At 48.4% G+C, this 60,342-nt stretch overlaps 1 protein-coding gene across 1 annotated transcript; it reads left to right on the forward strand.

Annotated features, from left to right (window-relative positions):
* The first annotated feature begins 28,911 nt into the window (after positions 1–28,911).
* LOC144509066 (ferritin, lower subunit-like) lies at positions 28,912–56,699 on the forward strand. Its single transcript, XM_078237377.1, has 4 exons — positions 28,912–29,200; positions 31,185–31,331; positions 48,141–48,266; positions 54,982–56,699. Exons 1-4 carry the CDS (start codon positions 29,099–29,101, stop codon positions 55,129–55,131), a joined length of 525 nt encoding a protein of 174 aa, XP_078093503.1. The 5' UTR covers positions 28,912–29,098; the 3' UTR covers positions 55,132–56,699.
* The last annotated feature ends 3,643 nt before the right edge of the window (positions 56,700–60,342 follow it).

The raw sequence follows: 60,342 nt of genomic DNA on the forward strand, positions 1-60,342 counted from the left end.
TGAGCCAGTGCTGGATCTGTGTGGGTCAGAGTGCTGGATCTGTGTGAGTCAGAGTGCTGGACCAGTGTGAGCCAGTGCTGGATCTGAGTGGGTCAGAGTGCTGGACCAGTGTGAGTCAGAGTACTGGATCAGTGTGAGTCAGAGTGCTGGATCAGTGTGAGCCAGTGCTAGATCTGTGTGAGCCAGTGCTGGATCAGTGTGAGCCAGTGCTGAATCTGTGTGAGCCTGAGTGCTGGATCTGTGTGCCCCAGTGCTGGATCTGTGTGAGCCACTGCAGGATCTATGTGAGCCAGTGCTGGAACTGTGTGAGCCAGTGCTGGATCAGGGTGAGCCAGTGCTGGATCTGTGTGGGTCAGAGTGCTGGATGTGTGTGAGCCAGTGCTCGATCTATGTGAGCCAGAGCTCCATCTGTGTGGGTCAGAGTGCTGGATCAGTGTGAGCCAGTGCTGGATCAGTGTGAGCCAGTGCTGGATCTGTGTGGGTCTGAGTGCTAGATGTGTGTGAGCCAGTGCTGGATCCGTGTGAGCCAGTGCTGGATCTGTGTGGGTCGGAATGCTGGACCTGTGTGAGTCAGAGTGCTGGATCAGTGTGAGCCAGTGCTCGATCTGTGTGAGCCAGTGCTGGATCTGTGTGAGCCAGTGCTCGATCTGTGTGAGCCAATGCTCGATCGGTGTGAACGAGTGCTCGATCGATGTGAACGAGTGCTGGATCAGTGTTGGTCAGAATGCTGGACAGTGTTAGCCAGTGCTGTATCTGTGTTGGTCAGAGTTCTGGGTCAGTGTGAGCCAGGCCTGGATCAGTGTGAGCCAGTGCTCGATATGTGTGAGCCTGTGCTGGATCTGTGTGAGCCAGTACTCGATCTGTGTAAGCCAGTGCTCTGTCTGTGTGAACGAGTCCTCGATCTGTGTGAACGAGTGCTGCGTCAGTGTGGGTCAGAGTGCTGGACAGTGTGAGCCAGTGCTGGATCTGTGTGGGTCAGAGTGCTGGATCTGTGTGAGCCAGTGCTGGATCTGTGTGGGTTAGAGTGCTGGACCAGTGTGAGTCAGAGTGCTGGATCAGTGTGACCCAGTGCTGGACCAGTGTGAGCCAGTGCTGGATCTGTGTGGGTACTGTCAGCAGGCCTTGGTGACGATATTCCTATTGGGGAGTCGTAAGATCATGAGTTGCAGCTTTACATGAGGACATGAGGACATAGTCTAAGCATATTCACTGGTACAGCATGGAGGGAGTGCTGTACTGTCAGGGGTGCCGTTGTTTGGCTGAAACGTCAATCCCAAGATCCCGTCTGCACATTCAGGATGTAAAAGATCCCCGTGACACTAGGAAAAGGAAGAACTCTAAGAGGGTCCTGGTCAACATTCATCCCCCAATCCGCATCACCTGAGACAGATTAACTGGCTACTTGTTCTCATTTCAAATGAGTTGTTCAACTGAGGCCCATTATTTCACAATAAATTGGAGGTGCAGAAGGCAAGGCTGCACAGTGGTTAGCACTGCTGCCTCACAGCACCGGGGACCCGGGTTCAATCCTGGCCTTGGGTCACTGTCTGTGCGGAGTCTGCACGTTCTCCCCATGTCTGCGTGGGTTTCCTCCGGGTGCTCCGCTTCCCTCCCACAATCCAAAGATGTGCAGGTTAGGTGGATTGGCCACGCTAAATTGTCCCTTGGTGTCAGGGGGGGATTAGCCGGGATTAACATGTGGTTATGGGGATAGGGTCTGGGTGGGAGTGTTGTCGGTGCAGACCCAATGGGCTGAATGGCCTCCTTCTGCACTGTAGAGATTGTATTCTGTTCTATTCTATGTTCTAATCAGATTCACTACTATTTATCACCACACAATATATAATAACCGGTACGGTGGCACAGTGGTGAGCACTGCTGCCTCACAGCGCCAGGGACCCGGGTTCGATTCCCGGCTTGGGTCACTGTCCGCGTGGAGTCTGCACGTTCTCCCCGTGTCTGTGTGGGTTTCCTCCGGTTTCCTCCCACAGTACAAAGATGTGCGGGTTAGGTTGATTGGCCAGGGTAAATTGCCCCTTAGTGTCAGGGGGGATGAGTTGGGTTAATACATGGGGTTACGGAGATAGGGTCTGGGTGGGATTTTTGTCAGTGCAGTCTCGCTGGGCCGAATGGCCTCCTTCCGTACGTGCAGGTATTCGAATAATATGCCATGTCATTGGATCTTCTCACTTGAGTTAAATAAAATGCCTTCTAAATATCCCTCGGTGATTCCAGGCATCCTGTTCCAACATGCCCTCACAGACAATAAGCACTTTATAGTACAGAACATGGGTATTGAGTGTCCATAATATGTAGAGTACTGATCGTACGCAACGAATCCCTGTTCACAAAACTCAGAACATAACGTCTAGCATTACGTGTGAGTCCCTGATTGGACAGCACTCACTGAACAATCCTGAGTGCGTTAACAATTACACTAATACCCAATTTAAGTTTAGCAGTCAGCCTGGGGCGGCACGGTGGCACAGTGATTGGCACTGCTGTCTCACAGCACCAGGGACCTGGATTCGATTCCCAGCTGTGTGAGTGGAGTTTGCACATTCTCCTCGTGTCTGCGTGGGTTCCCTCCGGATGCTCCGGTTTCCTCCCACAGTCCAAAGACGTGCTGGTTAGGCACATTGGCCATGCTGAATTCTCCCTCAGTGCACCCGAAGAGGTGCCGGAGTGTGGCGACTGGGGGATTTTCACAGTAACTTAATTGCAGTGTTAATGTAAGTGTACCTGTGACACTAATAAATTTAGTGAGGTGGTTCACTCATGCTTGCTAGAAGCTACACGGCTTCAGAGCACTCAGGTGCCATTTCACAAGGGCGTCCCAATCTCAGAGGGGGACCCCCTCACTCCCTCCATGGATATCGGGACCCCAGCCTAGTGCCAATGGATGGCAGCATGTCCCTCCACCCTCTCCCCCACATTGGTCACTGGCATTGGGGCTCTCCCAATGAGACCCTCTGCCTGACCCCTGACATGCCCACCAACCCCCAATCAGAATCCCTGACGTGATCCACCCTTGCATAACCTTTCTCCATCAAAGCTCCCCGGCATAGCCCCCCCTCATAGCCTCCCTGCATAACTACCTCCCTCAGAGCCCTCTTGCATAGCCCCCCTCTTTGAGAGCCCTCTGCATCGTGACCCCCGCCATAATGCCCCTGCATAGCCCCACTCCTCCCATAATAGGCCCTGCTGAGGCCCTACCCCCTTGGCATTGCCCCGGTACAATGTTGGTGCCCAACTGCCACTGCCAGGGCTGTCTGATGTCCACTGCCGGGCACCGCCAGTGTGCCAGGTGGACAGTCGGGGGCGGGGGCTTCAATGGCCTACGAGTCTCCCCAGTCTGACCATCACGCCAGGTCTCTGCTAGCAGAGACCAGTAGTGATTCTCATTGTTGCCGCACCATGCTGGTGAATTCCATGCGCTGGGGGAGGGGTTGGGGGTGGTGGTGGGGGGAGGGGGGGGGGGGTGGCTGGTGGTGTGGGGGGGGTTGTTGAACGGGCTGCATATTTAAATTCTATTTCAAATATGCTAATCGGACTTGCACCATTAGGAAGGGGCTGGGAGAATCTCAAACTGTTTGGCGTTGGGTGTGAAGCGGGTTTTTAGGCCTGCGTGATATTCTCTGGAATCGATGCGATCAATTAATGGCGCGGCGAGGTCGGAGAATCGCCCCCCCCCCCGCACACCCCCATATCTTTTCCCCGTGGGTTCCTGACTCACTGAGTCTTTCCCGCATTTTCTGCTCTTGTTTCAGATTTTCAGCATCCGCAGTATTTTTTTATTTTTGTTGACCCTCAGTCCTGCGTGTGTTGAGCACAATGTCCTGGAATGGTGCTTGAACCCATGACCTTTTTTGGCTGAATCATGCTGACATTCCTTCCCTTTTCTCGGTGCTGACCGGACTGTCATCGATTGACGTCATTCTTCCTGTATTCTGAAACTTCCAGTCCAACCTCGGTGAGAAAGGCCAGACACTTGGGAGGAGTTTTATTGGCACGTCCGCCCAAGGTTCGTGAGATCCTGCCTGAAGTCGACGGAGAATACCGGAATCGGGGCGGCCGTGCCGGTAAAATTCCGACCAGTGAGCCTCCGTTCAATGGGCTGAATTGTGTTCGCGAGCCTGACCTGTCTGTGGGATCTTGCTGTGCGTATGGTTGCCTACCAAACTTGCCTTCAAAATAACAGCGAGAATAGGCCAAAAGAAATCCTGAAGTGCTTTGGAATATCCTGAGAATGCAACAGATGATTTGATTTGATTTGACTTATTATTGTCACATGTCCAAAGATGTGCGGGTTAGTTGGATTGGCCATGCTAAATTGTCCCTTAGTGTCAGGGGGATTAGTAGGGTAAATATGTGGGGTTATTGGGAAAAGGCCTGGGTGGGATTGTGGTCGGTGCAGACTCGATGGGCCGAATGGCCTCCTTCTGCACTGTAGGATTCTATGATTCTATGTATTGAGATACAGTGAAAAGTATTGTTTCTTGCGCGCTATACAAAGCATACCATTCATAAAGTACATAGGGGAGAAGGAAAGGAGAGAGTGCAGAATATAGTATATGTATTGAGATACAGTGAAAAGTATTGTTTCTTGCGCGCTATACAAAGCATACCGTTCATAGAGCACATAGGGGAGAAGGAAAGGGGAGGGTGCAGAATATAGTGTTACAGTCATTGCTAGGGTGTAGAGAAAGATCAACTTAATACGAGGTAGGTCCATTCAAAAGTCTGGCAGCAGCAGGGAAGAAGCTGTTCTTCAGTCGGTTGGTACGTGTCCTCAGACTTTTGTATCTTTTTCCCGACGGAAGAAGGTGGAAGAGAGAATGTCCGGGGTCCTTGATTGTGCTGGCTGCTTTTCCAAGGCAGCAGGAAGTGTAGACAGTGTCAATAGATGGGAGTCTAGTTGGTGTGATGAGACGCTATATAAATGCAATTTCTTTCTTCCATACTTTTTATTCATTCGTGGGACATGTGCGTCACTGGCTGGCCAGCATTTATTGCCCATCCCTAGTTGCCCTTGGAGGGTAGTTGAGAGTCAACAACATAGCTGTGGCTCTGGATGTTGCCAGGACTCAAGGGACTGAGTTATAGGGAGAGATTGGATAGGCTAGGACTTTTTCCTTTGGAGCGTAGGAGACTGAGGGGTGATCTTAGAGAGGTGTATAAGATCATGAGAGGCAGGGATAGGGTGAATGTACTCAGTCTTTTTCCCAGGGTTGGGGAATCGAGAACTGGAGGGCTATAGGTTTAAGTTAAGAGGGTAAAGAATTAATGGGAACTGAGGAGCAACTTTTTTACACAGAGGGTGGTGCGTGTGTGGAATGAGCTGCTGGAGGAAGTGGTTGAGGCAGAGACATTGACAACAATTATAAGGCATTCGGACAGATACATGGATAGGAAAGGTTTAGAGGGGTATGGGCCAAATGCAGTTAGTTTAGATGGGCATTTTGGTTGGCATGGACCAGTTTGGGCCGAAGGGCCTGTCTCGGTGCCGTAGATTCTATGATTCTATGGAGTCACATGTAGGCCAGACCAGGTAAGGATGGCAGATTTCCTTCCCTAAAGGACAGCAGTGAACCAAATGGGTTTTTACCACAATAGGTCATCAGTAGATTCTTAATTCCAGATATTTTTAAAAATTGAATTCAAATTCCACCATCTGCCGTGGCGGGATTCGAACCCGGGTCCCCAGAACATTAGCTGAGCTTTTTGGATTAATAGTCCCGTGATAATACCACTAGGCCATCACCTCCCCGATGACTTATTGGCGGCTGTACTCGTAGCTACCTGGGCCCTAAGTTCTGGGATTCCTTCCTTTAAACAGTTCTCTTCCTCTTTAAGATCCCCAGTGAACCGACCTCTGTGACTAAGGTCACAAAGTGGCTCCACTTTGATAGTCCCGCGAGCCACCGTGAGGCCTTTTAAGTCGCGTTAAAGGTGCTATATAAATGCAGGTCGTGGTTGTTCCTCTCTACTGCCTGTGTACCGCAAGTGACAGAAACGTGTCATGTGGAAACATGTGTGAGTCATATCGTTCCACCGACAGAGAATGCTTCCCTTTTACCTGATGCACGCTGTACACATATTGGGGAGGGGTGGGGGGGAGGGGGACGGACAGCCACATGCCAGGTTGGAGATTGAACCATTCCTTTCTTTTCTCATGTCAAAGCAATCAGAGCAGAGTGAGTTATTGCGGATAAAAGGGGAACCGGTGGATGTGGTGTTTTTGGATTTCCAGCAGGCGTTCGATAAGGTGCCTCACAAAAGGTTGCTGCAGAAGATTAGGGTACATGGAGTTGGGGGTAAAGTGTTAGCGTGGATTGAGGATTGGCTATCTAACAGGAAGCAGAGAGTTGGAATAAATGGGTGCTTTTCTGGTTGGCAGTTGGTGACTAGTGGCGTGCCGCAGGGTCTCAACTGTGCTGGGGCCTCAACTGTTTACCATATACATAGACGATCTGGAGGAGGGGACCGAGTGTAGGGTAATAAAGTTTGCGGATGATACAAAGATGAGTGGGAAAGCGAATTGCGTGGAGGATGCGGAAAGTCTGCAGAGAGATTTGGATAGGCTAAGTGAGTGGGCAGATGGAGTATTACGTTGACAAGTGTGAGGTTATCCACTTTGGAAGGAATAATAGTAAAATGGACTATTATTTAAATGGTGAAAAATTACAACATGCTACTGTGCAGAGGGACCTGGGGGTCCTTGTGCATGAATCGCAAAAACTCAGTTTGCAGGTGCAGCAGGTAATCAAGAAGGCAAATGGAATGTTGGCCTTTATCGCGAGGGGGATGGAGTATAAAAGCAGGGAGGTCTTGCTGCAATTGTACAAGGTACTGGTGAGGACGCAACTGGAGTACTGTGTGCAATTTTGGTCCCCTTATTTGCGGAAGGATGTGTTGGCCTTGGAGGGAGTACAGAGAAGGTTCACCAGGTTGATACCGGAGATGAGGGGGTTAGCTTATGAGGAGAGATTGAGTAGATTGGGCCTGTACTCGTTGGAGTTTAGAAGGCTGAAGGGAGATCTTATAGAGACATATAAGATAATGAAGGGGCTCGACAGGGTCGAGGCAGAGAGATTCTTTCCTCTTAGAAAGGAAACAAGAACTAGAGGACACAGCCTCAAAATAAGGGGGAGTCAGTTTAGGACAGAGTTGAGGAGGAACTTCTTCTCTCAGAGGGTAGTGAATCTCTGGAATTCTCTGCCCATTGAAGCAGTGGAGGCTACCTCGTTAAATATGTTTAAGTCACAGATAGATAGATTTCTGATCAATAAGGGAATTAAGGGTTATGGGGAGCGGGCAGGTAAGTGGAACTAAACCACTATCAGATCAGCCATGATCTTATTGAATGGCGGGGCAGGCTCGAGGGGCTAGATGGCCTACTCCTGCTCCTATTTCTTATGTTCTTATGTTCTTATAAAAAACAGGAACTGCTGGGAACAACAGGTCACCACCACCAACAACAACTCGCCTTTGTATAGTTCCTCCAACATTCTAAGACACTTACTTGGAGCATTATCCAACAAACAGGGCTACATTGTAGGGAGATATTAAGAAAAGTAACCAGACCTTTTGTTAAAGAGGTGTGCTTTACATAGAAACATAGAAACTAGAAGCAGGAGGAGGCCATTCGGCCTTTCGAGCCTGCTCCACCATTCATTTTGATCATGGCTGATCATCAAATTCAATATCCTGATTCCCCCCCTTCCCCCCATATTACTTGATCCCTTTAGCCCCAAGAGCTATATCTAATTTCTTCTTGAAATCACACAACGTTTTGGCCTCAACTACTCTCTGTGGTAGTGAATTCCACACATTCACCACCCTCTGGGTGAAGAAATTTCTCCTCACCTCAGTCCTAAAAGGTTTACCCCTTATCCTCAAACTATGACCCCTAGTTCTGGATTCCCCCACCATCGGGAACATTCTTTCTGAATCTACCCTGTCTAACCCTGTTAGAATTTTATAAGTTTCTATGAGATTCCCCTCTCACTCTTCTAAACTCCAGTGAATATAATCCTAACCGACTTAGTCTCTCCTCATATGACAGACCTGCCATCCCAATATACAAGCACATACACACAAAACAAGTAAATATAGACATAAATACAAATACATACACACACACAGGTATATACTCACACACATATACACTAACACATACACACACACAGGTATATACTCACACACATATACACTAACACATACACACACACAGGTATATACTCACACACATATACACTAACACATACACACACACAGGTATATACTCACACACATATACACTAACACATACACACACACAGGTATATACTCACACACATACACACAAATACACACACACGTGCACACACACACATGTACACACACATACACACAAACACAACACATAAATACACATGCATTCACACACACATACACACAAATACAAAACACACAAATACACACACATGTACACGCAAACACCCACACACACAAATACACATATACACATACACATGTACACTCAAACACACACAGATGTACACAAACACAACATACAAATACACATACAAACACACACACACACACACATATACACACACAAACAAACACACACATACACAAGTTCATATGTTCCTAATGTGCCGGTGCAGACTCGATGGACCAAAGGGCCTCTTCTGCACTGCATGATTCTATGATTCTATGGTACACACAAACTCATACACATGACATGTACATGAATAAATGGGAAGAAATTAATCCTCTTCAGTTGACACACTGCACGCTTGTAGGAGCTGACTCTGAGACAAAGCTGCCCCACAGTGCTCGGTATTAGGTAACTGTGTTAACGCAGTATTCTGCACAGTAGCAGAGGCTGCAGTCAGTGTTAACAGTTCCATGAGTGACTCATGCCTGAAGTGTTGTTAGACAGTCTGTCTGTCAGGTTTCGCAATAACAGGAAGCTGTTGTGTAAGGGTGGAGGAGGGGAGCTGAGAATGTTTTCCCCCAGAGGGTGCTGATTGGGTGAAGAGTGGTTGCTCCTACTTCACCTTTGACACTCGCCCCCGTCTCCAGCCCCTGGACTGGACACGGCTTGTGGCTACTTGGTCACACTCTCACCTTCAAACACTAATGACAACAGAACAATGCAGACTGGAGATAATCGGCGCCCTGGACCTTGGTGCGACATGTCAATATCAATCACAACACAGTCGTGATTACTTCCCGTCAATTCCAGCAACTCAAGAACAGCTTCTTCTCTGCTGCCATCAGTCCGTTCAAATGACCCACCATATACTAAGCTGATCTTTCTCTACACCCCACCTATGATGCACGGTGGCACACTGGTTACAGGGAGGGTACTGATTGCACTCAACAAATCCCTGTTTGCAAAACTCAGGATGTGGAGATGCCGGCGTTGGATTGGGGTGGGCACAGTAAGAAGTCTCACAACACCAGGTTAAAGTCCAACAGGTTTATTTGGTAGCAAATACCATAAGCTTTCGGAGCACAGCTCCTTCATCAGATGGAGTGGATATCTGTTCTCCAACAGTGCACAGACACAGAAATCAAGTTACAGAATACTAATTAGAATGCAAATCTTTACAGCCAGCCAGGTCTTAAAGGTACAGATAATGTGGGTGGAGGGAGCATTCAACACAGGTTAAAGAGATGTGTATTGTCTCCAGACAGAACAGCTAGTGAGATTCTACAAGCCCAGGAGGCAAGCTGTGGGGGTTACTGATAATGTGACATAAATCCAACATCACGGTTTAGGCCGTCCACATGTGTGCGGAACTTGGCTATCAGTTTCTGCTCAGCGACTCTGCGCTGTCGTGTGTCGTGAAAGCCGCCTTGGAGAACGCTTACCTGAAGATCCAAGGCTGAATGCCCGGCTGAATCCAAGGCTGAATCCAAGGCATTCAGCCTTGGATCTTCAGGTAAGCGTTCTCCAAGGCGGCCTTCACAACACACGACAGCGCAGAGTCGCTGAGCAGAAACTGATAGCCAAGTTCCGCACACATGACTGTAACACTATATTTTGCACTCTTTCGTTTCCTTCTCTATGAACGGTATGCTTTGTGTGTATGGTGCGCAAGAAACAATACTTTTCACTGTATCTCAATACATAGAATCATATTTTCATCGAATCATAGAATCCTACAGTGCAGAAGGAGGCCATTCAGTCCATCGAGTCTGCGCCGACCACAATCCCACCCACGCCCTATCCCCATAACCCCACATACTTACCCTGCTAATCCCTCTGACACTGAGGCGCAATTTAGCCTGATCTTTCTCTACATCCTAGCTATGACTGTAACACTACATTCTGCACTCTCTCCTTTCCTTCTCTGTGAACGGTATGCTTTGTCTGTACAGCGCGCAAGAAACAATACTTTTCACTGTATGTTAACACGTGTGACAATAATAAATCAAAAATCAAATCAAATGGAACCTCTCCAACTGAGGGACAGTTCGTACCGGCCGCAGTGGCATTGTAAGCATAAGGTGAAAATGTCCAAGGATTGGAATCTGAAAAATTTGCAAAGTCACTGAAGCGATTGTGCTGACGGCTCCCCCAGAATTTCCAAATCGAGTGACATCTTCCCAGCATTTCAACAGTGTAATGTTGTAAGCTCGAATGACGTGTTACTCAGAGTGACTCAGCAGTGTGAGGGAGCTGGATTAGCAAAATTGAAGATAAGTATCGGTAACACAGAGTCCCAGCTGGGAATGGGGGACAAGCGGGGAAGAGATCTGCCACGTGACACACATCTCGTGATCAATGATCTCTCGAAATTTTTTTCCTGTCACGTTGCAAACTCCTCTGGTTACCTACTTTTACATAGAAGGGCAACTTAAGCTTTAAAAAAACTCCCGCAGATGTGTGAGCAGTTTGTTTGTACCAGAGCCTGGTACATTCCTGACTGCTATGTGGTAATATGCACACAGACCTTACAGTCAACAGGGAGGCAGTGGTGTCGTGGTGTTGACTGGACTAGTAATCAAAAGACCCAGGATAATGCTTGGGGGTGGGGGAATGTGGGTTCCCATGGTGGCACAGTGGGTTAGCACTGCTGCCTCACAGCTCCAGGGACCTGGCTTCGATTCCCGGCTTGGGTCACTGTCTGTGCGAAGTCTGCACGTTCTCCCCGTGTCTGCGTGGGTTTCCTCCGGGTGCTCCGGTTTCCTCTCACAGTCTGAAAGATGTGCTGGTTAGGTCCATTGAGCCGAACAGGTGCCGGAGTGTGGCGACTAGGGGATTTTCACAGTAATTTAATTGCAGTGTTAATGTAAGCCTTACTTGTGACACGAATAAATAAACTTTAACTTCAACAGTGGCACAGTGGGTTAGCACTGCTGCCTCACAGCGCCAGGGACCCGGGTTCGATTCCCGGCTTGGGTCACTGTCTGTGTGGAGTTTGCACGTTCTCTCCATGTCCACGTGGGTTTCCTACGGGTGCTCCGGTTTTCCTCCTACAGTCCGAAAGACGTGTTGGTTAGGTGTATTGGCCGTGTATTCTCCCTCAGTGTACCCGAACAGGCACCGGAGTGTGGCGACCAGGAGATTTTCACAGTAACTTCACTGCAGTGTTAATGTAAGCCTACTTGTGACACTAATAAATAAACTTTAAACTATGGCAGATGGTGAAGTTTGAAGATTTGATTTATTATTGTCACATGTATTAGTATACAGTAAAAACTATTGTTTCTTGCGCGCTATGCAGACAAAGCAAACCACACATAGAAAAGAGAAGGAGAGGGTGCAGAATGTAGTGTTACAGTCATAGCTAGGGTGTAGAGAAAGATCAACTTAATATGAGGTAAGGTCCATTCAAAAGTCTGACAGCAGCAGGGAAGAAGCTGTTCTTGAGTTGGTTGGTACGTGACCTCAGACTTTTGTATCTTTTTCCCGACATAAGAAGGTGGAATGGTGACCATGAAACCATTGTCAATTGTCGTTTAAAAAACCCATCTGGTTCACTAGTCATAGAAATCATAGAAACCCTACAGTGCAGAAGGAGGCCATTCGGCCTATCGAGTCTGCACCGACCACAATCCCACCCAGGCCCTACCCCCACATATTCTACCCACTAATCCCTCTAACCTACGCATCTCAGGACTCTAAGGGGCAATTTTTTTTTAACCTGGCCAATCAACCTAACTCACACATCCTTGGACTGTGGGAGGAAACCGGAGCACCCGGAGGAAACCCACGCAGACACGAGGAGAATGTGCAAACTCCACACAGACAGTGACCCGAGCCGGGAATCGAACCCGGGACCCTGGAGCTGTGAAGCAGCAGTGCTAACCACTGTGCTACCGTGCCGCCCTGTGTCCTTTAGGGAAGGAAATCTGCTGTCCTTACCCGGTCTGGCCTACATGTGACCCCAGGTCAGGGGCAGTTAGGGATGCTGTTGAATCCCGTGGAAAATAAATTTTATTTTAAAATAGTTTAAAAGTTTATTTATTAGTCATTGAATCCCTACAGTACAGAAGGAGGCCCTTCAGCCCATCGAGTCTGTACCGACCACAATCTCACCCAAGCCCTATTTCGGTAACTTCACGCATTTACCCTGCTAATCCCCCGACACTAAGGGGCAATTTAGCATGGTCAATCCACCTAACCCGCACATCTTTGGGGGAAACTGGAGCACCCGGAGGAAACCCACGCAGACACGGGAAGAACGTGCAAACTGCACACAGTCACCCCAAGGCCGGAATTGAACCCGGGACCCTGGCGCTGTGAGGCAGCAGTGCTAACCACTGTGCCACCGTGCCAACCCAAAGTCACAGGTAAGGCTTACATTAACACTGCAATGAAGTTATTGTGAAAATCCCCTAGTCGCCACACTCCGGCGCCTGTTCGGATACACTGAGGGAGAATTTAGCACGGCCAATGCACCTACCCAGCACATCTTTGGACCGTGGGAGGAAACTGGAGCACCCGGAGGAAACCCACGCAGACACGGGTAGAACCTGCAGACCCCACACAGACAGTGACCCAAGCTGGGAATTGAACCTGGGTCCCTGGTGCTGTGAGACAGCAGTGCTAACCACTGTGCCACCGTGACGCCCATTTTAAATTAAATTTAACAAAAGGGATTTCATTGGCAGCCTAATGTTGGGAGCAGTTTCTGCTGCTGCTTGGAATGACGTTCCCAAACATTCGCCATAGCAACGCAACAAGAAACTAGATCCTTGAGCTGTATTCTATTGGCGCGGTACAGTAAGCACGTACCTGATGAACAGTTTGCAATAATAGCCAATTATGTTTTTTTTTTAGTTGAACTTTGCGAAATGTAATGAACAATTTAGATTGTTGAGGATGGATAAAGTTGGAATTAATGACCTGGGGCCAACAAAGGTGAAGGTTCAAAGGTGGCTTAATCTAATCAGTAAATTATTTTTGCACAGTGATTAATGACAGGATTTCAGTTGTATTAGCAACCAGAAAAGCAAGTCAAAGTTTCAAGGTTACCACCACATTAACCAACTCAGCACAAAGCCATGTTTGAGACACTTACTGGCTTAAACTTCAGAAAATGTGTATTTGAGTGTGTTTTTCCTTGCCTTATGTTTGTATGTGTCCATGTATATGTTTCTATGTCCCAGTTTGTGTGTACACCCATAAACTTTAAAGTTTCAAGTTTATTTATTTGTCACAAGTGAGGCTTACATTAACACTGCAATGAAGTTACTGTGAAACTCCCCTAGTCGCCACACTCCGGTGCCTGTTCGGGTCAATGCACCCTAACCAGCACATCTTTCAGACCCCATGTTTGGTTTGATTTGATTTGATTTGATTTATTATTGTCACATGAATTGGGATACAGTGAAAAGTATTGTTTCTTGCGCGCTATACAGACAAAGCATACCGTTCATAGAGAAGGAGAGAAGAGAGTCCAGAATAAAATTTATTTATTAGTCACAAGTAAGGCTTACGTTAACCACTGCAATGAAGATACTGTGAAATTCCCCTAGTCGCCACACTCCGGCACCTGTTCGAGTAAATGTACCGAGCCAGCACGTCTTTAAGACTGTGGGAGGAAACCGGAGCACCCGGAGGAAACCCACACAGACGGGGAGAAACTGCAAACTCCGCACAGACAGTGACCCAAGACGGGAATTGAACCCGGGTCCCTGGAGCTGTGAGGCAGCAGTGTTAACCACTGTGCCACCCATACAGACAGTGACCCAAGCTGGGAATCGAATCCGGGTCCCACGCGCAGTGAGGCATCAGTGCTAACCACTGTGCCACCGTGCTGCCCCCTTGTTACAGTCATAGCTAGGGTGTTGAAAAAGATCAACTTAATGCAAGGTAGGTCCATTCCAAAGTCTGACAGCAGCAGGGAAGAAGCTGTTCTTGAGTCGGTTGGTACGTGACCTCAGACCTCAATCTGTGTACATCAATATGCACTTGCGTGTCCATGCATTAATGTATCCTGGCATATTTGTATAAATGTGTGGGAGCATGCATGTTATATGTTTAGATATAAACGCCAATTCATCACTCTTTACAAAGCCAGACTCAACATCTGCTCCCAACAGTCTCACTGCAATACTTCACGGCTGAATGAATCATTCTGCATTAACACTACAAGGACTGACACAGAGACAGTGCAAAAACAAGCTGGAATGAATTGTTATCTCCTTAACCACCCTGTACACATCTAGGAACTGACATAGGCACACGTTTCGTGATACGTTTGTGTTTAATTCGATTAGCACTGCTGCCTCACAACTCCAGCGACCCGGGTTAAGTTCCAGCCTCGTGTGGAGTTTGCGTGTTCTCCCCGTGTCTGCGTGGGTTTCCTCCGGGTGCTCCGGCTTCCTCCCACAGTCTGAAAGACGTGCTGGTTAGGGTGCATTGACCCAAACAGGTGCCAGAGTGTGGCGGCTAGGGGAATTTCACAGTAACTTCATTGCAGTGTTAATGTAAGCCTTACTTGTGACACTAATAAATAAACTTTAACTTTAACGGTGGCAAAGTAGTTCGCACTGCTGCCTCACAGCACCAAGGACCCAGGTTCGATCAGCAGCTTGGGTCACTGTCTGTGCGGAGTCTGCACATTCTCCCCGTGCCTGCATGGGTTTCCTCCGGGTGCTCCGGTTTCCTCCCACAGTCCGAATGAAGTGCCAGTTGGGTGCACTGGCCATGCTGAATTCTCCCTCAGTGTAACCCGAACAGGCGCCGGAGTGTGGTGACTAGGGGATTTTCACAGTAACTTCATTGCAGTGTTAATGTAAGCCTTACTTGTGACTAATAAATAAACTATAAACTCATTCAGTTCGTTCTGAAAGAAAAGCGAGGTGATATACTGTCCGTGGGAGTGTGTAAAGTGTGCCTCAAACTCCATTAGCTTCTATCTCAGTTGCTGGATTTGGTGCAGTGTGTTATTTTATGACCCTTTCTCTCTGCACGTTGTTCAGACTTTGCCAGTTCCGAGGTTCCGGATTGTCACAAAGTCCAATCCCATTATCTCGCCCGCGCCCTGCGATCCTTGCTCCCTTCACCTTATCAGTTAACAGCACGAGTCTCGTTTTGTGAAGTCATCGTGCAGACACAAACTTTGCCTCGACAAATCCGCCTGAGTTTTAAAAAAATCTTGTGTTTTTTTTCCTTCAGTGAGTTAGGCCGCAGCAGCCTCGAGGGCGGGTGGTGTTTGTCAGGGTCAAGGTCGTTCACTGGCCAATCAGAATCATAGAATCCCTACAGTGCAGAAGTAGACCATTCAGCCCATCGAGTCTGCACCGACCACAATCCCACCCAGGCCCTATCCCCATAACCCCATGAATTTACGTTGCTAATCCTCCTGATACTAAGGGGCAATTTAGCACGGCCAATCCACCTAACCTACACACCTTTAGACACTAAGGGGCAATTTAGCATGGCCAATCCACCTAGCCTGCATATCTATGGACACTAAAGGGCAATTTAGCATGGCCAATCCACCTAACCTGCACATCTTTGGACACTAATGGGCAATTTAGCATGGCCAATCCACCTAACCCGCACATCTTTGGACACTAATGGGCAATTTAGCATGGCCAATCCACCTAACCCGCACATCTTTGGACACTAAGGGGCAATTTAGCATGGCCAACCAACCTAACCTGCATATCTATGGACACTAAGGGGCAATTCAGCATGGCCAACCAACCTAACACGCACATCTTTAGGCACTAAGGGGCAATTTAGCATGGCCAATCCACCTAACCTGCATATCTATGGACAGTAAGGGGCAATTTAGCATGGCCAACCAACCTAACCCGCACACCTTTGGACACGAAGGGAGAATTTAGCACGGCCAATGCACCTAACCCGCACGTCTTTCAGACTGTGGGAGGAAAACGGACTGTGGGAGGAAAACCCAGGCAGACATGGGGAGAACATGCAAACTCCACACAGACAGTGACCCGAGACTGGAATTGAACCCGGGTCCCTGGCGCTGTGAGACAGCAGCGCTAACCAGCGTGCCACCACATGGATGGGAGACTGAGGACTTCTCACTGGGCCCAGGATTGGTGCGTGAATGGGTCATTCCTGGGTGGGTGACTGTTGGGAGAGCTGGAGGGTGTGGGGACAGAGGTGGAGGTTGCAGCATTTGGTCAGGGGCAGAGGGGTGGCAGGTGAACTGGATAGCGGGGTCAATCCTGGGAGGGGCAGGGTGTATGCCAACATGGGGTTGGAGAGATGGGGGAGAAATAGATTCATAGAATCCCGACAGTGCAGAAGATGCCATTCGGCCCATCAAAGCTGCACTGATGCTCTGTGACAGAGTATCTTACCCAGGCCCTCACCCCCGTCCTATCCCTATAACCCCACACGTCTACCATGGCCAGTCCCCCTAACCTGCACATCTTTTGGACTGTGGGAGGAAACTGGAGCACCCGGAGGAAACCCACGCAGACACGGGAAGGATGTGCAGTCTCCATACAGACAGTGACCCGAGGCCAGGAATTGAACCTGGGTCCCTGGCGCTGTGAGGCAGCAGTGCTAACCACTGCCACTGTGCCAACATGGAACCCCCCCCACCCCCCCACACTGTGGAATCCAATCCCCCCCCTCCAACCCCCACCCCCCCCAGAGCATTAGCCTCTGGATTACTAATGACATTCCCACTGTGCCACCGTCTCGCCTGAGTCCTGCAGCCAATGAATGAACCCGTCATTCATTCAAATACAAAGCAACTCACAATCCGCAGAATCATTCATTTCATTCATAAATTTCCCTCACCGATCTCCCGACTCTACTGGCCCAGGAGGAGCCCAGAGTGTCGCTCAGTTCCATCACGGCACGGTGGCACAGTGGTTAGCACTGCTGCTTCACAGCGCCAGGGACCCGGGTTCGATTCCCAGCTTGGGTCACTGTCTGTGTGGAGTTTGCACGTTCTTCCCCTGTCTGCGTGGGTTTCCTCTGGGTGCTCCGGTTTCCTCTCACAGTCCAAAGATGTGCAGGTTCGGCGGATTGGCCGCACTAAATTGTCCCTTAGTGTCCAAAGATGTGCAGGTTAGGTGGATTGGCCATGCTAAATTGCCCCTTAGTGTCCCAAAGATGTGTCGGTTAGAGGGAATTAGTGGGGTAAATACGTGGAGTTACAGGGATGGGATCTGGGTAAGATGCTCTGTTGGTGAGTTGGTGCAGTGTCTGAAGATGTATAGGTTAGATGGCATTAGTGATGGTAAATGTGTGAGATTATAGTAATAGGGCGGGGGAGCGGGCTTCGGTAAGTAACTCTGTCAGAGAGTCCACAAAACCATAAGATATAAGAGCAGAAGTAGGCCATTCGGCCCATTGAGTCTGCTCTGCCATTCAATCATGGCTGATATATTTCTCAACTCCATTCCCCCACCTTTGATCTTTGATCCCCTTACCAATCAAGAACCTATCTATCTCCGTCTTAAACGCACTCAATGATCTAGCCTCCACTAGTGCTGACTCGATGGGCCGAATGGCCTCTTCTGCACTGCAGGGAATGGTATGAATTGCAGCCGTTCCCAATCCTTGTCCTCTTCCAGGTAGGGATTGGCGGAGGAAAGCTGACCGCCCGACTGGTTTGCCATCTGAAAGCGACAATGGAGTGATTGTACGCTTCTCAGCGAGCGATCTCTATCAGTGAGCTTCCAGCTTGCAACAGGGGAAATCCCCACACATTCTCACGGTGCTCGGAAATGGGAGCCCTGAGTGCCCCCCTCCCCCCCCCCCCCCCCCCCGCCCCGCCACCCAGCACCCAACCCCTCTCTTGCCCTGTCATTGCTGAGATGCTAAGGTGCCCTTGGCACAGACTGCGATCTGCCTGGCACCGTAAGGTCCACAATCTTTACTGAGTGTGGCCTTTGTCCATTGGTCCGTGGCTGGGGTGGACTCACCGTGTTTATTTGGGTAAATTCAACTCCCAAGTACAGTCGCTGATTTGTTTTTGAGATACACGAGTGCTGCACCGTGCTCTGGTAAACAGAGAAGTTATTCAAATCTCACTGTCAATACATAGTGGCTCCAAAATGTTTAAACAGTGAGGACAGATTATTGTTTAGTGATGTCTGCATTTTGTCGACTGTTAACTCATGTAATCCGGGATTGCAAATGCTCGTAACCTGTTGGTGTAAGATTCATTCAATATGGTGGGGCTATTAGCAAGGTCAAGTTTATTTATTAGTCATAAGTAGGTTTACATTAACACTGCAATGAAGTTACTGTGAAATTCCCCGAGTCGCCACACTCCAGGCGCCTGTTCGGGTCAATGCACCCTAACCAGCACGTCTTTCAGACTGTGGTTGGAAACCGGAGCACCCGGAGGAAACCCACGCAGACATGGGGAGAATGTGCAAACTCTACACGGACAGTGACCCAAGCCGGGGATCGAACCTGGGTCCCTGGCGCTGTGAGGCAGCAGTGCTAACCACTGTGCCACCTTGCCGCCCCATGTTGGTGTAAGATTAATTCAGTATGGTGGGGCTTTTAATAAAGTAAAGTAAAATTTATTTATTGGTCACAAGTAGGCACAGTGGTGGGCGACACGGTGGCACAGTGGTTAGATGTGCAGGTTAGGTGGATTGGCCATGCTAAATTTCCCCTTATTGTCCCAAGATGTGTCGGTTGGAGGGAATTAGTAGGGTAAATGCGGGGGGTTACAGGGATAGGATCTGGGTAAGATGCTCTGTTGGTGAGTTGGTGCAGTGTCTGACGATGTATAGGTTAGATGGGATTAGTGATGGTAAATGTGTGGGGTTACGGTAATAGGCCGGTGGGGAGAGAGCTTGGGTAAGTAACTCAGTCAGAGGGTCCATAAGGTATAGGAGCAGAATTAGGCACTGCTGCTTCACAGCTCCAGGGACCTGCATTCGATTCCCGGCTTGGGTCACTGTCTGTGTGGAGTTTGCACGCTCTCCCTGTGTCTGTGTGGGTTTCCTCCTACAGTCTGAAAGACGTGCTGGTTAGGTGTATCGGCCATGCCAAATTCTCCCTCAGTGTTACCCGAACAAGTGCCGGAATGTGGCGACTGGGGGATTTTCACAGCAACTTCATTGCAGTGTTAAGGTAAGCCGACTTGTGACACTAATAAGTACACTTCACTCCAGCAACACTCAAAAGGCTCGACAACATCCAGTACAAAGCAGCCCCGCGTGACTGGCACCCAACCTACCACCTTCAGCATCCACTCCCTCCAGCACCGACGCACAGGGGCTGCAATGTGTACCATCTACAAGATGCACTGCATCAACTCACCAGGACTCCTTCAACAGCACCTTCCAAACCCGCGACACACAACACCTAGCTCTGGTAAACAGAGAAGCTATTCAAAACTCACCGTCAATATATAGTGGCTCCTAATGTTTACACAGTGAAGACAGATTATTGATTAGTGATGACTGTTTTTTGTTGACAACGATAGTTTTCAACTTAGGTGACCCCAGTTCTAGGCATTTATTCACTGATCACGTGTAAGCAGGGGCGACACGGTGGCGCAGTGGTTAGCACTGCTGTCTCACAGCGCCAGGGACCTGGGTTCAATTCCAGCCTTGGATGACTATCTGTGTGGAGTTTGCACATTCTTCCCAGAACCAGGGGTCACTGTTTTAAAATTAGGGGGTCACCCTTCCAGGACAGAGATGAGCGAGGAGAGTTTTTTTCTGAGGGTCATGCGACTTTGGAACTCTGCCTCAGAAGGCGGTGAAGACGGGGTCCCTGAATATTTTGAAGACAGAAGCAGATAGATTCTTGTCAGATGAGGGAGTCAAAGGTTACCGGGGTAGATGGGAATGTGGAACTCAACGCAAACAGATCCGCCATGATCTTATTGAATGGTGGAAGGGGTTCGATGGGCCAAATGGCCTACTCCTGCTCCCATTTCATGTGACTTGGAATTATATTGTCCATCCTTCACTGTCACTGAGGCAAAATCCTGGAACTCCATCCCTTACACCATAGAATCATAGAATAGAATCATAGAATCCCTACAGTGCAGAAAGAGGCCATTCAGCCCATCGAGTCTGCACCGAGCACAATCCCACCCAGGCCCTATCCCCGTAAACCACATATTTACCCTGCTAATCCCCCTGACACTAAGGGGCAATTTGTCTGTATGGCGCACAAGAAACAATACTTTTCACTGTATATAAATACATGTGACAATAATAAATCAAATCAAAACAAAATCTAATTTAGCACGGCCAATCCACCAGGTCTGCGTGGGTTTCCCCCGGGGGCTCCGGTTTCCCCCCACACTCCAAAGATGTGCGGATTAGGCGAATTGGCCGTGCTAAATTGCCCCCTTAAGTGTCGGGCAGACTAGCTAGGGTAAATATGTGGGGTTACAGGGATAGGGCTTGGGTGGGATTGTGGCTGGTGCAGGCTGGATGGGCTGAATGGCCTCTTGGCACTGTATGATTCTATCTCAGCCACTTTGTTCACATAAGGGACTACCTAAGCTCCAGGATAAACTATTTATAATGTTAGTTCCCACACTCCAAAGATGTGCAGGTTCGGTGGATTGGCTGTGCTAGATTAGATTTTGTTTTGATTTGATTTATTATTGTCACATGTATTTATATACAGTGAAAAGTATTGTTTCTTGCGCGCCATACAGACTAAATTGCCCCTTAGTGTCAGGGGGATTAGCAGGGTAAATATGTGGGTTTACGGGGATAGGGCCTGAGTGAGATTGTGGTTGGTGCAGACTCGATGGGCTGAATGACCCCCTTCTGCACTATAGGGATTCTATGATTCTATTCTATGATTCTATGGTGTAAGGGAGGGAGTTCCAGGATTTTGCCTCAGTGACAGTGAAGGATGGACAATATAATTCCAGGTCATATGGAATGGGAGCAGGAGTAGGCCATTTGGCCCATCGAACCCCTTCCACCATTCAATAAGATCATGGCGGATCTGTTTGCGTTGAGTTCCACATTCCCATCTACCCCGGTAACCTTTGACTCCCTCATCCTACAAGAATCTATCTGCCTCTGTCTTCAAAATATTCAGGGACCCCGTCTTCACCGCCTTCTGAGGCAGAGTTCCAAAGTCGCACAACCCTCAGAGAAATAATTTCTCATCTCTGTCCTGGATTTTAAAACAGTGACCCCTAGTTGTGGACTCACCCACAAGAGGAAACATCCTTTCCAATGCCCAACTTGCCGAGATCATTCAGGATCTTACAAACTTCAATCAAGTCACCCCTCACTCTTCTAAACTCCATGGAAACAAGCCCCGTCTGTCTAACCACATTTGAATGGTGAGCTGTGACTTGGAGGGGAACATCCAGGTGCAGGTGTTCTCCGTGTGTCTACTATCCTTGTCCTTCTAGATGGTAGAGGTCACAGGTTTGGAAGGTGCTGTTGAAGGAACCTTGTTGAATTGCTGAAGTGCATCTTGTAGATGGTACACACGGCTGCCATTGTGTGTCGGTGGTGGAGGGAGTGAATGTTCAGTTTATTTTATTAGTGAGAGAGTGTAGAGTGAGAGAGTGAGAGAGAGAGCAAGAGGGAGGGAGAGAGAGAGAGAGAGAGGGAGAGAGAGAGTGTGAGAGGGAAGGAGAGAGAGTGAGAGAGTGAGCGAGACAGAGCAAGAGGGAGAGAGAGACGGAGAGAATGCGAGAGGGAGAGCGAGAGAGTGAGAGAGAGCGAGAGAAAGAGAGAGAGAAAACAAGAGGGCGAGAGAGAGAGTGTGACAGGGAGAGAGAGAGCGAGAGAGTGAGCAAGACAGACCGAGAGGGGGAGCGAGGAAGTGAGAGAGAAAGAGCAAGAGGGAAAGAGAGAGTGTGAGAGGGAGAGAGAGAGCGAGAGAGTGAGCAAGACAGACCGAGAGGGGGAGCGAGGAAGTGAGAGAGAAAGAGCAAGAGGGAAAGAGAGAGTGTGAGAGGGAGAGGAAATGAAAGAGTGAGAGGGAGAGAGAGAGAGAGAGCGCAAGAGGGAGAGAGAGTGTGTGAGAGTGTGAGAGAGAGAGCGAGAGAGTGAGAGAGAGAGAGTGAGAGGAAGAGAAAGAGTGCAAAAGGGAGGGAGAGAGAGAGAGAGAGAGCGAGAGGGGCAGAGACAGAGAGAGCGCGAGAGAGTGACAGAGTGAGAGAAAGAGAGCGAGAGGGAGAGAGGGGGAGTGAGAGGCCCTTGACATTCAATGGTGTGGGTCAATCCACGGAACGTGGACTACAGCGATTCAAGAAGGCAGCTCACCACCACCTTCTCAAGGGGCAACTAGGGATGGTAATGTTTCTATACAGACAAAGTATATCGTTCACAGATTACATGGGGGGGCAGTGGGGGGGGGGGGGGAAGAAGAGAGTGCAGAATGTAGTGTTACAGTCATAGCTAGGGTGTAGAGAAAGATCAACTTAATGCGAGGTAGGTCCATTCAAAAGTCTGATGGCAGCAGGGAAGAAGCTGTTCTTGAGTCGGTTGGTACGTGACCTCAGACTTTCGTATCTTTTTCCCGACTGAAGAAGGTGGAAGAGAGAATGTCCGGGGTGCGTGGGGTCCTTGATTATGCTGGCTGCTTTGCCGAGGCAGCGGGAAGTTGTATTATTTATTGTTAAATTCAAACATCACCATATGCGGGATTTGAACCCAAGTCCCCGGATCCTACCGTGGGTCTCTAGATTACTAATCCAGTGACAATACCACGATGCTACCGTCTCCCCCAAATTCAATTCAGTAAAAAAAATCTGAAATTAAGAATCTATTGGTGACCATGAAACCATTGCCAATTGTTGGAAAAACTCATCTGGTTCACTCATGTCCCTTTAGGGAAGGAAATCTGCCGTCCTTACCCTGGTCTGGCCTACATGTGACTCCAGAGCCACAGCAATGTGGTTGACTCTCAACTGCCCTCTGAAATGGCCGAACGAGACACTCGGTTCAAGGGTAACTTGGGATGGGCAATAAATGCTGGCCCAGCCAGCGATGCCCATGTCCCACGAATGAATAATAAAAGTTTATTTTTTAGTGTCACAAGTAGGCTTACATTAACACTGCAATGAAGTTACTGTGAAAATCTCCTAGTCGCCACACTCCGGCGCCTGTTCGGGTACACTGAGGGAGAATTTAGCATGGCCAATGCATCTAACCAACACGCCTTTCAGACTGTGGGAGGAAACCAGAGCACCCGGAGGAAACCCACGCAGGCACGGGGAGAACGTACAAACTCCGCACAGACAAGTGACCCAAGCCGGGAATCGAACCAGGATCCCTGGCGCTGTGAGGCAGCAGTGCGTGCCACTGTGTTGGCAACCTCCCAAAGTGCTGTATCTGCCAAGGTTTTAAAATCCAAATTTCACCAATCTCGCTCGAGAGCTGAATTCAGTTTGAGAAGGAGTCGGGAAATATATTTCTCAGCTGTCCCGGGAACCTTGGGCCATTTTAGTCCTTTCGAGGTGCTCCATAAATGCAGCTTATTCTTGCAGTCTGCCATCCTGGCTCAGAGACCGACGCTGATCTCGTTCCAAGTATCACAGGGAAATGAAAGTCCGCATGTTTTTGCTAAACCTAACAGCCCCGTGTCCAAATAAAGGTTCAGAAAGTCGATGCAGGAATGAAGTAAACTTTCTGGATCATTGCCTGAGAGAAAAGTGTCAACTAGGCGAGACTTAAAGGGGAGGGAGCTGAGACCTGGATTCACAGATAGCCTCTGGTGACAGGGGTGTGGCTGTATCTATTTCTACACATCGGTTTTCCATTTATAGAGTCATAGAGGTTTACAGCTTCGGCCCAACTTATCCAGGCTGCCCCTTTTTTAAACCCCTAAGCTAGTCCCAATTGCCCGCGTTTGGCCCATATCCCTCTATACCCATCTTACCCGTGTAACTGTCTAAATGCTTTTTAAAAGACAAAATTGTACCCGCCTCTACGACTATCTCTGGCAGCTTGTTCCAGACACTCACCACCCTCTGTGGGAAAAAATTGCCCCTCTGGACACTTTTGTATCTCTCCCCTCGCACCATAAACCTATGCCCTCTAGTTTTAGACTCCCCTGCCTTTGGGAAAAGATATTGACTATCTAGCTGATCTGTGCCCCTCATTATTTTATAGATCTCTATAAGTTCACCCCTAAGCCTCCTACGCTCCAGAGACAAAAGTCCCAGTCTATCCAGCCTCTCCTCATAACTCAAACCATCAAGTCCCAGTAGCATCCGAGTAAATCTTTTCTGCACTCTTTCTGTAACTAATCAGTTAAGAAAGATAATGGCAATGAAACACAGGGGGCAACACACATGAAGTTTCAGTGCTGTACCTGTCCTGGGAGTCTTTGATGGGGACAGTGTAGAGGGAGCTTTACTCTGTATCTAACCCCGTGCTGTACCTGTCCTGGGAGTGTTTGATGGGGGACAGTGTAGGGGGAGCTTTACTCTGTATGATGTGTTTGATAAGGTTCACCATGGTAGGCTTCTGCAGAAAATGCAGATGTATGGGATTGGGGGTGATCTAGGAAATTGGATCAGGAATTGGCTAGCGGATAGGAAACAGAGGGTGGTGGTTGATAGTAAATATTCATCATGGAGTGCGGTTACAAGTGGTGTACCTCAGGGATCTGTTTTGGGGCCACTGCTGTTTGTAATATTTATTAATGATCTGGATGAGGGTATAGTTGGGTGGATTAGCAAATTTGCTGATGACACCAAAGTCGGTGGTGTGGTAGACAGTGAGGAAGGGTGTCGTAGTTTGCAGGAAGACTTAGACAGGTTGCAAAGTTGGGCCGAGAGGTGGCGGATGGAGTTTAATGCGGAGAAGTGTGAGGTTATTCACTTTGGTAGGAATAACAGATGTGTTGAGTATAGGGCTAACGGGAGGACTTTGAATAGTGTGGAGGAGCAGAGGGATCTAGGTGTATGTGTGCATAGATCCCTGAAAGTTGGGAATCAAGTAGATAAGGTTGTTAAGAAGGCATATGGTGTCTTGGCGTTTATTGGTAGGGGGATTGAATTTAGGAGTCGTAGCGTTATGTTGCAACTGTACACAACTCTGGTGCGGCCGCACTTGGAGTACTGTGTGCAGTTCTGGTCCCCACATTACAGGAAGGATGTGGAGGCTTTGGAGAGGGTGCAGAGGAGGTTTACCAGGATGTTGCCTGGTATGGAGGGGAGATCCTATGAGGAGAGGCTGAGGGATTTGGGATTGTTTTCGCTGGAAAGGCGGCGGCTAAGAGGGGATCTTATTGAAACATATAAGATGATTAGAGGTTTAGATAGGGTGGATAGTGATAGCCTTTTTCCTCTGATGGAGAAATCCAGCACGAGGGGGCATGGCTTTAAATTGAGGGGGGGTAGTTATAGAACCGATGTCAGGGGTAGGTTCTTTACCCAGAGGGTGGTGAGGGATTGGAATGCCCTGCCAGCATCAGTTGTAAATGCGCCTAGTTTGGGGGCGTTTAAGAGATCCGTAGATAGGTTCATGGACGAAAAGAAATTGGTTTAGGTTGGAGGGTCACAGTTTTTTTTTTAACTGGTCGGTGCAACATCGTGGGCCGAAGGGCCTGTTCTGCGCTGTAATGTTCTATGTTCTATGTTCTATGTATCTAACCCCGTGCTGTACCTGTCCTGGGAGCGTTTAATATCATAACTAAGGAAAAAAATAGATTCAAATATATTACCTTCAAGGCCGGTTATAAATTGTTTTCTTAATTTAAACATCTTGGCCAGAATTATAACACCCTGCCCGTCACAGGAATCGGTGCGGGGACGGTTTGGACAATGGGAAGGTTTGTTGACCTGAGGTGGGATTTTACGGTTTTGGGATGAGCGAGGCCGGATAATACACACACTCACCGCCCCCCCCCCCCCCCCCCCCCGCCCCAACCACCACCCACCCGCCACCCCCGGCCTGTGCGCCTCCAGTTCCTGGAATAGCTGTGTTGGCTATGCTGCAATAACCTGGTTCCACCACAGGAGGTCACTAATTGTCACAAATTCCTCACAATTCCTGAATTTGCCGACTCCCATTCTCCCAACTAAAAGAAACAGGTTGAGGAATTCATTCGAAATTTACTCTCAGTGCTTTGATTCGTTTGCAGCTAATTCTCAGGACGTGGGCGTTGGGGGCAAGACTGCCAACTGATGCCCAAATCTACTTTGATTTGATTTATTATTGTCACATGTATTAACATACAGTGAAAAGTATTGTTTCTTGCGCGCTACACAGACAAAGCATACCGTTCATAGAGAAGGAAATGAGAGAGTGCAGAATGTAGTGTTACAGTCATAGCTAGGGTGTGGAGAAAGATCAACTTAATGCAAGGTAAGTTGGTTAATGCAAGGCACAGTGGTTAGCGCTGCTACCTCACAGCGCCAGGGACCTGGGTTCGATTCCCGACTTGGGTCACTGTCTGTGTGGAGTTTGCACGTTCTTCCTGTGTCTGCGTGGGTTTCCTCCGGGTGCTCCGGTTTCCTCCCACAGTCCAAAGATGTGCAGGTTAGGTTAATTGGCCACGCTAAATTGCCCCTTAGTGTCCCGGGATGCGAAGGTTAGAGGGATTAGCGGGTAAATATGTGGGGATATGGAGATAGGGCCTGGGTGGGATTGTGGTCGGTGCAGACTCGATGGGCCAAATGGCCTCTTTCTGCACTGTAGGGTTTCTATGATTCTATGATTCTATGTAAGTCCAAGTCTTGATCAATTGGGCCAGTGGGCTGACGAATGGCAGATGGAGTTTAATTTAGACAAATGCGAGGTGATGCATTTTGGTAGATTGAACCAGGGCAGGACTTACTCAGTTAATGGTAGGGCGTTGGGGAGAGTTACAGAACAAAGAGATCTAGGGGTCCATGTTCATAGCTCCTTGAAAGTGGAGTCACAGGTGGACAGAGTGGTGAAGAAGGCATTCAGCATGCTTGGTTTCATCGGTCAGAACATTGAATACAGGAGTTGGGACGTCTTGTTGCAATTGTACAAGACATTGGTAAGGCCACATTTGGAATACTGTGTACAGTTCTGGTCACCCTATTATAGAAAGGATATTATTAAACTAGAAAGAGTGCAGAAGAGCTTTACTAGGATGCTACCGGGACTTGATGGTTTGAGTTATAAGGAGAGGCTGGATAGACTGGGACTTTTTTCCCTGGAGCGTGGGAGGCTGAGGGGTGATTTTATAGAAGTCTATAAAATAATGAGGGGCACAGATCAGCTAGATAGTCAATATCTTTTCCCGAACGTAGGGGAGTCTAAAATTAGAGGGCATAGGTTTAAGGTGAGAGGGGCGGGATACAAAAGTGTTCAGAGGGGCAGTCTTTTCACACAGAGGGTGGGGGTGAGTGTCTGGAACAAGCTGCCAGAGGTAGTAGTAGAGGCGGGTACAATTTTGTCTAATAAAAAAACGTTTAGACAGTTACATGGGTACGATGGGTATAGAGGGTTATGGGCCAAATGCAGGCAATTGGGATTCGCTTAGGGGTTTAAAAAAAAGGGCAGCATGGACAAGTTGGGCCGAAGGGCCTATTTCCATGCTGTAAACCTCTATGACTCTATGACTTTAAGTCTGATGGCAGCAGGGAAGAAGCTGTTCTTGAGTCGGTTGGTACGTGACCTCAGACTTTTGTATCTTTTTCCCGATGGAAGAAGGTGGAAGAGAGAATGTCCGGGGTGCGTGGGGTCCTGAATTATGCTGGCTGCTTTTCGGAGGCAGTAGGAAGTGTAGACGGAGTCAATGGATGGGAGGCTGGTTTGCGTGATGGATTGGGCTACATTCACGACCTTTTGTAGTTCCTTGCAGTCTTGGGCAGAGCAGGAGCCATAACAAGCTGTGGTACAACCAGAAAGAATGCTTTCTATGGTGCATCTGTAAAGGTTGGTGAGAGTCATAGCTGATATGCCAAATTTCCTTTGACTTCTGAGAAAGTAGAGGTGTTGGTGGGATTTCTTAACTATAGTGTCGGCATGAGGGGACCAGGACAGGTTGTTGGTGATCTGGACACCTAAAAACCTGGAGCTCTCGACCCTTTTTACTTCGTCCCCATTGATGTAGACAGGGGCATGTTCTCCACTACGCTTCCTGAAGTCGATGACTATCTCCTTCATTTTGTTATGATGTGGAGATGCCGGCGTTGGACTGGGGTGGACACAGTAAGAAGTCTCACAACACCAGGTTAAAGTCCAACAGGTTTATTTGCAATCACGAGCTTTCGGAGTGCCGCTCCTTCCTCAGGTGAGTGACCCACCTGATGAAGGAGCAGCACCCCGAAAGCTCGTGATTGCAAATAAACCCGTTGGACTTCATTTTGCCGACATTGAGGGAGAGATTATTGCCGTTGCGCCAGTTCGCCAGATCCTCTTTCCTCTACTCCGTCTCATCGTTGTTTGAGATCCGACCCCCTACGGTTGTGTCGTCAGTAAATTTGTGAGTGGATTGGAGCGGGATTTGGTTGCACAGGGATGCGATAACAAGGCTTATCAGGGGTGTAACAGCTGAGGTCCCGCAGTAAGCCTGATGGGCTGGTTGCTGGGGTTGGCAATCAGCAAGGAGCGAAACATCTTATACCCTCCCTTTACTGTGTTACCATGATAAACCGAGTGCATCCCGAACTCTGTCACCCCACCCCCCCCCCCCCAGGCCGGGAGACGAGACAGTTTCCTGCGTTAGTTGAAATAGAGAACAGGCTGGGTTACTGTGTGGAGGATGCAGTCGCAGGTGAGACAGAACTTTCACCCGGACACCGAGACAGCCATCAACAAACTTATCAGCCTCGAGTACTACACCTCATATGTGTACCTCGCCATGGTAAACTGAAACTCTAACCATCTTTGACACCGAGTAGAATGTGGCCTTGATGAGACATTGCCTGGTAAAACGTAACACTGCCCCAGAGTGCTTTCCAAAATAGTCTCTCGACTTGGAACCTCTGTCTGTGATCATGCGGTCATAAATATTGCTGCTAATTTGGTTTGGTTTCAGGGGAATATCAGTTTCTTTTCGTTGTGTTAATGTAATAGGTGGGAATGGGAGTCAAGATGGAAGTTGCATTTCTATAGCACCTTTCCTGGCTACGAGTTGTGCTTCACAGTTGCTGAAAGTTTTGGAGTGCAGTCTCTGGTTGGAATGTGATGGTGTTACGTTGACCACACGAGATCGGAGTCCTGTCCTCAGACACTGGGCCCGATTTTATCATCGCGTTGCACCCATTTTTTGGATGCAAAAACTTGGTAAAGTCGGGTGTGAAGCGTGCCCGAAACGGGGACGACGGCCATTTAAATGCATTTGCATGCATTTAAATTGACTTAACGGCTGCACTCCCAACCTGACCGGCACTTCCCCCTTTACCACTCCCAGTTTCACGTCCGCCCAGCACTTACAATCAAAACGGCAAAATAGGGCCCACTGCCTCCCTGCTTGATGTCGAACTCTCTCCCAGAGCTCACCAAACTCGCCCAAGCCATGTGTTGGCTATTTAACCTTGAGGGCATCACGTGCCATTTTGTTCCAGACCTCCTCCAGGGACCACCTGACAACGATAAGGAGATCAGGAGTGAGAGCCTTGGCAGTGTTTGATGGGTCAGTGTCGAGGGAGCTTTGCTCTGTATCTAACTCCGTGCTGTACCTGTCCTGGGAGTGTTTGATGGGGGACAGTGTAGAGGGAGCTTTACTCTGTACCTAACCCCATGCTGTACCTGTCCTGGGAGTGTTTGATGGGGACAGTGTAGAGGGAGCTTTACTCTGTACCTAACCCCGTGCTGTCCCTGTCCTGGGAGTGTTTGATGGGGGCAGTGTAGAAGGAGCTTTACTCTGTATCTAACCCTGTGGTGTACCTGTCCTGGGTGTGTTTGATGGGGGACAGTGTAGAGGGAGCTTTACTCTGTATCTAACCCTGTGCTGTACCTGTCCTGGGTGTTTGATGGGGGCAGTGTAGAGGGAGCTTTACTCTGTATCTAACCCCGTGCTGTACCTGTCCTGGGAGTGTTTGATGGGGGACAATGCAGAGGGAGCTTTACTCTGTATCTAACCCCGTGCTGTACCTGTCCTGGGAGTGTTTGATGGGGGACAGTGTAGAGGGAGCGTTACTCTGTATCTAACCCTGCGCTGTACCTGTCCTGGGAGTGTTTGATGGGGGCAGTGTAGAGGGAGTTTTACTCTGTATCTAACTCCATGCTGTACCTGGCTTGGGAGTGTTTGATTGGGACAGTGTAGTGTAAGCCCCCTCCGCAAACCTGGTCAGATGTGTTTGCACATATGTGTCCAATATGTTTGTACGTGGGTGTGTTTGCATTTATGTCTCGCTGCAGTGTGGCGTGTACGTATCTGCCTGCATAGAGTCATAGAACCCCTACAGTGCAGATGGGGGCCATTCAGCTCATCGAGTCTGCACCAACTCTCCAAAAGAGCTCCCCACCCTTGAATTTACTCAGTTTCTTCCCAATCCTTTTTAAAATTAATTCACGAGGTGTCGCTGGCTGGGCCCAGATTTACTGCCCATCCCTAACTGCCCCTTGAGAAGGTGGTGGTGAGTTGTCTATGTGACCCACTGTAGGTGCACCCAGAGTGCTGTTAGGGAGGGAGTTCCGGGATTTAGACCCAGCGACTGTGAAGGAACAGAGATCAAATATCGAATCAGGATGGTGAGTAGCTTAAAAAATTGCATTAAATATAAAATATTGCATTATTGACTACATTTTGGAAAGTGGCCTTTCTTTGGTTGTTAAACTTGCTGACTCCTGTCCCGGGGGATGGATTTGTGGAAGGGTTTATCGTGCCGGCTTTTTTGTTCCAGTCTTATTATTTCGAACGGGACGATGTCGCTCGGGAGAACTTTGCAAAGTTTTTCCACGGGTTGTCGGAGACGGAGCGCAAGCACGCTGAGGACTTGATCGAATACCAGAGGGAGCGAGGGGGACGGATCCAGCTGGAGAGTATCGAGGTGAGCACGACATTCCGACATCGCGGAGACTCCTTTCCCATCTCTCCGTTCTCATGCCCAAGAGACCAACGGGCGGAACTTTCCCATCCCGCTCGCCACGGGAATCGTAGCAGGCGGGACATGGACCATGCAAAGGTCCATTGAACTTGGGCAGGATTTTCTGGACTTAGAGAATCCCTACAGTGCAGAAGGAGGCCATTCGGCCCATCAAGCCTGCACCGGCCACAATCCCACACAGGCCTTATCCCCATAACCCCCTACATTTGACTTAGTTAGTCCCCCTGACACGAAGGGTTAATTTTGCTTGGCCAATCCACCTAATCCGCACATCCTTGGACACTAAGGGGCAATTTAGCATGGCCAATCGATCTAATGCGCACATCTTTGGACATTTAGGGACAATTTAGTATGGCTAATCCACCGAACAGAGGTGCATTAACCTGAACAGGTGCCAGAATGTGGCGACCAGAGGAATTTCACAGTAACTTCATTGCAATGTTAATGTAAGTCTACATGTGACTAATAAATAAACTTTACATCTTTGGACACTAAGGGGCAATTTAGCATGTCCAATCCACCTAACCTACACATCTTTGGACACTAAGGGGCAATTTAGCATGGCCAATCCACCTAACCTACACATCTTTGGACACTAAGGGGCAATTTAGCATGGTCAATCCACGTAACCTGCAGATCTTTGGACACTAAGGGGCAATTTAGCATGGCCAATCCACCTAACCTCCACATCTTTGGACACTAAGGGACAATTTAGCATGGCCAATCCACGTAACCTCCACATCTTTGGACAGTAAGGGGCAATTTAGCATGGCCAATCCACCTAACCTACACATCTTTGGACATTGAGGGACAATTTAGCATGGCCAATCCACATAACCTCCACATCTTTGGACACTAAGGGGCAATTTAGCATAGCCAATCTTCCGAACATAGGTGCTTTGATCTGAACAGGTGCCGGGGTGTGGCCACTAGTTTCGCAGTAACTTCATTGCAGTGTTAATGTAAGCCTTACTTGTGACTAATAAATAAATTTTATACCTTTGGACAGTAAGGGTCAATTTAGCATGGCCAGTCCCCCTAACCTGCACATCTTTGGACTTGGGGGGAGCGCGGTCGGAAAATCCTGCCCAGCAAGGCAATTGGTTCTTCCATTGCTTTTATGTCCAGCGTATTGTTTGAGTGATTGAATCATAGCAAGGGGAAGGTCCCGCACTGTAGAGTCACAAAATATGAGCAAATATGGGAGGACATTTGGACATTGAACCTCTTAAAGAGATATCAGGAAATGGCTTGGTCAAGGAGTTAGGTTTTAGGGAATATTTTAAAGTAGGAAAGAGGCCAGAATTGGAGGAATGCCAAGAGCTTGGAGCATTGGATTGATGGAACATTCTCGGCACAGAAAGAGGCCACTTGGCCCATCATGTCTGCACCATCCAAAAAACAAACCCTATTCCCATTTTCCAGCTTTATATTCGTCGCCCTGCCGGTTACTTTAAGTTTTCAGTTTAAATTTATTGATTAGTGTCACACAGTGACACAGCGGTTAGCGCTGCTGTCTCTCAGCGTCAGGGACCCAGGTTCAATTCCGACCTCGATTCATTGTCTGTGCGGAGTTTGCACGTTCCCCCCGTGTCTGCGTGGGTTTCCTCCGGGTGCTCCGGTTTCCTCCCACAGTCCAAACTTGTGCGGGTTAGGGTGGATTGGCCGTGCTAAATTGCCCCTTAGTGTCAGGGAGACTGGCTAGGGTAAATGCATGGGGTTATGGAGATAGGCCCTGGATGGGATTGTGGTCGGTGCAGACTCGATGGGCTGAATGGCCTCCATCTGCACTGCAGGGATTCTATGATTCTATGAGGTAGGCTTACATTAACACTGCAATGAAATTACTGTGAAAATCCCCTAGTCGCCACACTCCGGCGCCTGTTCGGGTACACTGAGGGAGAATTTAACACGGCCAACGCACCCTAACCAGCACGTCTTCCAGACAGTGGGAGGAAACCGGAGGAAACCCACACAGAGAACGTGGAAACTCCGCACAGACAGTGACCCAAGCCGGGAATCGAACCCGGGTCCCTGGCGCTGTGAGGCAGCAGTGCTGACCCACTGTGCCACTGTGCAAATGCAGACACCTTTGAAACACGTTGAGGGTTTAGCTTCTGCTACCCTTTCAGGCAGCGAGTTCCTTGTTCCCACCACAGTCTGAGGGGAAACATTATTCCCTCATCTCTCCTCTAACCTTTCGAACGGTCACTTTAAGTCTATGCCCCTTAATCACTGACCTCTCTGCTAAAGTAAATCGGCCCTTCCCATCCACTCTATCCAGGTGTGTGAGGTTCAGTCCTTAACTCGCAGCTATTGGCAGCCAAATCCCTCATTTTACACCCACACACACTCATTTTTGTTCAGTGTGTGAGTGAGTCAACTGTGGACCCAGATTGAGTTTACACTTCTGATTACTCAATGAAAGGTGGGTTGTTGACACTGGTCACATGATCTCAATACTGGTAATTGCATGGCGCAGATGAACTTTAACCTTTGTGCGCATCTGTCGTACAGCGCAGAAAAGGCCCTTCGGCCCATCGAGCCTACACCGACAATAACTACTACTTAAAGGCGCGCTAATCCCATTTTCCTGCACTTGTCCCAGGTGTGGAGTGTGGTGACTTCTTGCGCACGGTCCCCAGCATACTCTCTAATTCTATCTATTACTCTCATTCTTCACTTCTAAAACTTTATTCTAACTGTTTTACACCCGAGCTATCACTGTAAATTTGGGCCCCACACCTCAGGAAGGACATACTGGCACTGGAGCGGGTCCAGCGGAGATTCACACGGATGATCCCAGGAATGGTAGGCCTGACATACGATGAACGTCTGAGGATCGTGGGATTATATTCATTGGAGTTTAGGAGGTTGAGGGGAGATCTGATAGAAACTTACAAGATAATGAACGGCTTAGATAGGATGGACGTAGGGAAGTTGTTTCCATTAACAGGGGAGACTAGGACGCGGGGGCACAGCCTTAGAATAAAAGGGAGTCACTTTAGAACAGAGATGAGGAGAAATTTCTTCAGCCAGAGAGTGGTGGGTCTGTGGAATTCATTGCCACAGAGGGCTGTGGAGGCCGAGACGTTGAGCGTCTTCAAGACAGAAATTGATAAATTCTTGATTTCTCGAGGAATTAAGGGCTATGGGGAGAGAGCGGGTAAATGGAGTTGAAATCAACCATGATTGAATGGTGGAGTGGACTCGATGGGCCGAATGGCCTTACTTCCGCTCCTATGTCTTATGGTCTTATGGTCTTAAACACTACATTCTGCACCCTCTCCTTTCAAAGAACAAAGAAAATTTGCAGCACAGGAACAGGCCCTTCGGCCCTCCAAGCCTGCACCGACCATGCTGCCCGACTTAACTAAAACCCCCTACCTTTCCGGAGACTATATCCCATCCTATTCATGTACTTGTCCAGACGCCCCTTAAAAGTCACTACCGTATCCGCTTCCACTCCCTCCCCCGGCAACAGGTTCCAGGTACCCACTACTCTGTGTAAACAATCTGCCTCATACACCTCCTTTAAGCCTTGCCCCTCGCACCTTAAACCTTCTCTATGGACGGTATGCTTTGTCTGTATAGCGTGCAAGAAACAATACTTTTCACTGTATCCCAATACATGTGACAATAATAAATCAAATCAAATTAAATCAAATCAAATGTTACGATATTTCAAGTGCTCAGCCAAATCTTGTTTAAAGGTTGTAAGAGTTCCGGCCTCCACTGCCTTCCCAGGCAGTGCATTCCAGATTCCCACCACCCCCTGGATGAAAAAGTTTTTTTTCAAATCCCCTCAGAATCTCCTGCCCCTTACCCTAAAACTCTGCCCCCTCGTGATCGACCCCTCAACCAAGGGGAACAGCTGCTCCCTACTCACCCTGTTCATACCCCTCATAATCTTAGACACCTCAATCATGTCCCCCCTCAGCCTTCTCTGCTCCAGAGAAAACAATCCAAACCTATCCAATCTCTCCTTATAACTCAAACGCTCCGTCCCCAGGCAACGTCCTGGCGAATCTCCTCTGCACCCCCTCCAGTGCAATCACACCCTTCCTATAGTGAGGTGAGCGGAACTGCACACAGTGCTCCAGCTGTGGCCTCACCAACACTCTGTACAACTTTAAGATTACCTTCTTGCTCTTATACTGTGGCACCATGGTTAGCACTGCTGCCTCACAGCACCGGGGACCCGGGTTCGATTCCCGGCTTGGGTCACTGTTTGTGTGGAGTCTGCACATTCTCCCCGTGTCTGCGTGGGTTTCCTCCGGGTGCTCCGGTTTCTTACAAGTTCAAAAGACGTGCTGGTTAGGGTGCATTGGCCATGCTAAATTCTCCCTCAATGTTACCCGAACAGGCGCCGGTGTGTGGATTTTCACAGTAACTTCATTGCAGTATTAATGTAAGCCTACTTGTGACACTAATAAATAAATTTAAACTTACTCTACGCCATGACTGATAAAAAGCAAGTGTCCCAAATGCCTTCTTAACTATCCTATTCCTGTGCTCTGCTGATTTCTACTGGTTCCGTACAGACTTTCCCTCCTTCACCTTTTATAGGCCCTATTCCTTAACTATCCTAATCCTGTGCTCTGTTGACTTCAGGGATCTGCGAATAGATACCCCAAGATCCCTCTGTTCCCCTGAGCTTCCCAGTGTCCTGCCGTTCATTAAATACTCCCTTATCTTGTTTCCAAAGTGTGTCACCTTATAGGGTTAAATACCATCTGCCGCTGCTCTGCCCACCTGACCAACACATCTACATCTTCCTGTAACTCGTTGATAAACAAGAAGCAGAACGTGTCAACTCGCATGAGGCACATTTGCCTGTGTTGGTTGGCCTGCCCACATTTTCTATTAGGCAGTTACCTGGGGCGTTCGCCGGGAGCATAAAAAGCCGGCTGCACTCTACAGCGGGCAGCGTCGGGAGCGGGCAGTGGAGTGAGTGGGAAGCAGAGTGTGAACTATAAGGGCTTTGGCTCACAGGGCTGTGGGTAGCAGAGTGTGAACTATAAGGGCTTTGGCTCACAGGGCTGTGGGTAGCAGAGTGTGAACTATAAGGGCTTTGGCTCACAGGGCTTAGGCTGAAAGGGCGAGGCAAGGCTAGTTATTTTTTACCCAACCCTATAAAGGATAAGGGCAGGTATGAGTGATCGGCCAGTTCAGTGCTTCCGATGTGGGATGTGGGAGTTCCTGCAAACACCTAGCTTCCCAGAGGTTCACATATGTGCCAGGTGCGTGGAACTGCAGCTCTTGAGGGACCGTGTCATGGAACTGGAGGTGCAGATCGCTGACCGTAGTCTAGTCAGGGAAAATGGGAGAAAAATTGACAGGAGTTATAGGCAACTAGTTACACCGGGGCATCGGGAGGAAGACACGTGGGTCACAGTTAGGAGGAGTAAAGGGCAGAAGGGTAAAGTACCAGGGAGTACTCCAGTGGTGGTCTCTCAAAATAGGAAGGGCTTGGCGACAGGTGTGAGAGGGGAGGGGAGTGAACAGTTAGAAGAGGGGTCACCTGTGGTTGTCCCACTCCAAAACAGGTATATTGTTTTAGATAGTGTGGAGGAGTGTGCCTCTCCAGGGGTAAGACACAGTGACCAGGTCACTGGCACAGGCTCTGTGGCCCGGAAAGGGAAGAGAGGGGTTAGGAGAGCGATAGTGGTGGGGGATGCATCGGTTAGAGGCACAGACAGGCGATTCTGTGGGTGCGAACGGGACTCCAGGATGGTAGTCTGCCTACCTGGAGCTGGGGTCACGGATGTCTCCGAGCGGATAGGAGGCATATTAAAAGGGGAAGATAAAGAAACGGATGTCATTATACACATTGGTGGAAATGACGTAGATAGGAAGAGTAGGGGGATCCTAAGAGAGCAATTCAGGGAGTTGGGAAAGAGGTTAAAAAGTAGGGTCACTAGGGTGGCCATCTCTGGGCTGCTCCCAATGCCTCGTGCCAGTGAGGCTAAGAATAGGGAGTTGGTTCAAATGAATGCCTGGCTAAAGGACTGGTCCAGGAGGGAGGGCTTCATTTTCATAGATCAATGGGAAGTTTTCAGGAGAGGATGGCACCTGTACAAGAGGGAGGGGTCACAACTAAGTTGGAAGGGCACAAATATCCTGGCTGGGAGCTTTGCTAGTGCAGTTCGGGGGGGTTTAAACTAGTATGGCAGGGGGGTGGGGATCAAAATATTAGGTCTATAAGTGTGGAGGCTGGGGACGAGCTTGGGGCTGGGACAAGGCTGGCAAAGAAGAAGAGCACTCTGGGGGAGGACGACCTCACTGAGCCTGGAGGTCTGGAGTGCTTATACTTCAATGCAAGGAGCGTAGCAGGTAAGACAGACGAACTTGGGGCCTTAATGCGCACGAGGAATTTGGATGTGGTTGCGGTGACAGAGACTTGGTTGAAAGAGGGACAGGACTGGCAGCTGAATATTCCAGGGTACAAGTGTTTTAGGCGAGACAGAGGAGGGGCCAAAAGAGGTGGGGGAGTAGCAGTATTAGTTGGAGAGCATATTACAGCGGTGCAGAGGGAGGACAATTCAGAGGGGTCGTGTAACGAGTCACTCTGGGTGGAGCTTAGAAACAGGAAAGTCACAGTCACTATGTTGGGGGTGTACTACAGGCCCCCCAACAGCCCAAGGGAAGTGGAAGAATGGATATGTCAGGAGATACTGGATAGGTGCAGGAAAAATAGGGTTGTTGTAGTGGGAGACTTCAATTTCCCTGGTATAGACTGGAAATCGCTGAGAGCAGGGACTCTGAATGGGGAGGAATGTGTAAAATGTGTACAGGAGGGTTCATTGGAACAATATGTAGACAGCCCGACTAGAGAGGGGGCTATACTGGACCTGGTACTGGGGAATGAGCCCGGTCAGGTCTTCAAAGTTTTGGTAGGGGAACATGTGGCAAATAGTGACCACAATTCTGTTAGCTTTAGGATAGTGATGGAAAAGGATGAGTGGTGTCCCAAGGGTAAGGTGTTGGATTGGGGGAAGGCTAACTTTAGTGGGATCAGGCAGAAATTGGCAGCTCTTGATTGGGAGAGGCTGTTTGAGGGTAAATCCACATCTGGTATGTGGGAGTCTTTTAAGGAACGGTTGTTAGGGCTACAGGACAAGCATGTGCCTGTAAAAAAGAAGGATAGGAAGGGTAGGATTAGAGAACCGTGGATAACCAGGGAAATTGAGGGACTGGTCAAAAAGAAAAGAGAGGCGTATGTTAGGTTCAAGCAGCTAAAAACGGAGGGAGCTCTGGAGGAGTACAAAGAAAGTAGGAAAGTACTCAAACGGGGAATTAGAAGAGCAAAAAGGGGTCACGAAATGTTCTTGGCAGACAGGATTAAGGAGAATCCCAAGGCATTTTATTCATACGTTAGGAACAAAAGGGTTGTTAGGGAAAAAATCGGACCTCTCAGGGACAAAAGTGGGGACTTATGCTTGGAGCCCAAAGAAGTAGGGGAGATCCTAAATGAATACTTTGCGTCGGTATTCACAAAGGAGAGGGATGTGTTGACTGGGAGTGTCTCGGAGGGGAGTGTTGAACCGTTGGAGAAAATCTCCATTACAAAGGAGGAAGTGTTAGGTTTGTTAGAGAATATAAAGACTGACAAATCCCCAGGGCCTGATGGAATCTATCCAAGGCTGCTCAGAGAGACGAGAGGTGAAATCGTTGGGCCTCTGACGCAAATCTTTGTCTCGTCACTGGACACAGGTGAGGTCCCAGAGGATTGGAGGATAGCTAATGTGGTCCCGTTATTTAAGAAGGGTAGGAAGGATAACCCAGGTAATTATAGGCTGGTGAGCTTGACGTCCGTGGTGGGGAAGTTGTTGTAGAAGATTCTTAGAGATAGGATGTATGCGCATTTAGAAAGGAATAAACTCATTAACGATAGTCAGCATGGTTTTGTGAGAGGGAGGTCATGCCTCACTAACCTGGTGGTGTTTTTTGAAGAAGTGACCAGAATGGTTGACGAAGGAAGGGCCGTGGATGTTGTCTATATGGACTTTAGTAAAGCGTTTGACAAAGTCCCTCATGGTAGGCTGGTGAAAAAGGTTGGATCTCATGGGATAAAGGGGGAGGTGGCTAGATGGGTGGAGAACTGGCTTGGTCATAGAAGACAGAGGGTGGTAGTGGAAGGGTCTTTTTCCGGCTGGAGGCCTGTGACTAGTGGTGTTCCGCAGGGCTCTGTATTGGGACCTCTGCTGTTTGTGATTAATATAAATGATCTGGAAGTAGGAGTAACTGGGGTGATCAGTAAGTTTGCGGACGACACAAAACTGGCAGGACTTGCAGATAGTGAGGAACATTGTCAGAGGCTACAGAAGGATATTGATAGGCTGGAAATTTGGGCAAAGAAATGGCAGATGGAGTTTAATCCTGATAAATGCGAAGTGATGCATTTTGGTGGGAATAATGTAGGGAGGAGCTACACGATAAATGGAAGAACCATAAAGGGTGTAGAGACGCAGAGGGACCTGGGTGTGCAAGTCCACAGATCTTTGAAGGTGACGTCACAGGTGGAGAAGGTGGTGAAGAAGGCATATGGCATGCTTGCCTTTATAGGACGGGGCATAAAGTATAAAAGTTGGGGTCTGATGTTGCAGATGTATAGAACGTTGGTTCGGCCGCATTTGGAATACTGCGTCCAGTTCTGGTCGCCACACTACCAGAAGGACGTGGAGGCTTTGGAGAGAGTACAGAGGAGGTTTACCAGGATGTTGCCTGGTATGGAGGGGCTTGGTTATGAGGAGAGATTGGGGAAACTGGGGTTGTTCTCCTTGGAAAGACGGAGGTTGAGGGGAGACTTAATAGAGGTGTATAAAATTATGAAAGGCATAGATAGGGTGAACGGTGGGAAGCTTTTCCCCGGGTCGGTGGTGACGTTCACGAGGGGTCATAGGTTCAAGGTGAAGGGGGGGAGGTTTAACACAGATATCAGAAGGACATATTTTACACAGAGGGTCGTGGGGGCCTGGAATGTGTTGCCGGGCAAGGTGGTGGAGGCGGACTCACTGGGAACGTTTAAGACTTATCTAGACAGCTATATGAACGGAGTGGGAATGGAGGGATACAAAAGAGTGGTCTAGTTTGGACCAGGGAGCGGCGCGGGCTAATTGTTCTTTGTTTCTTGTTTCAAGGCTTCATTCTATGATCATCTTGCTGGTGCCAGTACAGAGCGAGACTGCGGATAGTTGGGAACCTGTCTCGGGGGCAGGGAATTTCAGATGGTGTTCGTAAAGCAGAAGTGGAAATGAATAGGGTTGGGAAGCATTTTCTGATCAGGGCCAGTGTGATCTCCTGGACTCGTTTCGATCGCCACAGGGGGTCGGAGAGGAATTTCCCAGATTTGTTTTCCCCATATTGGCCCTGGGGTTTTCACTCTGGGTTTTCGCCTCTCCCTGGAGATCACATGGTCTGGAATGCGGGGCTGGGGGTGAGTTAATAGGTTGTGATGAACAAAGCATCGTAGCTGTGAGGGACAGCTCGGTGGATAGGATATTAGGATGTAGATAGGCTGGAAAATTGGGCGGGGATCCTGGATTCAGGATTCAATCCTGGACCGGGGAGCGGCGCGGGCTTGGAGGGCCGAAGGGCCTGTTCCTGTGCTGTATTGTTCTTTGTTCTTTTGTTCTTTGTTAGGCAACAGCCTTGAGAACCGCATTTCACTGCCCTCACCACTAGATGGCAACGGACAGTTGATTTTGCAAAGGAACGTCCATCCCCAAACTCTTCGCAGCCAATGAGGTTCTTTCGAAGCACAGGCCGGAATTTTACCGCCCCGCCCACCACGGGACTTGGAGCGGGCGAGGGGCGGACAACGGAAAGGTCCATTGACCTCGGGCGGGATTTTATGGTCTCGGGAACGAACGAGGCCGGGGAAATCCCGCCCGTAGTCAGTGTTGCAATGCAGCGAACCCAGCTGCCAATTTGCACACAGCAAGATCCCATAAATAGCGATGAGGTCATGAGGACATTCTCTGCTGAGGTGTTGGCTGAGGATTAAGCATTGACTTGCATTTATGTAGCACCTCTCCTGACCTCAGAACCTGACCTCAGAACCTGACCTCAGGACATTCCCAAGGTGCTTTGCAGCCAATTAAATGCAGCCAACCTACCTTTGAGGTGTAGTCACTGTTGGACTGCAGGAAAGGTGGCAGCTAATTTGTGCACAGCAAGATCCCACAAGCAGAATGACCAGGTATTCTTAACGCCCTGGTCCTAATTCCAAACCAAGCCATGTTCGCCCATCTGCCTCATCCTCACAGACTCCCAGTCAAGTATCACTTTGCTTTTGAAAGTCTCATCTCTGAATCTGTCTCTCCATTGCCTTGTCCCTCCCTATCTCCGTAATGTCCCTCAGCCTCACAACCTCTCCGAGATATCTACACTCCTCTTATTCTGGCCCCCTGAGCGACCGCCATTATAATCACTCCACCATTGGGTGGCCTTCCTTGCATTCAATTTGATCCAGGATAATCCCCCCCCCCCCCCCCACCCCCCCCCCTCCAATCCTTTCAATCCTTACACAGGATAAAGTTTAAAGTTTATTTATTAGTGTCACAAGTAGGCTTACATTAACACTGCAATGAAGTTACTGTGAAAATCCCCTAGTCGCCACACTCCTGTTCGGGCACACTGAGGGAGAATTTAGCACGGCCAATGCACATCTTTCAGACTGTGGGAGGAAACCCACGCAGACACGGGGAGAACATGCAGACTCCGCACAGACAGTGACCCATTCGAACCCTGGCGCTGTGAGGCAGCAGTGCTAACCACAGTGCCAGCGTGCCGCCCTCCACGTAAATGTGAACACAGGGCATTGACCTAATGAGATGAGAGACGGGCGGGATTTTATGGTCTTGCTTGTACAGAAACTGTGTAAACTGTAAAATCCTGCCCGAGGTCAGTGGACCTTTCCCATGCTCTGCCCCTCGCCTGCTCTGATTCCTGTAGCTGGCAGGCCAGTAAAATTCCAGCCAGCGTCTCTGACTGCGTGGCATTCCATCAGTTCGGCGCTGGGAGCATCAGCCCAGTTTGTGTGGCCAAATCTCCATACTGGACTCTGACTCCTGAACTCTCTGACTCAGAGGTGACGCATTTCCATTGAGCTATAACTGACAGCACACGATAGCTATGTTGGCGTGTCCTCCCACAACAGAGCAGCAATTAAATATTCACCAGATAACAACTCATAGAGACAAACGTACATCTTTGTGGGCTGTGAATCTACAGGTGTGTGCCATCATCTTTCTTTTTATTCATTGGACATGGGCGTCGCTGGCTGGGCCAGCATTTATTGCTCATCCCTAGTTGCTCTTGAACTGAGTGGCTCACTTGGCCATTTCAGAGAGTAGTTGAGAGTCAACCACATGGCCCTGGAGTCACATGTAGGCCAGATTGGGTAAGGACGGCAGATTTCCTTCTCTAAATGACATTAGTGAACCAGTTGGGTTTTTCCGACAATGGTTTCACACTCATCAGTAGATTCTTAATTTTTATTATTGAATTCAAATTCCACCATCTGCTGTGCGGGGATTCGAACCCGGGTCCCCAGAGCATGAGCTAAGTTTCTGGATTAATAGAATAGAATAGAATAGAAACCCGACGGTACAGAAAGAGGACATTCGGCCCATAGCCGAGCGATAATACCACTAGGCCATTGCCTCCCAGTTAATGTTGCTTATACCTTTGAACTCTTCCTTATTTTAATTTCCTCATGTCCTTGTCTGTGCTGAGATGGAGGACCTGGACCGTAGGAGGCTGAGGGGTGACCTTACAGAGGTCTATAAAATAATGAGGGGCATAGACAAGGTAGATAGTCAATATCTTTTCCCAAAGGTAGGGGAGTCTAAAACTAGAGGGCATAGGTTTAAGGGGAGAGATACAAAAGTGTCCAGAGGGGCAATTTTTTCACACAGGGTGGTGAGTGTCTGGAACAAGCTGCCAGAGGTAGTAGTAGAGGCGGGTACAATTTTATTTTTTAAAAAAGCATTTAGACAGTTACGTGGGTACGATGGGTATAGAGGGATATGGGCCAAATGCGGGCAATTGGGATTAGTTTAGGGTTTTTAAAAAAAAGAGCGGCATGGACAAGTTGGGCCAAAGGGCCTGTTTCCATGCTGTAAACCTCTATGACTCTATGACTCTATAACTCTGACAGAGCGAGTACAGATATTCTGCTGGCCCCAGGATGGGGACGTGGGAATCAGCCTGGGTACTCAGTAGCAAGTTCCTCAGTTGCACCCTCTTTGTGTTAACCAAATAAACAAAAGGATGAAAGAATATAATATTAAGGGTAAGACACTTGGCAGTGTGGAAGATCAGAAGGATCTTGGGGTCCGGGTTCATAGGACGCTCAGAGCAGCATTGCAGGTAGAGGCTGTGGTTAAGAAGGCGTATGGAATACTGGCCTTCATCAATAGAGGAATTGAGTTCAGAAATCGGGAGATAATGCTGCAGCTGTATAGGACCCTGGTCAGACCCCACCTGGAGTACTGTGCCCAGTTCTGGTCGCCTCATTACAGAAAGGATGTGGAAGCCATGGAAAGGGTGCAGAGGAGATTTACAAGGATGTTGCCTGGATTAGGTGGCATGCCTTATGAGGATAGGTTGAGAGAGCTAGGTCTTTTCTCCTTGGAGAGGCGAAGGATGAGAGGTGACCTGATAGAGGTGTATAAGATGTTGAGGGGTCTTGATAGAGTGGATTCTCAGAGGCTTTTACCCAGGGCTGAAATGGTTGCCACAAGAGGTCACAGGTTTAGGGTGCTGGGGAGTAGGTACAGAGGAGATGTTAGGGGTAAGTTTTTCACTCAGAGGGTGGTGGGTGCGTGGAATCGGCTGCCGGTAGTGGTGGTGGAGGTGGATTCGATAGGGTCTTTTAAGAGACTTTTGGATAAGTTCATGGCGGTTAGTAAGATAGAGGGTTATAGGTAAGCCTAGTCAGTAGGGACATGTTCGGCGCAACTTGTGGGCCGTAGGGCCTATTTGTGCTGTAGCTTTTCTATGTTTTATGTTCTAATTATAGAATCCCTACAGTGCAGAAGAAGGCTATTCGGCCCATCGAGTCTGCACTGACCACAATCCCACCCAGGCCCTATTTCCGTATTTACCCTGCTAACCCCCTGACACTAAGGGGCAAATCAGCAATTTAGCACGGCCAATCAACCTAACCTGCACATCTTTAGACTGTGGGGGGAAACCGGAGCACCCGGCGGAAACCCACGCAGACACGGGGAGAACGTGCAAACTGTACACACAGTCAGTGACCTGAGGCTAGAAATGAACCCGGGTCCCTGGCGCTGTGAGGCAGCAGTGATAACCATCGTGCCACCATGCCGTCCAAGAACATAAGAACTTGGCCACTCCGCCCCTTGAGCCTGCCCCGCCATTCTATCCCATCATGGTTGATCTCATCTTGGCCTCAACTCCACTTTCCTTCTCGTGTTTTCCATCACCGTTCAACCCCGTTACTATTTAATAATCTGCCCACCTCTTCCTTAAGTTTACTCAAAATCGATAAACTGAGGGGTAAATTATAAATGCAGTTCCCTAAAGGGAACAGCATCTCAAAGGAAACTTAAAACATCGAAACAAAATTGAACTAAAGGGGGGTCAATAAAACACCCCTGCCCCGCAGTGCCCATCACGGTAGCACAGTGGGTTAGCGCTGCTGCCTCACAGCGCCAGGGACCCGGGTTCAATTCCCGGCTTGGGTCACTGTCTGTGTGGAATTTGCACCTTGATGCACCATCAACTGAGCAAAGACTAGTTTGTGTGCAAGAACAAATAGGCTTTTATGAGCAAAAGACTTGGAGCACACCCATGCCGATGAACTGGTCCAGACTGAGGCAGGGGGCTGGGGAGCCTTTATACCTGGACCGGGGGGGGAGGGGGGGGGGGGGGGGGGGGAGTCTCGGGTAGGGCCGGCAGGGATGTGTCCAGGCATGTCACATATACAGGTAATAAGCTAACAGTAGTTTACCACACACCTTCTCCCCATGTCCCCACCCCGCACCCCCCTCCCCCCTCTGCGACCCCCCCCCCACCTCTGCATATCCTCCCCCCATTTCTGCCCCCTCTCCCTCCACACTCACACTCCCCCCTCCGCGCTCCCTCACCCCTCCCCCGTGCTGCACCGCCCCCTGCCCCCTCTGCACCCCCCTCTGCGCTGGGTGCCCAACGTTCAGGATCCTGGGGCAGAAGTGAAACAAAAATGAAAGTAACAGATTGTTCGGGAAAGTGAATAGGGGCTGCAGCTTTGAACAAAGTAAGAAGTTTAACAACACCAGGTTAAAGTCCAACAGGTTTATTTGGTAGCAAAAGCCACACAAGCTTTCGAGGCTCTGAGCCCCTTCTTCAGGTGAGTGGGAATTCTGTTCACAAACAGAACTTATAAGACACAGACTCAATTTACATGAATAATGGTTGGAATGCGAATACTTACAACTAATCCAGTCTTTAAGAAACAAAACAATGGGAGTGGAGAGAGCATCAAGACAGGCTAAAAAGATGTGTATTGTCTCCAGACAAGACAGCCAGTGAAACTCTGCAGGTCCACGCAACTGTGGGAGTTACAAATAGTGTGACATAAATTCTGATTCTAGGATCGCATGATAAAGACTCAGGAGGAAAAAAGCAGAAATATTTATGTGAAATAGTGTGACATAAACCCAATATCCCGGTTGAGGCCGTCCTTGTGTGTGCGGAACCTGGCTATCAGTTTCTGCTCCGCGACTCTGCGCTGTCGTGTGTCGCGAAGGCCGCCTTGGAGAACGCTTACCCGAATATCAGAGGCCGAATGCCCGTGACCGCTGAAGTGCTCCCCAACAGGAAGAGAACAGTCTTGCCTGGTGATTGTCGAGCGGTGTTCATTCATCCGTTGTCGCAGCGTCTGCATAGTTTCCCCAATGTACCATGCCTCGGGACATCCTTTCTTGCAGCGTATCAGGTAGACAACGTTGGCCGAGTTGCAAGAGTATGTACCGTGTACCTGGTGGATGGTGTTCTCACGTGAGATGATGGCATCTGTGTCGATGATCCGGCACGTCTTGCAGAGGTTGCTGTGGCAGGGTTGTGTGGTGTCTTGGTCACTGTTCTCCTGAAGGCTGGGTAGTTTGCTGCGGACAATGGTCTGTTTGAGGTTGTGCGGTTGTTTGAAGGCAAGAAGTGGGGGTGTGGGGATGGCCTTGGCGAGATGTTCGTCTTCATCAATGACATGTTGAAGGCTCCGGAGGAGATGCCGTAGCTTCTCCGCTCCGGGGAAGTACTGGACAACGAAGGGTACTCTGTCCACTGTGTCCCGTGTTTGTCTTCTGAGGAGGTCGGTGCGGTTTTTCGCTGTGGCGCGTTGGAACTGTTGATCAATGAGTCTAGCGCCATATCCTGTTCTTATGAGGGCATCTTTCAGCGTCTGGAGGTGTCTGTTGCGATCCTCCTCATCCGAGCAGATCCTGTGTATACGGAGGGCTTGTCCGCAGGGGATGGCTTCTTTAACGTGTTTAGGGTGGAAGCTGGAGAAGTGGAGCATCGTGAGGTTATCCGTGGGCTTGCGGTACAGTGAGGTGCTGAGGTGACCGTCCTTAATGGAGATGCGCGTGTCCAAGAATGCAACCGATTCCGGAGAGTAGTCTATGGTGAGCCTGATGGTGGGATGGAACTTGTTGATGTCATCATAGAGTTGTTTCAGTGATTGTTCACCATGAGTCCAAAGGAAGAAAATGTCATCGATGTATCTAGTGTATAGCACCGGTTGAAGGTCCCGTGCGGTGAAGAAGTCTTGTTCGAACCTGTGCATGAAGATGTTGGCATATTGAGGTGCAAATTTGGTCCCCATGGCTGTTCCGTGTGTCTGGATGAAGAACTGGTTGTTGAAGGTGAAGATATTGTGGTCCAGGATGAAGCGGATGAGATGTAAAATTGCATCTGGAAACTGGCAGTTGTTTAGTTGTAAGTATTCGCATTCCAACCATTATTCATGTAAATTGAGTCTGTGTCTTATAAGTTCTGTTTGTGAACAGAATTCCCACTCACCTGAAGAAGGGGCTCAGAGCCTCGAAAGCTTGTGTGGCTTTTGCTACCAAATAAACCTGTTGGACTTTAACCTGGTGTTGTTAAACTTCTTACTGTGTTTACCCCAGTCCAACGCCGGCATCTCCACATCATGACTACCATAGACGCTTTGAACAAACACATACACGTGGTCTACGGAATCCACAAGGCTGCAAAAGAAGCAGACATCTTGGGATTCCGTGAAGCAACGCAAGTGACTGTTGTACGTGTGCGCAACAACCTCCACCCCGAATCCCCAATGGTAAGAGAGAGGACTCCCGCAGAGAGAGCTCTGAGACACCGGCACGATGGCACAATGGTCTCTGCTGCCTCACAGCGCCAGGGACACGGGTTCAATTCCCGGCTTGGCTCACTGTCTGTGTGGAGTCTGCACGTTCTCTCCATGTCTGCGTGGGTTTCCTCCGGGTGCTCCGGTTTCCTCCCACAGTCCAAAGACGTGCTGGTTAGGGTGCATTGGCCGTGCTAAATTAACCCTTGATGGCCACCACAAATTAGCTCTCTTATCGCTTACCTTGCTGTGCATTTACAACGGGTGCATGGGAGCAGGAGAGGCATGCAGGTCCCATTCCTCCTGCCTTATCCCTGCTCGAACGTGTCAAATCCAGCCCAAGGTAATACTGACCGGGAGAATGGGAAAACTCCAAGCGAGATCTCAGTTCCAGTTTCCCTCTTCCACAGAAACCAGGGAAGCAAGACTGGAGGAATGGGCTGGAGGCCACACAATACGCACTTGAGTTGCAGAAAACCATCAACAAGTCTCTCCTTGACATGCATCAACTGGCCTCCAACAAGCAAGACCCTCAGGTAGCTCTCCGATAGAGACTGAACCACAGAGTCCATTACTGATAGAGACTGACCCATAGAGACCATTACTGATAGAGACTGACCCATAGAGACCATTACTGATAGAGACTGACCCATAGAGACCATTACTGATAGAGACTGACCCATAGAGACCATTACTGATAGAGACTGACCCATAGAGACCATTACTGATAGAGACTGAGCCATAGAGACAATTACTGATAGAGACTGACCAATAGAGACCATTACTGATAGAGACTGACCCATAGAGACCATTACTGATAGAGACTGACCAATAGGGACCATTACTGATAGAGACTGACCCATAGAGACCATTACTGATAGAGACTGACCCACAGAGACCATTACTGATAGAGACTGACCCATAGAGTCCATTACTGATAGAGACTGACCCATAGAGACAATTACTGATAGAGACTGACCAATAGAGAACATTACTGATAGAGACTGACTCATAGAAACCATTACTGATAGAGACTGACCCATAGCGACCATTACTGATAGAGACTGACCCATAGAAACCATTACTGATAGAGACTGACCCTTGGAGACCATTACTGATAGAGACTGACCCACAGAGACCATTACTGATAGAGACTGACCCATAGAGTCCATTACTGATAGAGACTGACCCATAGAGTCCATTACTGATAGAGACTGACCCATAGAGACCATTACTGATAGAGACTGACCAATAGGGACCATTACTGATAGAGACTGACCCATAGAGACCATTACTGATAGAGACTGAACAATAGGGACCATTACTGATAGAGACTGACCCATAGAGTCCATTACTGCTAGATACTGACCCATAGAGCCCATTACTGATAGATATTGACCCATAGAGCCCATTACTGATAGAGACTGACCCATAGAGACCATTACTGCTAGATACTGACCCATAGAGCCCATTACTGATAGATATTGACCCATAGAGCCCATTACTGATAGAGACTGGCCCATAGAGACCATTACTGATAGAGACTGACCCATAGAGCCCATTACTGCTAGATACTGACCCATAGAGCCCATTACTGATAGATATTGACCCATAGAGCCCATTACTGGTAGAGACTGAACCACAGAGTCCATTACTGATAGAGACTGAACCACAGAGTCCATTAGTGATAGAGACTGAACCACAGAGTCCATTACTGATAGATACTGACCCATAGAGTCCATTACTGATAGAGACTGACCCATAGAGACCATTACTGATAGAGGCAGACCTCTAGAGTCCATTACTGATAGAGACTGACCCATCGAGACCATTACTGATAGAGACTGACCCATAGCGACCATTACTGATAGAGACTGACCCATAGAGACCATTACGGATCGAGACTGACCCATAGCGACCATTACTGATAGAGACTGACCCATAGAGACCATTACTGATAGAGACTGACCTCTAGAGTCCATTACTGATAGAGACTGACCCATAGCGACCATTACGGATCGAGACTGAACCACAGAGTCCATTACTGATAGAGACTGACCCATAGAGACCATTACGGATCGAGACTGAACCACAGAGTCCATTACTGATAGAGACTGACCCATAGAGACCATTACTGATAGAGACAGACCTCTAGAGTCCATTACTGATAGAGACTGACCCATAGCGGCCATTACTGATAGAGACTGACCCATAGCGGCCATTACTGATAGAGACTGACCCATCGAGACCATTACTGATAGAGACTGACCCATAGAGTCCATTACTGATAGAGACTGACCCATAGCGACCATTACTGATAGAGACTGACCCATAGCGACCATTACTGATAGAGACTGACCCATAGCGACCATTACTGATAGAGACTGACCCATAGCGACCATTACTGATAGAGACTGACCCATAGAGTCCATTACTGATATAGACTGATCCATAGAGACCATTGCTGATAGAGACTGACCCATAGCGACCATTACTGATAGAGACTGACCCATAGCGACCATTACTGATAGAGACTGACCCATAGCGACCATTACTGATAGAGACTGACCTCTAGAGTCCATTACTGATGGAGACTGACCCATCGAGACCATTACTGATAGAGACTGACCCATAGCGACCATTACAGATATAGACTGACCCATAGAGACCATTACTGATAGAGACTGACCTCTAGAGTCCATTACTGATAGAGACTGACCCATAGAGACCATTACTGATAGAGACTGACCCATAGCGACCATTACTGATAGAGACTGACCCATAGAGACCATTACTGATAGAGACTGACCCATAGAGTCCATTACTGATATAGACTGACCCATAGCGACCATTACTGATAGACACTGACCCATAGAGTCCATTACTGATAGAGACTGACCCATAGAGTCCATTACTGATAGATACTGATCCATAGAGACCATTCCTGATAGAGACTGACCCATAGAGACCATTACTGATAGAGTCTGACCCATAGAGACCATTACTGATATAGACTGACCCATAGAGTCCATTACTGATAGAGACTGACCCATCGAGACCATTACTGATAGAGACTGACCCATAGAGACCATTACTGATAGAGACTGACCCATAGAGTCCATTACTGATAGAGACTGACGCATAGAGTCCATTACTGATATAGACTGACCCATAGAGTCCATTACTGAAAGATACTGACCCATAGAGACCATTACTGATAGAGACTGACCCATAGAGACCATTACTGATAGAGTCTGACCCATAGAGACCATTACTGATATAGACTGACCCATAGAGTCCATTACTGATAGATACTGACCCATAGAGACCATTACTGATAGAGACTGACCCATAGAGACCATTACTGATAGATACTGACCCATAGAGACCATTACTGATAGAGAATGACCCATAGAGACCATTACTGATAGAGACTGACCCATAGAGACCATTACTGATAGAGACTGACCCATAGAGACCATTACTGATAGAGACTGACCCATAGAGACCATTACTGATAGAGACTGACCCATAGAGTCCATTACTGATAGAGACTGACCCATAGAGACCATTACTGATGGACACTGACCCATAGAGTCCATTACTGATAGAGACTGACCCTTGGAGACCATTACTGATGGACACTGACCCACAGAGTCCATTACTGATATAGACTGACCCATAGAGTCCATTACTGATATAGACTGACCCATAGAGACCATTACTGATATAGACTGACCCATAGAGACCATTACTGATAGAGACTGACCCATAGAGACCATTACTGATAGAGACTGACCCATAGAGACCATTACTGATAGAGACTGACCCATAGAGTCCATTACTGATAGAGACTGACCCATAGAGACCATTACTGATAGATACTGACCCATAGAGACCATTACTGATAGAGACTGACCCATAGAGACGATTACTGATAGAGTCTGACCCATAGAGACCATTACTGATAGAGACTGACCCATAGAGACCATTACTGATAGATACTGACCCATAGAGTCCATTACTGATAGAGACTGACCCTTGGAGACCATTACTGATGGACACTGACCCACAGAGTCCATTACTGATATAGACTGACCCATAGAGTCCATTACTGATATAGACTGACCCATAGAGACCATTACTGATAGAGACTGACCCATAGAGACCATTACTGATAGAGACTGACCCATAGAGACCATTACTGATAGAGACTGACCCATAGAGACCATTACTGATAGAGACTGACCCATAGAGACCATTACTGATAGAGACTGACCCATAGAGACCATTACTGATAGAGACTGACCCATAGAGACCATTACTGATAGAGACTGACCCACAGAGACCATTACTGATAGAGACTGACCCATCGAGACCATTACTGATAGAGACTGACCCATAGCGACCATTACTGATAGAGACTGACCCATAGAGACCATTACTGATAGAGACTGACCCATAGAGACCATTACTGATGGGGACTGAACTTTAGAGTCCATGACTGATAGAGACTGACCCATAGAGACCATTACTGATAGACACTGACCCATAGAGACCATTACTGATGGAGACTGACCCATAGAGACCATTACTGATAGAGACTGACCCATAGAGACCATTACTGATAGAGACTGACCCATAGAGTCCATTACTGATAGACACTGACCCATAGAGACCATTACTGATAGACACTGACCCATAGAGACCATTACTGATGGAGACTGACCCATAGAGACCATTACTGATAGAGACTGACCCATAGCGACCATTACTGATATAGACTGACCCACAGAGACCATTACTGATAGAGACTGACCTCTAGAGTCCATGACTGATAGATACTGACCCATAGAGACCATTACTGATAGAGACTGACCCATAGAGACCATTACTGATAGAGACTGACCCATAGAGTCCATTACTGATAGAGACTGACCCATAGAGACCATTACTGATAGATACTGACCCATAGAGACCATTACTGTTGGAGACTGACCCATAGAGACCATTACTGATAGAGACTGACCCATAGAAACCATTACTGATAGAGACTGACCCACAGAGTCCATTACTGATAGAGACTGAACCACAGAGTCCATTACTGATAGAGACTGAACCACAGAGTCCATTACTGATAGATACTGAACCACAGAGTCCATTACTGATAGAGACTGACCCATAGAGTCCATTACTGATAGAGACTGACCCATAGAGTCCATTACTGATAGAGACTGACCCATAGAAACCATTACTGATAGAGACTGACCCATAGAGACCATTACTGATAGAGACTGACCCATAGAGCCCATTACTGATGGAGACTGAACTTTAGAGTCCATGACTGATAGAGACTGACCCATAGAGACCATTACTGATAGACACTGACCCATAGAGACCATTACTGATGGAGACTGACCCATAGAGACCATTACTGATAGAGACTGACCCATAGCGACCATTACTGATAGAGACTGACCCATAGAGACCATTACTGATAGAGACTGACCTCTAGAGTCCATTACTGATAGAGACTGACCCATCGAGACCATTACTGATAGAGACTGACCCATAGAGTCCATTACTGATGGAGACTGAACTTTAGAGTCCATGACTGATAGAGACTGACCCATAGAGACCATTACTGATAGAGACTGACCCATAGAGACCATTACTGATAGAGACTGACCCATAGAGACCATTACTGATAGATACTGACCCATAGAGACCATTACTGTTGGAGACTGACCCATAGAGACCATTACTGATAGAGACTGACCCACAGAGTCCATTACTGATAGAGACTGAACCACAGAGTCCATTACTGATAGAGACTGACCCATAGAGTCCATTACTGATAGAGACTGACCCATAGAGACCATTACTGATAGAGACTGACCCATAGCGACCATTACTGATAGAGACTGACCCATAGAGACCATTACTGATAGAGACTGACGCATAGAGACCATTACTGATAGAGACTGACCCATAGAGACCATTACTGATAGAGACTGACCTCTAGAGTCCATTACTGATAGAGACTGACCCATCGAGACCATTACTGATAGAGACTGACCCATAGAGTCCATTACTGATAGAGACTGAACTTTAGAGTCCATGACTGATAGAGACTGACCCATAGAGACCATTACTGATAGATACTGACCCATAGAGACCATTACTGATAGAGACTGACCCATAGAAACCATTACTGATAGAGACTGAACCACAGAGACCATTACTGATAGAGACTGACCCATAGAGTCCATTACTGATAGAGACTGACCCATAGCGACCATTACTGATAGAGACTGACCCATAGAGACCATTACTGATAGAGACTGACCCACAGAGTCCATTACTGATAGAGACTGAACCACAGAGTCCATTACTGATAGAGACTGACCCATAGAGTCCATTACTGATAGAGACTGACCCATAGAGACCATTACTGATAGAGACTGACCCATAGAGACCATTACTGATAGAGACTGACCCATCGAGACCATTACTGATAGAGACTGACCCATAGAGTCCATTACTGATAGAGTCTGACCCATAGAAACCATTACTGACAGAGACTGACCCATAGAGACCATTACTGATAGAGACTGACCCATAGAGTCCATTACTGATAGACACTGACCCATAGAGACCATTACTGATAGAGATTGACCCATAGAGACCATTACTGATAGATACTGACCCATAGAGTCCATTACTGATAGACACTGACCCATAGAGACCATTACTGATAGAGACTGACCCATAGAGTCCATGACTGATAGATACTGACCCATAGAGACCATTACTGGTAGCGACTGAACCATAGAGACCATTACTGATAGTTACTGACCCATAGAAACCATTACTGTTAGATACTGACCCATAGAGACCATTACTGACAGAGACTGACCCATAGAGACCATTACTGATAGAGACTGACCCATAGAGTCCATGGCTGATAGATACTGACCCATAGAGACCATTACTGGTAGCGACTGAACCATAGAGACCATTACTGATAGTTACTGACCCATAGAAACCATTACTGTTAGATACTGACCCATAGAGACCATTACTGATAGAGACTGACCCATAGAGACCATTACTGATAGAGACTGACCCATAGATTCTGTTCGTACTAGATTTTGATGCCCAGATAACTGATCGTTTAGTCATTCAGTGACTTCACCTGTGACGCTCTGACAGTTCAGCTGATGGGGATTCTGGTCTTGTCTTTCTCAGATGTGTCATTTCCTTGAATCTCGTTTCTTGAACAGCTGCGTAGAAATCATCAAAAGTCTTGGAGATCACATCACAATCCTCAGGAAGTTGTCGAATGGGCAGAACAGTGGCCTGGGTGAATACTTGTTTAATAAGCACACACTCCAGTGAAGAGACTGGACTGTCAGAGTGCCGAGTCTCTCTCCGTAACCTCCAACCTCCTTGGGCTGGGTTGAGAGGCCAAAGATCTTACGCTGAATGTCCCGTTGGGCGAAGAAGTGTGAACAGGCAAGAAACCCATATCTGAGGAGCAAGACTCACCAATTTTTAAGTCATAAATAAATATGTTCACAGAAATGGAGCTGGTTGTGTGGGTTTAATGGGTGTTTCCTATCCTTGTTTCTTTAAGTTTAGTTTATTTATTAGTGTCACAAGTAGGCTTACATTAACACTGCAATGAAGTTACTGTGAAAATCCTCTCGTTGCAACACTCCGGGACCTGTTTGGGTACACTGAGGGAGAATTTAGCACGGCTAATGCACCCTAACCAGCACATCTTTCAGACTGTGGGAGGAAACCGGAGCACCCGGAGGAAACCCACGCAGACACGGGAAGAATGTGCAAACTCCGCACAGTCAGTGACCCAAGCTGGGAATCGAACCCCTGTCCCTGGCGCTGTGAGGCAGCAGTGCTAACCACTGTGCCACCGTGCTGCCGCTGTAAGACCCTGCAGCCCCATCTCACACCAGACTGCCCATTGTGACCTGTGCCCCACTAGATTGTCAAATTATATTTCTATCAACTTCGCTTTCTCTTCATTTTTGGCACGTGTGGTTCAGGGTAACACCGAGAGCGTGGTCCCTGTTCCAGCTGAGGGGGACTCGGGACCTGTCCCCTCATCCTGCCCCTGAGGCAATGGCAAATTACCACCCATAAAACTGCCAAGGAAGTGGCTCAGGAGGAAGCACCCGCAGTCGAAGACCTGCCTTCCGATGGAGCACACACGCCACTTAAAATCATGGAATCATAGAATCCCTGCAGTGCAGCAGAGGCCATCCAGCATCATCGAGTCTGCACCGATTCCCAGACAGAGTGTCTTACCTGGACCCCCTCTCCCGCCTTATCTCCATAACCCCATTTAGCACAGTCAATCCACCTAACCCGCACATCTTTGGACTGTGAGATGAAACCAGAGCACCCGGAGGAAACCCACGCAGACACGGGGAGAACGTGCAGACTCCACACACAGACAGTGAACCCGAGGCCGGAATTGAACCCGAGTCCCTCACAGGATGTGGGGGAGCACTTCAGCAGTCACGAGCATTCAGCCTCTGATCTTCAGGTAAGCGTTCTCCAAGGCGGCCTTCACGACACACGACAGCGCAGAGTCGCTGAGCAGAAACTGATAGCCAAGTTCCGCACACATGAGGACGGCTAAACCGGGATGTTGGATTTATGTCACATTATCAGTAACCCCCACAGCTTGCCTCCTGGACTTGCGGGCTATCCTCTCTGGAGACAATACACATCTCTTAACCTGTGCTTAATGCTCCCTCCACCCACATTGTCTGTATCTTTAAGGTCTGGTTGGCTGTAGGGATGCGCATTCTAATCAGTATTCTGTAACTTGATTTTGTGTCTCTGTGCCCTGTTTGAGAGCACATTTCCACTCCATCTGACGAAGGCGAAGCGCTCCGAAAGCTAATGGTATTTGCTACCAAATAAACCTGTTGGACTTTAACCTGGTGTTGTTAAAACTCTTACTGTGTTTACCTTCCTTGCCAACCCTGAGACCCGGACAAACCACCCCCTCCACCACCCCCTTGGATTGTCCCTTTTAACCCTCTTGGGGCAGCTGGCTGGTATATGGTGGGCAAAGGCTGTTTGTTATTGCCCGGTGGAGCTTGCTGCCACCCAAGGGTGATTGGACAACCACCCACTGGTTCCTGTTTGAGGAGATACACCAGCCACAGTGGGGCTGAGATTTGATTTTGATTTGATTTTGATTTGATTTATTATTGTCACATATATTAACATACAGTGAAAAGTATTGTTTCTTGCGCACTATTCAGACAAAGCATACCGTTCATAGAGAAGGAAAGGAGAGGGTGAAGAATGTAGTGTTACAGTCATAGCTGGGGTGCAGAGAAAGATCAACTTAATGCAAGGTAGGTCCATTCAAAAGTCTGACAGCAGCAGGGAAGAAGCTGTTCTTGAGTCAGTTGGTAGGTGACCTCAGACTTTTGTAGCTTTTTCCCGAAGGAAGAAGGTGGAAGAGAGAATGTTTGGGATGCGTGGGGTTCTTTATTATGCTGGCTGCTTTGCCGAGGCAGCGGGAAGTGTAGACCGAGTCAATGGATGGGAGGCTGGTTTGCGTGATGGATATGGAATGTTCCAGTGTTAACAAACAAGGAAAAACCAAAGTCCTAGTTGAGTACAATAAAACTATCTTTTTATTCATTCGTGGGACATGGGCGTCGCTGGCTGGCCAGCATTTATTGCCCATCCCTCGTTGCCCTTGGAGGGCAGTGAGAGTTAACCACATTGCTGTGGCTCTGGAGTCACATGTAGGCCAGACTGGGTAAGGACGGCAGATTTCCTTCCCTAAAGGGACATTAGTGTACTAGATGGGTTTTTCTGACAATCGACAATGGTTTCATGGTCATCAGTAGATTCTTAATTCCAGATTTTTTTTTACCATTGAATTCAAATTCCACCATCTGCCGTGGGTGGGATTCGAACCCGGGTCCCCAGACTATGAGCTGAGTTTCTGGATTAATAGTCTAGCGATAATACCACTCGGCCATCGCCTCCTCGTTACCTCCAGGAGTCACCTGACCCACACTCTTAATGGGGCAGTACGCACCCCAAAGCCCCAATATATCACATGCATATATCACAATCTGTGCGGGGGCGGGATTTAGATATGTTGCCAAGGTCGATGTTCGACTGAGGTCAAAGCGGGGTGAGTGAACCACAGGCCGCCCACTGGCGGAAAGGCGTGTTTCCATCAGGTGCAGGAGGCAGGAGGTGGACAAACAGGCACGTAAATGTGGCAAATCAATGGGCGGGCATGAAAGCCCCTTTTCCCATCCACTATCCCACCATATGGGCACTCACCTTTCATAGAATCCCTACAGTTCAGAAGGAGGCCATTCGGCCCATCGAGTCTGCATCGACCACAATCCCACCCAGGCCGTATCCCCATAACCCCATGCATTTACCCTAGCTCGTCCCCCTGACACTGAGAGACAACTTAGCACGGCCAATGCACCCTAACCAGCACGTCTTTCGAACTGTGGGAGGAAACCGGAGCACCCGGAGGAAACCCACACAGACACGGGGAGAATGTGCAGACTCCGCACAGACAGTGGCCCAAGCCGAGAATCGAACCCGGGTCCCTGGCACTGTGAGGCAGCAGCGCTAACCACTGTGCCACTGTGCCACCCACACTCAGACCACAGAGGGGAAATCGCACCCATGTTTTTATTTTAAATTTGCTTTGAGCATTTCTCTTTACCAGATATAAAAATATTGAAAATGGGGGAAAATAAGACTGCATGGCACATCAGTCATGCATCATCGAATTGGGTACTGAGTCTGTCTGCTTTCCGATTGGCGTTGGAAGGCAGTCCGCCACAGGGATGGAAACATAGAAACATAGAAACTAGAAGCAGGAGGAGGCCATTTGGCCCTTCGAGCCTGCTCCGCCATTCATGGCTGATCATCAAATTCAATATCCTGATCCCCCCCTTCCCCCCATAACCCTTGATCCCTTTAGCCCCAAGAGCAATATCTAATTTCTTCTTGAAATCACACAATGTTTTGGCCTACTTTCTGTGGGAGTGAATTCCACACATTCACCACCCTCTGGGTGAAGAAATTTCTCCTCACCTCAGTCCTTAAAGGTTTATCCCTTATCCTCAAACTATGACCCCCCTAGTTCTGGACTCCCCCACCATCGGGAACATTCTTTCTGAATCCACCCTGTCTGACCCTGTTGGAAAGAATGTTCCCAAGATGTGCTGGTGAGCAAACTTGGGGCGGCACGGTGGCACAGTGGTTAGCACTGCTGCCTAACAGGATCAGGGATCCGGGTTCAATTCCGACCTTGGGTCACTGTCTGTGTGGAGTTTGCACGTTCTCCCCGTGTCTGCGTGGGTTTCCTCTGGGTGCTCCGGTTTCCTACCACAATCCAAAAATGTGCGGGTTAGGTGCATTGGCTGTGCTAAATTGCCCCTTAGTATCAAGGGGATTAGCAGGACAAATGTGTGGGGTTACGGGGATAGGCGTGGGTGGGATTGTGGTTGGCACAGACTCGATGGGCTGAATTGTAGGGATTTTATGAACTTATGGCTGGAGTGTGGCGACAGGTCATGTGATGAAACCTCTTGGAATACATTTAGTCAGAGTTGGCAACCATAACTCGCGGTCTAAATGGTCACTCCCTATGTTTTTCTGCGAGTTTGCAGATTCTGGGCACGATCGTACTGGGTTGTACCCGCCCCGGTGCCGCTGCAAGCGAGGACGGAGAATTTGGCGCTCAGCCAAATCTCCGTTCACTGCAGCAGGACTGGAAAATCCCATCGTCGTGAACGCCTGGAAGATTCCGCCCGAGATGTCGAGCCCAGGCTCTGTCTACTCCCTCCCAAGGTCTCATGGTCACGACAAAGATTGTTTCATGTCGTAACCGGCCTTTGATTAACATCACTACAACAACTTCATCAAGGATGACCTGCCCTTTACTAATCTATGCTGGCTCACCTGAATCACCTGAACATGTTCAAGGTGTTACTCACTTTATCCTTAATTATAGCCTTTGGAGAGTTCCTGCTAACAGATGTTATGCCAACTGGTTTTACTGGTTTTCCTAATTGCAGTCATGATGGGGAGATGCCAGCGTTGGACTGGGATGGGCACAGTAAGAAGTCTCACAACACCAGGTTAAAGTCCAACAGGTTTACTTGGAATCGCGAGTTTTCGGAGCACTGCTCCTTCCTCAGATGATGAAGGAGCAGTGCTCCAAAAGCTTGTACCGCTGAATAAACCTGTTGGACTTTAACCTAGTGTCGTGAAACTTCTTACTGTGCCAACACTTGGAGTGTCAGCCAGTCTTTTGGGTTCAAGTCCCTGGATTTGAATCCACATCTCTTGAACTTGGAGCTAAATGCATCGCCCATTGAGACATATTGGGTGGGATATATATACATACACACACACGCACACACACACACGCGCGCACACACATACACACAGTTACTTGTGGCTCATTTATATATGGACATGGAGCCCTACGACTCACGGACAAGCCGAGGACTTATTCGTAAATCCTTTTTCAAATGTTTTATTTGGACTCTTATCTTTCCTTTCTGATCTGTGTGA

The sequence above is a fragment of the Mustelus asterias genome, chromosome 21, assembly GCF_964213995.1.
Source record: "Mustelus asterias chromosome 21, sMusAst1.hap1.1, whole genome shotgun sequence".
Classification (NCBI taxonomy): Eukaryota; Metazoa; Chordata; class Chondrichthyes; order Carcharhiniformes; family Triakidae; genus Mustelus; species Mustelus asterias.

Coding starts and splice junctions, on each gene's coding strand:
- LOC144509066 (XM_078237377.1), top strand. CDS start 29,099: ATGCAGTCGCAGGTGAGACAGAACTTTCACCCGGACACCGAGACAGCC. Junction 29,201..31,184: donor CATATGTGTACCTCGCCATG/GTAAACTGAAAC, acceptor TTTTTGTTCCAG/TCTTATTATTTCGAACGGGA. Junction 48,267..54,981: donor CCAACAAGCAAGACCCTCAG/GTAGCTCTCCGA, acceptor TGTCTTTCTCAG/ATGTGTCATTTCCTTGAATC.